Raw genomic sequence first — 72,089 nt, forward strand, 5'->3', positions numbered from 1 at the left:
TAAGTCATGTTGACCTTAAGCCATGCCGACCTAGTGGTGTTGACCTAATGCTTGTCGACCTACTTGCTGTTGACCTAATGATCCGTGCCGTTAACCACTATATGATAATACTTTCATTAATTAGCATTAAGGCTACATTATATCATATAATATTGTTGCCGCTGTAATCAAATGATTTATTTTCTATTTCTATTTTGGCTACTACAGGGACAAAGATTCAAATTTACATTTTAAAGCTGTAATAAACAGATGTGAGTGGTTGAAATTAATTACATTTTCAATTTAGAAGCGTGACTTTTGAATTAATTAACAACACTGTCAAGACAATAGTCTCTTTTGTGTACATGACCCTCTGCATTATTAAATGTATACATGTTCTACTATTCTACTACTATAACAACACATCCCTATGCTGTCATTTGTTATAAGGGTACACTTGGTCATGCTTGAGGTTTTGGAGCTGAACATACTGGATCTGGATATACATATCACTGAACATACACAAGTAAATTAAGCTTTTTTTGTGACAGAATCTTGTATTTACTTTATGAAAATTATTGAGGCCCTAATATTTGGAATGTACAACAATATGTAGCATATTCATTTGGTTAGGTTTATTTACTATTATCCTGGCAATGCTTGATTTTTTTCATTCTCTATCCCTTTTCTCTATCTCTCTTCAATGCCCTCCTACTATCTATTTCTTCCACTTATCTATTTATTTTTCTTTGATACCCTTCCCTCTTTTTCTGTATTACCTTCTTACCTACTGTCTCTTTCACTGTACCCCTCTCTTTCTTACTCTTTTCACCCTCTCTTTTTAGTCTCCTGCCCTTATGTGTCTCTTCTTCCCCTGATTCTTGGTCATCTCTGCCATCTTTCTTGTTTTTTTTTTTTAAACTTCAGTATCTTATATAGTGGGGTTTTTTTAACCATTGGGAGAAAACCAATTATGGTTGAATAATTGATGGCCTTTGATCATGCCTTTGTATAACGTAGCCACCATCTGACAGGGTGTGCAGTTGATGTTCAATGGTAAATGCTTTTTGATAGTAAAATTATTTACCATTGTAGCAAGACCCTCAATGGATACTATTCAGAGCTGGATATTATCCATTGATAGTTGATGACCAAATCTTAAAGGCCCCATACAGAGAGCTCACTAACGATTTGGCACTTGAAGTGCCATTTTTTACATGGGATACATCACCAATCAATGGCCGGCCTGCCCGTGATTCTGCACGGTCACCCACACCCCCCAGGCGCTCAGCGCAGCTCGGACCCTGCCGCTGCCTGCCCCTGCACATAGGTGTGTTCCAGCGGTGCTTTACCGCTGGCACACAACTACGGATCAGACCCAACACATCATGAGTGCTAAAAGACACCTGCGATGTGCCACTTATGGGTCCGATCTAATAGATTGAACCTACAGCAGGATCAATATATAGAGTTTGACCCAATGTGTATGGGACCGTGCATCGGGTCGGAGAGGATGTCAAACACAACTGATTTGGGCCGATTCCTCAGTCCGATTCATCGGGAATGGGTGAAATCTACCCAAATCGGATAAGTGTATGGGCACCTTAAGTCTGTGCAAACTTCTGCTCCTCCCCAGGTACTGGTGGAACTCTATAAGCACAAAATGTAATGGATCACAAACCTCTTCCTTGTGTACATCCAAGCAGCAAAATGTGCAAGGACTAAGATATAAATACTAATAGTTTTGGTGCAAATTGTAATAACAATTGGCACATACTTATATCACCATTGGTCACACAATCAAATCCTGCACCTACCCTATGGTAGCTGCAGTTTCTATGTCTGACCATGGCCTCCTATACTTGTACCCAATATATAAAAATTACAACAATCTTTGTAAAAATATAAAATAATTTACTACAGAATGAAAAATAAATAATATCAGATATTCTCAGGAGTGCATTCCAATTACAATAAAGACACAATAACATGCACAACATATAATAAAAAAATAATAAATTATGAAATAAAATAAATATGCAAACAATACTGATTATGTCTTTATTGTAATTGGAGTGCCCTCCGAGAATATCTGATATTATTTCTATTTCATTCTTTATTAAATTATTTTATATTTTTTACAAATATTGTTGTAATTGTTATATATAGGGTGCAGTTGTGCCTCTTAAAAGGTGATAACCACTCTATGTATTTGTCATTACTGTTACTTACTGATAGATATTGGAAAGGGTTACATTACACACTGCTATGTTGCCATGTATGGTAATAAGCAGTCAAAATTGTTCAGTGCCAGACACACATAGTAATAAAGACCTTCGAGGGATTAACACATAACTCCAACAAAACATGAAGTGTTGGCCCTTGAGGGCCCTTAACATGATAATATTTCTGGAGGGTTGAAAGTGGTGGTGAATAAAAATGCTTTTAGCCATATGTAAAGCAAATTATGTAAATACTGTTGTAGACAACAAAGGCATAAACTACAGGGTTTATGTGAAAGACTTTCTAAAGTATAGACTTATATAAGCACAGTTGAATAGCCAGTATGAAAAACCAGATGTGAGAATTTCCTGTATTTCATTATAATGATTTCCTAATTATGTGCATGCTGTAATAGTGGCCTTTCCGTTGAAGGTTTGCACTGTGAAGTATATATTCTTCCAAAAGTATATTAGTAGGAATTGTGTATCTGTGATGATGCTCATGGGAATACAACTATATGAGGGGTGCACAATACGGATGTACAAAGTATTCACAAGAGCAGTCTAGGCAAAGCTGCATGTACTCAAACCACTTGATGAAGCAGCTGGACCAGGCTGAAGCAGGTATGTCTTCTACAGTACATGCTGGACGAAGGTCTCCATTACAGCTTTCAGTGAATTAGCAATTGATACTTTGTCGCATCACAATGAAGTTGCAGGAGGCATGGTCTAGCCTTTTCAATAGGTGACCAAGATTCTGGATGCATTCATGGGCCAGAGAATCCACCAATTTCCTGGACTTGTGGGCAGGTGAAAGACACCACAAGCTCAAGTTTTTGGATGACACCTGGAAATAGATTCCAAAATAGCAGCAGGCATTGGTTGGCAGCCAGTCCCCAGTAATAGAGGGCTGCTGCACTAGTGGTACTGTAGCTACATGACCTGTCATGGCCACAAAAATAGCCACCATCTGCTTGGACTACTACTACTTCGCCAGAACTACTGCGGTGGTGCACCTCAAGATGGGGGTCAACTAGGTGTGGCCTCAGAGCCAGATCTGGTATTCATCCCCACTGATCTCCCAGACAGAGCCTCCTTCTGCTCTCATATCAGTGTGTTAAAGCCTTGCTCAGGCCATGCTTTTTATGGAGTAAAGTACCAAGTGGATGAATCCCAATGATATGCCTACTGTATATATTTCTATAACTCATCCACGCTCGGAACGGATGCAGCACTTCCAGGGACTATCTGCGGTACCACAATTCTGCAGATCACCTCAAACACAATGGTTCAGGACGGTGTTTACTCCCCAAAACCAGCACGTAGTCAGTCAACACTCTCCTGCTTTCACAGACCACTCTTGTAGTTGTAAAGTGGTGGATTCTCTGGCCCATGAATCCAGAAGATCATATCTCTCCAGTGGCCTCTATTGAGATCGAAGTGAACATGCTGACTTCTTCGGTGCACAGTGCTGCTTACTGTATATACAGCTCTGTGTCATGGCATTTCAGAAGAACTTCACAACCAGACAGTGAAATTGATTCTACTTCACATGAAAACTTGCAGCCCATGAAGCATTTCTGAATCGGGCTCAATGAGTAGTATTGACTTCTATATGTGTACACTAAATATTATCAGTAAAATCTCTGCTTACATGTTATATTTATTTTAAAAAAATCTGTTTTTCAATTGAAATGCAGTAATGTAACAATGCTGCATAATTTTGAATTTTTTTTAAAGGTATTTCACATTTTGGGGGAAATTTACTAAGGTGAATTTGTAGAAAAAAATTGTATTTTCATAGGAATATACCATTTTTGGGGGCGTATTCGTATTTTTGGCATTTACTACGCCAAAAATACGAATTATCGTATTCGTATTGCTGGGACATTTGTATTCGTATTTACAAATACGAATGAATACACCATTCACCATGTATTTTCCTGCCGTATTTGGCCGGCCATTTGTGGCCGTTTTACACCAATTAGCGGTCGAATTTTCAATACGGGTGCTTAGTAAATCACACTGACTGATCCGTGCAGACTGCCTGTACGAATTCATATTAGCGGCCGTATATACAGCCGCTAATACGAATCAATACGACATCGGAGGTTTACAAAGCAGTTGTATTTGCTGCTTTGGGGGTCAGTTACCGAAGTAACTGGAGGGGCGCCTGTATGAGTGGTCTCTACCAGCAGCTGTCAAAAAAGGGATTGTCAGTCCCTATAGAAAATAGAAAAAAGGAAGGTAGACTGCGCTCATTGATGACAGAATGAGGATATTTAAAACAGAGTATATTTTAATACTTAGCTTGAAAAAGCTGCTGTCTGCAGCGAAACGCGTTGGCCCAGGCTGCAATTTGGCCCCTTGAATACGCTGCTCCTCACCACCACAATCCACTATCCACCACCAACTGGAGATCCTAAAGCTGCGAAACATCACCGGCATACCTGACCTGGAGTGAGGCACTCTCCTTCTGAAGGCAAGCCGCCTATCTAATACCCACCCAGTGTCACCCAGCGGACGTCTCGACCTAACTTTCCAATTGGGAGGCTCGCTACCCCCACACTACATCTGGATAAAGTTTTACAGAGCACCGCTGTGGTCAAGCACTACAGGATCGAACCAGCATTTGGTTCCCATCGAACTGTGGACTTACAAAAAGGTGATATCAACCATTCAGTGGATGCAGCTTATTCCTTTTCTTCCGCCCCCCCTTCCCCTCCTCATTTTATTGTGAATTTATATTGTATTTTACACATGCTATCGTAGTATTAAAATATACTCTGTTTTAAATATCCTCATTCTGTCATCAATGAGCGCAGTCTACCTTCCTTTTTTGTATTTGCTGCTTTGTAAACTCCCCTCCAGAACACGAATTTGCATACGGCTGAAACAGCCGTATGCAGTCGTATTCATTTGTATTAAGAATAGGAATACGATATATCGTATTCGTATTCTTAGTAAATTCCCCCCTTTATGTGAGTGGTTGTAGCGAGATCAGGGGTTTCAGCCACTAAGATGGAAGATTTAGGTATTTATCAAAACAAGAAGAGAGAGATAAAGTACCATCCCATTAGCTTCCACCTTACATTTTGCAATCTCTGTTTGAAAAATGATACTTGGGAGCTGATTGATTGGTACTTGATCTCTCACATTTTTATTGCTTTCCAAGCTGTGATAATTACCCCCTTAGCACACTGCAATTGCTGTATTTATATCAAATTTGTATCACTAGACTTATCTTTTTTCTGAGTAAAGAGAAAGTCTCAGCAGGGATGAATGTATATCTAAGAAAGTCCAACAAAGATGTTTGTGAGAGAAAGGAGTGTGCAATTTTCATTATGGTGAACCCCTGTTATTGTTCCATGTACTGTAATGTTATAATTTCATGCTAAAGGTGCATACATACTGGCTCATATATCGGCCATTGAACGGCTGTTATATCGATGCACCATCGGCCAGTGTACAAGCATTATATCTGTGAATGGCGTGGTTCACAGATATATCCGCTGGCTGTACACCACAGCCGTTGACCGATATACAACATTCAGGGCAGCCGAGAGGAATTCCGGGCCCCGGTAAAAATTTTGGGGCGTGGCCTAAGTGTGGGAGGTGTGGGCATCTCCCGCACTTAGGCCACGCCCCCAAAATGTTTTAAGGAGGGTGAAAGAAAACTCTAAAAACTGTAATCTCAGCAGCAGCACACATGCACAGCACATGCTGTAGAAGTGTGTGCTGCTGTTGCTACCCGGGAGGGACGGAGGGGGAAGGAAGGGGTCGGACCAGGGCCCCCGCGGGGCCCCCCCAGCAAGCCTGGGCCCAGGTAATTTGTACCCGCTCCCCCCCTCTCTCGGCTGCCCTGACAACATTTATAGATATATAGGCTCATCGTACTGTGTGTACGGCAATCCGCCAACCACCTGTACAGCTGTGCAAGGAGCAGACGGTGATTGGCTGAGTGCGGGGTGCATGCAAATGTAGCCACACATTTGTGATGTCAGTCAGATTTTATGGGCTGTATGGAGAACATGCTGCCTGATCCGTCTCTAGGTGTATCTGCAGATTGATTGATATTTATCATCATATGGCTTTTGTTTGTTTGTAATTTCAATGAATATGTATTACCTTAACACATTTGAGGTCAATAATGATTTATATTACTTATAAAAAATTCCAGGTATCTGTTGCAGGTTAAGTCTTGAGATGCTTTGTCATATTGCCAAAGGCATAGAATTGTTTGCTTTCATGATTCACCTGTGTTACTCAACAATCGACATAAATCAGTCTAGATAACAAAACTTTCATTCTAAACATTAGAAGAACAGATGTTATATTGACTTGACCAGAAATCATACTATAGTTGCTCTGTCTTTCTTGAACCATTTCCAGGGGCGAATTTAGGGGTCAGGCCACCCATAGGCACAACATTTTTGTGCCCCCCCCCCCTAATTTAATGTAATCTTATATGTATATACATTGTTATTTATATATTTCATTAAAATTTAACTGAGTGTAGCCCACCTCAATAGTTTTCTAAGCACTCTGGACTGCTCACTGTACGGAGGACCCGGAGGGAGGGAGGCACTTATTAGTACAGTGATTAGCACAGTGTCTCCATCAGTCTCTCTCACTTTGGCCCTTATTCTGGTTCGTGCGGTACGGCCCGCGTGCGGCCGTACCGCCGATGTTTTCCGTCTGCACATGCGCAGAGGTCAATCTGCGCATGTGCAGGCGAATTCGCCGCACATAGCGTTAGTACGCCGCAAAGGGGGCGTATAGGGGCGTGAGGGGCTTCATGCCCTCATTTCCCTATGTATACGCCCCGCGTTTCATGGGCGTTCCCATGCAAACGCGGGGCGTACGCATGGTAATGAGGCCATGACGCAACTCATGGGGGCGGAAAGCTGACGTCGCCGGATGTCAGCTTTCAGCCCCCATACAAGCTACCACACGGACGATTGTGTGGTCTCAGCTTGCGGGAGCTGCCGCGGCGTGCGGACCTGCCTTCGATGGTCGACGACCATCGAATGCAGGGGGCAGCTCCCACCATGGTGGAGGCGTACGCCTCCACCATTTTCATGCGGATCGGCAGCCGTCCGTGTACGGACGGCCGTGCCGATCCGTCTTGTAGGCGGGGATTCGTCTGGTGCGGTCGGAGCCGCATATGCGGCTCGACCGCACCAACCAGAATAAGGGCCATTGTGACAAACTGAGCCTCAGCCGCAGGGAGGATCTGCGTGCACGCCGCTCAGCTCAGCTCAGCTGGATACACAGCAGCCAATAGACTGTGTGTGTGTGTAGAGTAGCCAATGGGCGGGAGCCGGCAGCAGTGAGCCTGAGCCATTTCTGGACGCGCAGGGGGACCATCGGACCCAGCCACTAAGCGGTGATGTAATGTGCATGGCAGAGTGGGTGGGCAGTGGCGGGTGAGGAGCGGCGCTGCCGCCGACATGATAATTCATGTCTCGTGGTGGCTCTCGTCACTCGCTGCTGCTCACCCGCTGTGCCATGCTGCTATTTAACAGAATGTTAGCCTGTCTGCCGCCCTTAATTGGTGCCGCCTAGGCACAAATCCGGCCCTGACCATTTCATTACATGAACTTTTATCTGATATAAAATTTCCAAGAAGATGTATATTTTCTCTATGAATATTTTACATGTATACAAATTAAAATATACTTAATTGGTATGAATTATCTTGTGATGTTCTGGAATTTGCAACTTCAGTTTATGGTTATTTGGCATGTACAGTAACATAGGGCCTTATTCTAGTTCACTCTTTCTGACAAAATCCTTCTTAGATGGACAAAACCATGTGCACTGAAGGGGTAGATGTAAAATGTGCAGAGAGAATTAGATTTGGGTGGGGTTTTACTTCAAAGTGAGATCTGTATTCCAGTGTAAAAATAAAGCAGTCAGTATTTACCCTGCACAGAAACAAAATAACTCACCCAAATCTAATTCTCTCTGCAGATTTTACATCTGCCCCCCCCCCCCCCTGCAGTGCACATGGTTTTGTCCATCTAAGAAGGATTTTGTCAGAAAGCGTGAACTAGAATAAGGCACATAATAACATAGTAAATTAGGTAAAAAAAAAAACGTTAGTCCATTGGAAAAAAAAGTAGTTTAGTTTAGAGCAGTTACATTTCTGTGGCTGGGAGGTTTCAAATGAAAAATACATTAAAAACTAGGGATGTGCGGGTTCGGATTAGGGGAATCTGGACACCCCCGGACACCATCCGAACACCACTAATCTGAACCCGCTCTCCGAGCCTGTTCGGGATTTCCCACCCAGTCTCAGAGCTTGGGTCCCGGGAACTTGCGGGATCCGGACACCATTTAGAAGTGCAGGTGGTCAACGCCATCTTCCCTCCAGATATGGAGAGGGGAGAGGAAGGGTCTAGCAGCAGCTTCAGTGATACTGCTGTTGAAGTCCAGTCCAGTGATACAGCCATTAAAGTCCAGCAATACTACTGCAGTTTCAGTCCAGTGATACTGCTGTATAATTACATTCCAGTGATACTGCTGCATAAGTCCATTCCATTGGTACATCCATTAAAGTCCAGTGGTACTGCTGTTAACGTCCATTGGTACTGTCTTTAAAGTCTAGTGATACTCCTGTTAAAGTCCGGTCCAAGGATACTGCTGTATAAGTTCAGTCCAGTGATACTGCTGCATAAGTCCAGTCCAGTGGTACTGCTGTATAAGTCCAGTGGTACTGTAGTTAAAGTCGAATGATACTGCTGTTAAAGTCCAGTGGTACTGCCATTAAAGTCCAGTGATACTGCCGGTAAAGTCTAGCATAGTGATACTGCCGTATGAGGCTTATGAAGCTGAATAAGTTTGTACCCCAGACATAAGCATGAAAAGACCCATTTATGACACATTCATGATACAATGCCTTGCATAGATGGGAGTCCTAACCTATCCATATGCTTACAATAAAGGCCCATACACACTGGGCGATTTTGAGCTGAAAGCCACTCAAAACAGCAAGTTTCAGCGGCTTTCAGCTCAAAGCCGTCCAGTGTGTATGGCCCGGTGATTGGTGATGTGCGCTACCACATTATTGCCAGGAAAGCCGCTCATCTGCTGGTATTACCAGCAGATGAGCGGCTTTGAGGATGGCTTTGCATAGCTTTGCGCTATGCAAAGCCCCCCATTGACGGTGCCAGGCAAAAGGAAAGCTGCTCAGTGTATGCACTGAGCGGTTTTCCCCCCAGCGATGATAACGATCATCGCTTTCCATACACGCTGGGCATAATCGCCCAGTGTGTATGAACCTTAAGTGCATTAATCCTATGTAATAAAAAGTTAATGCTCCTCACCTCTATAGGGAGAATATAAGTTTTGTGTGCATCACTGGCCACTCCATGAAGCTCCACTGAGCAATTCAAGTGTTGCTCTGTTTGGGTACACACAGCCGCTGGCTCTGACAACACTGTTACGTTGTTCTGTTGATTTTATGGGCTGCAAAATAGTAGTGTACTATAATTAGCTAAATCTATAACTCTGCATTCGATGTATTGGAGGCACTTTGTCTAGTGCTCTCCATTGAAACATATAATGGATGAGAATCAGCGATATGTGGCGACAAACATAAAAATGATCTGGACCACTTCCAAAATAATAATTAATGTGCACCATAGACTGCTGTGAATAATAATGTGGTGTGTAACAGCTTTTGTATTATAAAAATGGTGGGTTTTGCCTGTAGTTTATAGTTTGGTACTGTTATGTGTTCCAGTGTATATTTTAAGGCATTTGAAGGCAGGTAACTTTGCATGACCAGATCATTTACATGCTCACTTACATTTTGATTTTGTAGATGAGTGCAGCTGTAATCCTCTAATCCATAATCATTGTTGAACACATGGCATTCAGTGTAATCACTTAAATACTGTAAATAGTCCATGCATCGGTGAATCTAACCTGTATATTATATGAGTATCATAAACACCATAGGCTCATCAGTTCTTTAATTTCCCAAAGCATTTCCCTTTATTTGTGTTGTCCTGAAAAAATGAAGGAAGTTATGCAAACTTCCTTTAAAATGAGTCATGTTGTATTTTGTAGTGATTATCATCAATATTATCAGTACATGTCTACGAATTATACCTCACAGTACAAAGTACATAAATCTACATTATTGCACAAGATCATCTGTTATTAACTTCAAAATGATAGTCACACATTGCAACATTTGTTGCAATGTGTGACTAGGAAGGAAATGACAGTTGCTTAAATTGTGAACTATAGTAACACGTATCTTTTAATAAATGACACTATACTCCTGTTTGTAGATGATTTTGCCTCTTATGTTAAATGGTGACAGTGTTATTTTTTTAGCACAAAACTTTTACCATAACTATTTTTTTAATCCAAACCGCCAAGCCTCATTTTTATTGTGGTTATTGCGCTATTTGTGTTAGTTTTAGATTTTGTTGTGCTTACGCCAGATTCTGAAAACAAAAACGGAAGTTAATTTGTGTTTGAAACACAACATGCGGCAATGCCAGGGAAGAAAATGTATTTATATTGTTTCTGTGCATGGTACATACCGGTGTGTGGCCCAAAGATGTCAGCTTCATTTTTACACAGCAATTTAGATTTCATTTTGAACAAACACCACCAAATATCTATGGGAGACAATTACTAAAGCTTCTAAAAATGAAATAAGGTTATGTTTTCCAGAAGACAATAAAGAAATTATAGACATGATCTGATTAGTTCTACAGTATTTATGGTTTATTTCTCCAACTCTCTAAAAATTAGTTCCATCATCACAATGTTGACATACATTATGATCTTCCTATAAGTATGCCTGCATGTTTAAGCCAGCATTCATTTTTTGCCTTGCAAATGATTGCCGCTTTAAAAATACAGACAGAATACATTTCTGAATGCTGCAGATATACTTACCTTCCAGTGGTGGCTGCAGACTTTGGACTGCAGTGCCGACCATGTATCGCCAGTACCGAGAGCATCGGACGATATATATGCACACTCCCTCCAGCCAAAGACTGCAATGGCATATATATGTATATATACAGGATTTAATGTAAGGGGGAACGGGGTGGAACTGAGTTCCACCACCTCTAATGGTGAGGTGGAATATTTTAACCTCCACATTGGAGGTAATTCTCACAGAATAGCATTCTAGTTTGCAGGAGGATGCCAAAAACCCTACAACTGACCCTGTCTCTGCCAAATTGGGGGAGGGGGGTAATTAGTTGGCATAGAGAAATGAGTTGCCCCACCTCTGCATGACCACTTTGTGCCCTGTATATATATATATATATATATATATATATATATATATATATATATATATATATATATATAGAACAAAAGAGGGGTACCCTTTCAATCCTCTAGACAATTTTTTTTAGGCAGCACTCTGTCAGTCCCCCCTGTTAGTGGGGGAGTGGGAAATAGAAGAAAAGTAGAAGACTATTTAAGAGGTTCCACCACCAGAAGAATCCGAACTGTAGTAATGTACCGACAAATCACTGTACAACAGTTTTAATATAATTTGTTTAAAAATACAATAAAAACATTTTCATTCGTATGCAGTCAGTTAATCGATTCAGTACATCCAGGAAAACACTCAACGTGTTTCGTCAAAAACGACTTCCTCAGGGGTAACTTTCCGTAGTTAAATAAACGGTGAATATAAGTATTCACTCCAGGTAAAGATGTTACTGACAGAATATACGAAGATGTGTAAATGGATCCCTTGGAGATCTTAATGCTGATGCATAACTGAAGGCAGTCCTCTGCCTGGGCAGTTCTTGAACTGAGAAATCTACTAAGTGGGAAATATACAAAGTGGATTTACTTATAAAGAACAGTTATAAAACAGTTATCCTGCATGAATTTCCCTGAATATGGACTGATCTTCTGTTTATTTCTCTTCTCACAGGTATGTGATTTAAACTGGTCCGTTTCACTACAAGTCCCAGCATTCTGCTCTGCATGAATCCCTATGAGCCCATTGCAGCAGTATTACATGTATGTGATTTAAACTGGTCCGTTTCACTACAAGTCCCAGCATTCTGCTCTGCATGAATCCCTATGAGCCCATTGCAGCAGTATTACATGTATGTGATTTAAACTGGTCCGTTTCACTACAAGTCCCAGCATTCTGCTCTGCATGAATCCCTATGAGCCCATTGCAGCAGTATTACATGTATGTGATTTAAACTGGTCCGTTTCACTACAAGTCCCAGCATTCTGCTCTGCATGAATCCCTATGAGCCCATTGCAGCAGTATTACATGTATGTGATTTAAACTGGTCCGTTTCACTACAAGTCCCAGCATTCTGCTCTGCATGAATCCCTATGAGCCCATTGCAGCAGTATTACATGTATGTGATTTAAACTGGTCCGTTTCACTACAAGTCCCAGCATTCTGCTCTGCATGAATCCCTATGAGCCCATTGCAGCAGTATTACATGTATGTGATTTAAACTGGTCCGTTTCACTACAAGTCCCAGCATTCTGCTCTGCATGAATCCCTATGAGCCCATTGCAGCAGTATTACATGTATGTGATTTAAACTGGTCCGTTTCACTACAAGTCCCAGCATTCTGCTCTGCATGAATCCCTATGAGCCCATTGCAGCAGTATTACATGTATGTGATTTAAACTGGTCCGTTTCACTACAAGTCCCAGCATTCTGCTCTGCATGAATCCCTATGAGCCCATTGCAGCAGTATTACATGTATGTGATTTAAACTGGTCCGTTTCACTACAAGTCCCAGCATTCTGCTCTGCATGAATCCCTATGAGCCCATTGCAGCAGTATTACATGTATGTGATTTAAACTGGTCCGTTTCACTACAAGTCCCAGCATTCTGCTCTGCATGAATCCCTATGAGCCCATTGCAGCAGTATTACATGTATGTGATTTAAACTGGTCCGTTTCACTACAAGTCCCAGCATTCTGCTCTGCATGAATCCCTATGAGCCCATTGCAGCAGTATTACATGTATGTGATTTAAACTGGTCCGTTTCACTACAAGTCCCAGCATTCTGCTCTGCATGAATCCCTATGAGCCCATTGCAGCAGTATTACATGTATGTGATTTAAACTGGTCCGTTTCACTACAAGTCCCAGCATTCTGCTCTGCATGAATCCCTATGAGCCCATTGCAGCAGTATTACATGTATGTGATTTAAACTGGTCCGTTTCACTACAAGTCCCAGCATTCTGCTCTGCATGAATCCCTATGAGCCCATTGCAGCAGTATTACATGTATGTGATTTAAACTGGTCCGTTTCACTACAAGTCCCAGCATTCTGCTCTGCATGAATCCCTATGAGCCCATTGCAGCAGTATTACATGTATGTGATTTAAACTGGTCCGTTTCACTACAAGTCCCAGCATTCTGCTCTGCATGAATCCCTATGAGCCCATTGCAGCAGTATTACATGTATGTGATTTAAACTGGTCCGTTTCACTACAAGTCCCAGCATTCTGCTCTGCATGAATCCCTATGAGCCCATTGCAGCAGTATTACATGTATGTGATTTAAACTGGTCCGTTTCACTACAAGTCCCAGCATTCTGCTCTGCATGAATCCCTATGAGCCCATTGCAGCAGTATTACATGTATGTGATTTAAACTGGTCCGTTTCACTACAAGTCCCAGCATTCTGCTCTGCATGAATCCCTATGAGCCCATTGCAGCAGTATTACATGTATGTGATTTAAACTGGTCCGTTTCACTACAAGTCCCAGCATTCTGCTCTGCATGAATCCCTATGAGCCCATTGCAGCAGTATTACATGTATGTGATTTAAACTGGTCCGTTTCACTACAAGTCCCAGCATTCTGCTCTGCATGAATCCCTATGAGCCCATTGCAGCAGTATTACATGTATGTGATTTAAACTGGTCCGTTTCACTACAAGTCCCAGCATTCTGCTCTGCATGAATCCCTATGAGCCCATTGCAGCAGTATTACATGTATGTGATTTAAACTGGTCCGTTTCACTACAAGTCCCAGCATTCTGCTCTGCATGAATCCCTATGAGCCCATTGCAGCAGTATTACATGTATGTGATTTAAACTGGTCCGTTTCACTACAAGTCCCAGCATTCTGCTCTGCATGAATCCCTATGAGCCCATTGCAGCAGTATTACATGTATGTGATTTAAACTGGTCCGTTTCACTACAAGTCCCAGCATTCTGCTCTGCATGAATCCCTATGAGCCCATTGCAGCAGTATTACATGTATGTGATTTAAACTGGTCCGTTTCACTACAAGTCCCAGCATTCTGCTCTGCATGAATCCCTATGAGCCCATTGCAGCAGTATTACATGTATGTGATTTAAACTGGTATATAAAACACTATAACTGATAATCTGTATTGTTGCCCTTTGCATAACAAATTCTGTATTATTAATGTGTTTCTAGTCTTTATTGTACCTGTTTGAAGCTGTGTTCAGTGAGGCATACTTTATTGTAGTATATGTCTTGGCTAGTGTTTATGTTACACAGGCCTTGATTAGCTGGTCATGTGACCTCAGCTGTAGTCTATCTTAATTAGACCTGCTATATCTGGTCATATAGAAGGCAGTCCTCTGCCTGGGCAGTTCTTGAACTGAGAAATCTACTAAGTGGGAAATATACAAAGTGGATTTACTTATAAAGAACAGTTATAAAACAGTTGAAAAACATTGAACAATATCAACCAAGGTCAATACAATACTTAATCCACACTTTCTCAAACAATCTCCCCTTTACCTGGTCACCAACAGACAAACTATCACATCATGCTCACCACAATGCTACTTCTCATTTCATTACATGGCATACTTACCAAACTTCAACCATCCTTTAATCTCCCTGACACTCACCACTCTGTGCACATTGCCTCTTCCATTATTCACTCCCCTCTTCTAAACACTCATGAGCTCTTTAATTACTTCTCTACTTGTACTTTCACATCCACTTCCCATCACCAATACAAAAAACTGCAAACATCCACCTATCTCTATCTCTCCTTTCTAATCTTATTAGCTGGTGACATATCACCAAACCCAGGCCCCAACCACCTGACCCACCCAGATTTAATGGCTTCTAAGCCTAGAAATTCAGCTAACCTCATAAATATCACATGCCTCCCACCACACACCAAACAACTTACATGTGCCCTATTGAATGCACGCTCTGTTTGCAATAAATTAACATCCATCCATGACCTCTTCATCTCCCACAACTTCAATCTGATGGCAATTACAGAAACCTGGCTCACACAATCAGACACGGTCTCGTCTGCAGCACTGTCACATGGTGGTTTCCACTTCACTCACACCTCTAGGCCTGGTAACTGTAAAGGAGGTGGAGTTGGTATATTACTGTCACAAGACTTCACATACTCAGTTCTCCCACCAGTTCCTTCACTCACATTTACATCATTTGAAGTACACTCCATAAGGGTTTTTTCCCCTTTCTCTCTGCGTGTTGCTGCTATCTATCGCCCACCTGGGCTTCCCAAATCTAAATTTCTGGAAGATTTCTCTGCCTGGCTCCCCCATTTCTTATCCTCTGACATCTCCACTATCATCCTGGGTGACTTCAACATTGCTATTGACAGTCCACCATCTCTGCATGCCTCCAAACTCCTCTCTCTAACCTCCTCTCTTGGCCTCTCCCAGTGGTCCGACGCCGCTACTCATGAGGAAGGCCACTGCCTTGACCTCGTTTTCACCAGGCTGTGCTCAGTCTCTGATTTTACTAACACTCCCTTCCCTCTCTCTGATCACAATCTCATTACTCTCTCACTCTCCTCCATTACCTCAAGCTCACTGACACAGAAATCATGCAAGCCTACTCTAACCCGCAGAAATACTAATGCTATTAATTTTCCACAACTTTCCACCTCCCTGCAACAACAGCTCTCACTAATTTCTACATTTACCTCTCCTGACTCTGCTGTTTCCCACCTCTACCAGACTCTTGAAACAGCCCTTGATGGAGTGGCTCCAGCTACCCATTATACCCCACGTAGGCTTAGATGCCAACCGTGGCACTCCAACACAACAAGACAACTACGAAATCAGTCACGTAAAGTTGAACGCCAATGGCGTAAATCTCGTAATATTACTGATTTCCTCACATATAAGACTAGCTACCACTCCTACTGCAATGCTTTGGACACGGCCAAACAAACATACTATCAATCTCTCATCTCTTCTCATGCCACCAACCCTAGGCGACTTTTTAACACATTTAAGTCTCTTCTGTACCCTCCCCCTCCTCCCCCACCGGCTACCATCAGTGCACAAGAACTTGCCTCCTACTTTAAGGACAAGATTGATAACATCCGAGATGAAATGGTATGCTCCACAATCTCTAACCCTCTTTCTGCCACACCTGAACCCTCTGGCACTTTCTCTTCGTTTGAGCCCACAAATGAAAAGGAAGTATCCGCACTCTTCTTATCCTCCTACTCTACTACCTCTCCTCTTGATCCTATACCTGCACAAGTCACTAAAAATCTATCTCCTGTGCTTATTCCAACCTTAACTAAAATCTGCAATCTCTCTCTTGCTACTGGTACTTTTCCGTCTCTGCTCAAACATGCAGCGATTACTCCCATTCTGAAAAAACACAATTCTGACCCTAACTCTCTCTCTAACTATCGTCCTATCTCTCAGCTCCCATGCCTCTCCAAGCTACTTGAGAGACTTGTCTACTCTCGCCTAACAAACTTTCTTAACTCCAACACCCTATTAGACCCGCTTCAGTCAGGCTTTCATTCTCAACACTCCACTGAGACAGCACTGACTAAAGTGGTTAATGATCTGGTAACAGCTAAGTCTAAAGGCCATTACTCACTGCTTATTCTTCTAGATCTTTCTGCTGCGTTTGACACTGTGGATCACACTCTCCTTTTACAAACACTACACTCCCTAGGTCTTAATGATACAGCCCTTTCCTGGTTCACATCTTACCTATCTGATCGCTCTTTCACTGTTCGCTTCTCTGACTCTACTTCCTCTTCACTACCTCTGTCAGTCGGAGTTCCGCAAGGCTCAGTCTTAGGTCCTCTGCTTTTCTCAATCTATACCTCCTCGCTTGGCAAACTAATCAGCTCCTTCGGATTTCAGTATCACTTATATGCGGATGATACTCAAATCTATCTATCAACCCCAGAGTTGTCACCAGTGGTTTTGGGCCGAGTCTCTGAATGTCTCTCTGCCATCTCACTTTGGATGTCTTCTCGCCAACTCAAACTCAATATTTCCAAAACTGAATTACTTATATTCCCGCCAACTAAGAACAGTTACCATCCTGATATCTCCATCACTGTTGACAACTCGACAATCTACCCTACCCAACAAGCTCGTTGCTTAGGGGTCACCCTCGACTCTGACCTGTCCTTTGTTCCCCACATTCAATCTGTCTCCAAATCATGTTACATGCATCTAAAAAACATATCCAAAATACGACCGTATCTCACACAAGACACTACTAAATCTCTTATCCATGCACTCATTATATCCCGCATTGATTATTGCAATAGTCTCCTAACTGGACTTCCCAAGAACAGACTCTCACCACTGCAATCCATTTTAAATGCTGCTGCTAGGCTGATCTTCCTTGCAAGACGCTCATCGTCTGCTGATCCGCTCTGCCAGTCCCTCCATTGGTTGCCTGTATATTACCGTATTCAATATAAAACACTTCTACTTGCATATAAAGCTATTAACCATACTGCACCAGCATATATCTCTGCACTTATCACACAATATCTCCCATCTCGACCACTCCGCTCTGCACAAGATTTGCGTCTCTCATCTGAGCGGATCACTAGCTCCCATTCACTATTACAGGACTTTCATCGGGCTGCTCCCATCCTATGGAATGCCCTTCCATGCACAATTAGACTCTCCGCTAGCCTCCAAACTTTCAAGCGTTCCCTGAAAACTCACCTCTTCAGGCAAGCCTATCATATTTAAGTTCTACATGCATAACCCTCCGAGGCACTTATGTATTATATAGCTTCCCTTCTGGACTTGTAACTTGTTGGGACTGCTATGCTATTACTGGTGCCTGTCCTTGTGTTTCCCTCCTATATCCCTATAGATTGTAAGCTTGCAGCAGGGCCCTCCTACCTCCATGTCTGTCTGTTGTTACCCAGTTTGTTTTATCACTGTTTACTATTGTAAAGCGCAACGGAATCTGTTGCGCTATATAAGAAACTGCAAATAAATAAATAAATAAATAAATAAATAACTGCATCAATTTCCATATGTATCACTTAAAATCAGGTCTTGAGAGGATCTCTTCAAGCCAATTCCTCAATGAGTAGGATATCAGGAGGCAAATGTCAACCAGCTGCAGGTGGTTGACATTTGCCTGCTGATATCCTATGTGATGGCCCATTATAGCACTTCCCCTCTGATAAGGGCAGAAGTGCGTCAGCGCTAACCCCGCAATTGGTGGAAGTCTCTGCTGAGGCTTGGTTAGCGGATGTGTCCTCAGAGCCATGTGGTTGGCAGAAGAGGACCATTAGAGTAGCAGTTGGCAGAAGTGTCTTCCCAAATCCTTCTGGAAAGTAGAAGAGGATTGATAATTAGAAGGGGGCATGTATACCCAGATGCACACTCAAGCACTAAAAATATCTATTAAATATATCATATAAATATTGCAGATAGATACAATATATATTTATATATATATATATATATATATATATATATATAAAAATTATAATATATATTGGATATTAAGATACAGCAAATGGCAATACACATAAAAGATAACATAAAAGATCCATATGGGTACAGGCATATAAAAGATACTTCTCTTATCATGTTTTTCATATCTCTTACACAATACTACAGTGCTGTATCTTAGGCAGGGATAAATATTTGACTTGAATATAAAATATGCAATATGTGATATAAACAATCTGAGGGATGTGACATGGGGGAAGGGGGAGGGAAAGTAATGATTATGGTTTGTTCAGAATAAGGGATACTTGATTTTTATCTGTATTGCAGATTCATTTGTACATTGTAAAACGCTATACATATAAATTGACATCTAGATATTGACATAGGACTATCTACTCAATATAATGACTACATACAACAACAGGATGCTGATCTCCATATGAATATCATCTCCTAGTAATAGGGTAAATTAAGATATATAATTAAAATGAATGGCTTTATTCAGCCCATCATGGGAGAAAGAACCGATCTTGAACATCCAATACACCTCCTGGTGGCACAGTTTTTTAAACCTATTGCCCCCTCTAGTGGTGGGGATTTGTTCTAGGCCCACTAATTGTAAACTTGTTGAATCACTGTAGAGGCACACTGTTCCTATGTACCTCGTTAATTATATTGTATCGATATTGAAACAGGTCTAGATAAATAATATGAGTCTAGTCATAGTTCATAAAACTGGAAATTTCATGTACTCTACATCTCCTTCCTCACAAGAGAACAATATTGATGGTGCGTCTAGAGGTGTGGGAACATGTGGCGCATCATATTTTGCCACACCTACAGAAACCTGAAGCAAAGTGCTATTCTCTTTGTTGTTTGTGTGACTCACTTTGAGTTGGCTGTGGGGCAATATTGATTTTAATGATTTGTTTTTTCTTTTCTTTTTTTTAAAAGTGTTTTTATTGAATTTTCCAGTTTTACAAAAGAAAAAAGGAAGTATAATACCGCTTTCAGACAGCAGCGGCCAAATAACCTCATACTTAGCGGCAATTACCCAGCCTTTGAAATGTTGGGTTATTCGGCTGCCGCTGTCAGACCCCCCTTCACACAGGATAGCAAATCTCTGGGTCTTAATTTTAGACCCGATATTTGCTGTACTACACAGGGTTTTCTCCTGTTTGAAAAGGTCAAACTGGATCTTAAACTCCGAATCTCCGGCCCCGCATTATGGGGGTTATTCTGGTTGATTTGCAAGGCTGCGAATTTGCAGCCTTGTGAGTCCACCAAACCCTGTTCGGCGAACGACTGCCCCCCCACCGCCCCCTCAAAGTGCGGCTTTGCCCGAACAGCTGTGAATGGATGTTTTGCATAAACATCCATTCGCATGGCTTAGATAACCGCCCACATCTTTCAATGGTCACCGACCATCGAATGATGTTTAGCGTGCACGCCTATAAAAGTGACTTTTCAGTTACTTACATTTGCGGGCACGCTGGCATGGATATGGGCGGGCAGCTGACATCCGGTGATGTCAACTACCCGCCCCCCACACCCGCGTCACTGCCTCATTACCATAAGAACGCCCAGCGTTCTCATGGAAACGCCCATGGAACTCTGGGCGTTCCCATATGGTAATGGGGCAGCCCGGCGCCCCCGCCCATCTCCGCCCCACGCCGCCATGGGTGCGTGCACCCAGCGAACCGAAAGGTTGCCGTGTGTGCACGCACCATACGCCTTCACATGCGCAGACGCGCAACATCGGTCCTGCGTGCAAATGCACGCAGGACCGATGTGATCTGAATGAGGCCCTACATATCAACAGGGTTCACAAGAAGATAACATTGCGGGTACATGACATATACAGTTTACGTGTTGAGCATAATATAACAAGGCTAACATTATAGCTTGGAAACATATAAGAACGTTAGTTTGTTGCAACATTTCACATAATAAATGTATGTCCTAAAAGATAAAGAGGTATCACAGGCGTTACGGGTGAGTCAATAGGATCCTGGAACTTAATATGTAAACCTGAGTATACTGTACATCAAACTATATGTTTGCGTGTGCAGTGACACATTCATAAATATTATTACATGAACATGAAACAAACGTGGAAAATACATGATTGAATAAGGGGAAGGCAGAGTGGGGAAAAAAAGGTGGGGATGGTGGGGCGGGGAGGTCAGGATGTGAGAAGCGTAGATGAGGTCATTGCATCTGTCTTGCGTATGGACCTGTTCTCAAGATCCTGTAATTTATCATGAAGCCAAGGCCGGCGCTACCTGCTCAGCAGAGGATGCAGTGCAGGGAGGTGCCGGGCAGAGTAGGTGCTCTCCCTCCTCTGAATACCTGCTGCTCTCCTCTATGGTTGCCGCCGCCTGTCACACTGTATAACAGGTGGCGGCACCAGCCTCATGAAACTCCCTCTTGACTCCCAAAACCCTTGACAGCATCAGTGGCTGCAGGGAATTAAAAGGGGGAGTGGCTGCAGGGGACAGGGTGGAGCAACACAGAATGAAGGGGTGGAGCTACACAGGAACAGAGCTGATAAAAGGAAGTAGAGAGGATGAGCTGCCAGAGACAGATTTTAAAGTAAATAAAGTGTTACAGAGTAAAAATGTAGAGAAATAAGATATATGCGATAACTCGCGTATATCTAGAGAGCGCCACACAATTGGATGTAATCAATATAAATTTATTCTTAAAATATATATATCACACAATAAAATTGTACAATTAGTATAGACTCATAAAAGTGTAAAAAAACAATGCAAAAAACAATATAATCGCACACACTCCTATTAAAGATTTTTAGAAGCTGTATTGGACAGCTAATTGTCCTTTAATCATTAAGTTCATATAGTTTCTCCTCATATGGACTCAGGAAATAATATATGTTATTTAGTTCACAGTGATCAAACAGACCTCAATTTCTTTGAACTTTTAGCAGCCGATGGGAAAGTTGCTGACAGTATGCTGTGCTCTGTATGATTACCAGACAGCTCCAGCTCCCCCGTCAGCGGTCGCGGCCTGTTGACGACCCGCTGGTGTGATGTTACACAGGGGGGCTAGCCGTCCGTCTCCGGCAAACAGCGCAGATGGAAGTTGCTGTATGCCGGGAATCACGGATGTTTGTACACAGTGCAAGACTCACCCAGGTTTGTGGTGTCTTGAATTACCAGTCGGATGCCGGCTGTTTGTAGATGGTAGAAACACTGGGGAGGTCACTGTGGAGCAGCAAAGGGAGGAACGGCTTGGAGGTTTTAAAGGCAGATTGTTTTAGCGGTCACTCTGGGTCAGCTGTAAGGAGTGCAAGCTGGTCTCATTCCTTGACGCATTTCTCCGCTCTGTCAATAAGCAGCGGTTTCTTCAGAAGGTTATAGAGTAATACTGTCGGCAACTGGTGTGTGCTTTAGTTATAAGCAGCACTACTACTGTTGGCAACTGGTGTGGGCGATACATATAGGCAGCGCTACTACTGTATTCAACTGGTGTGGTTGTTAGTTATAAGCAGCGCTACTACTGTCAGTATCTCGTGTGGGCTTTATGCAGCGCAACTACTGTCGGCAACTGGGGTGGGCATTACACAGTGCTACTGCTGTCAGCATCTTGTGTGGGCATTACTTAGCACTACAACTGTGGGCATCTGGTATGGGCATTACATAGCACTACTACTGTCAGTATCTATTGTGGGCATTATGCAGCACTACTACTTTCGGCAACTGTGCTACTACTACTACTATACTACGCATAGCATAATGTGTGGCATAATGTCATATGGGAATTAAAGTGTGCAGCATATTGTGTAAGGGGAAATATGGTGGGTGGCGTAATGAGCATTACAGTGTGCTGGATATTGTGTACGGAAAATAACGATGTGTGGCATAATGTGTAATAGGCATTACTGTGAGGCATAATGTGTAATGGGCATTATGGCGTGTGGCATAATGTGTAATTGGCATTACAGTGATATATATTCTGTTATGTGGCCATACCCCTTATCCATGTAAGGGGCATGGGTAATATTGTATTCAGGCAGGAGGTGAGACTGCAGTAATCTAGCTACTCCTAGTGAAGCGCAAAATCTTCCAATTATTTTGTTCCGATTCATGATCTTATTAAAGGTCTCAATGAGGTTACTCTTGGCTGTTATAGGGTAAAATTCAGATTTAAATCTAAATCTTTTGAAAGATTCCTTTGTACAGTTGAAGACTGGAGGTCCTATATTGGTCTTTCCTATCTCTGTCATATACATTTCTATTCTACCAGGTATGATAAGGTTGTGGCGGGACTGTCTGCTTCTCTCATAGTCACCTCTATCTCTCCCTTTCTCATATCTATTTGTATCAGTATCTTGGTATTGTGATTGGTGGGTTCTATTAGTCAATTGTTTATAGTTAAGGATAGGGTACGAGAATGGTCTTTCTTTCTATATGATCTCACATTTAGACTTTGGTAATCTTCCAAGTCCCTTCTGAACTTTTTGTTTTGTATCTAATAAGTTCCTCTGAAACATCTCTATTCTTCTCGTTATAATCCTTTCTAGAACAAAAGGGTTTTCATAGTCCTATATTTGATCACCAATTTTAGTAATCCAATAAAACTTTTATGTAATAGATTGTCCCAATCTTTTTTGAATACTGTATTATCCCCCAAAAGGAGGGTTTTAAGAGTTTTAAGCCCCTATGTATCCTGTGCTTATCAACATAGCACTGCAGATTCACACTGTGATGCCAATTCCTGGACTCTTTCCTTAAAGCAGGCATGTCCAAACTATGGCCCTCCAGCTGTTGTGAAACTACATGTCCCATCATGCCTTGCCACAGTTTTGCTATTAGGGAAGGCTAAAACTATGGCAAGGCATGCTGGGGTGTGTAGTTTCCCAACAGCTGAAGGGCCACAGTTTGGACATGCCTGCCTTAAAAGATCCACTAATGTATATAGATATTTAAACATGGCTGAATTAGAATAAACTGATTCTGATGGGGGTTTAGATCCCCATCAAGAAAAATAAGACTGTCTCCTATGTGCATGGTCAGTAAAGCTAATCACGATTGCTCCCCTGGATCTGGTAAAACAAAGAGAAACAATTGCCAAAAAGTGTGGCTCTCCGAGAGCATGCAATCACAGCTGCTGTTCAGGAAAGATATGTCGTTAAATCTGTCAAAAAATATACAAAGATTGGTAAATGTCTGAACAGCACTGATACTTACTTAGTCAGCTCAAAAGCAAATCATATTTCATAATGACATTTTTTTTATAAAAATAAACAGGAAGTCATATTCCTAAAAAGGTACAGTCAAACGGGGGTGACCTATAAAAAACAGATTATAATAAACACAAGCTTAGTACATGCAGCAATGCGGTCCCTTATATTGACGGGTAGAGTAAATATGCCGATGCGTAATGTTATCCAATTTCATCAATCATATATTAAACGGTATGAGTTAATATTTAAAAGAGAAGAATAAAGTTTGGGTTAATTTCCCAGCAATATGGGATTTACCCAATGGTGGTCTAGGTCCATATATTTTTGAATTAACAAGTTGTCCTCACAATAGGATGCTGTCAAGATACACGATTATGGGTAAAGTCGCTGGTCTGGAACAAGGTGGTAGGTGTGTCTTTGGTGTAAGGGCATTTTGGTGTGGCACACACCTTCCTCAGGAGCAGAATGATGTTTGAGTCCAGAGGATATGTGTTTATACCCCTCCAGATGACATGATTGGATCCAGGGGAGTTTTAATTAATCATCATCATGAATATTTACAGTAACAGCATAAAAACAATATATGCACATATGAGACAGTATTCATATGAAAATTATCACTATAACTATACAAAACAGCCATTAATTCATCCAGTAGAGTTGGTCATGTGACCGTTTGATTACATGATCACTACCAGTCATGTGACCCGGATGTTTCGTAATTATTAACTGATGCAGAGTTCGTATTTTATGTACACACATATGTGTCTGACTATCCTACACCACACTGTTTGAGGGTTAAAGTCCTGCTGTTGGCTTATAACACAATGTGGAAAAATTACTGGGATGCCGGGAATGTGATGCCGCAATATAGCATTCCCCCTCTGATAGGAGGGAAGTGTGTCAGCGCTAACACCGCAATTGGTGTCTCTGACAAAACGTGACATGTGGAAAAGGGGAGGGAAAGTGAAGATTATGGTTAGTTGTTCAGAATATGGGTTTCTATCTGTATTCCACGCAATCAGACACCCCCACCCACCCCTCCCGGGTTTACCTATGGTCCCTTTCTCAATGGTTCAAGAGAGATACCTCCCCAAAGCAGTTCATTTTATGCCCCATAATAGCGCCCTAGATAATTTTCTATACCATAATAGTGCCTTAATTAATGCTACACCTCATAGTAGTGCCCTATTTTATTTTATGAACCACAGTAGTATCCTAGTAATATTGTAGATAAATTATACAACACAGGATGACATACAGTGTTCAGGCACTATAGTGCCTGCAATTTATATTGTGCCTCTTTGCAGTGCCCCAATTAATATTATGTAACATTGTAATTTCCTCCAGTTCATTTTATACCACATTACAATGAGCAGGTCCAGGGGCACAATTAGAATTATTGTAGGCCCCAATTTAGAAGTTTGTAAGGACTCTTATATAGCTTCAAATTGTGAAAAATGTATATAGCACATGTAACTTTGACAGAGTTGGTGGGCCCCTCTTAGCTCTGGGCCCCATAGCAGCTTTCTCCCCCCACCTATGGTAGCTATTCCTTGGGTGGAAGAGTGAGACTTTCCTCTAAATAATAGAACTGTCATACCCAAAACAGGACATTATGAAGGTATGATAAAGTGTGAGGCTTATGGATTTCACTTAAGAAGACAGTGGATCAATACTTATCAGGGTTTGTTGTGTTCTATATAGGTTTCTTCCCAAGGAAAATACAGTGGGGCAGATGTATTAAGCCTTAACAAGAGATAAATGCAAGAGTGATAAAGAGAGATAAACGTCCAGCCAATCACATCCCAAATGCCATGTTACAGGCTGTGTTTGAAAAAAGTCAGTAAGGAGCTGATTGGCTGGATGTTTATCTCTCTTTATCAACCTTGCATTTATCTTTTGTTAAGGCTTAATACATCTGCCCCAGTATTCCATATAGATTGTTTTTAAATTAAATCTCTAATAATCATGTAAGTAGTAAATGATTTACTTGCTATGTACTAGTAATGTGATTTTATAAGATTTTGTTGCTACATAGTCACATGGTATAAAACATGGATCAAATCAGAATTGTGTAATGGAAGGGTGCAATTTTGTTATAAATTAAAGGATTTTTACAGACATTTTGGTAACAGTTGATTTGCACATTTTGACACTGCATATATTGTTTACTAGTACATTTATACAAATATTGCATTTTTATGTATTCATTTTGATTCTACAAAGTAAGTATCATTTAAACTTGAATCGTCATTATTAATATGTATAATATGTAGATGTATATATTTAGAGAGGAATTTGTAATCTGACTACACATGAAGCAACATGTATAGCAAAACACCGGGACATTTGCATAATTGTTTTTAGAATTCTTGGCAGTTGGCATCAACCATGACATTTCTCTATGCCAGCACCACTGAAAGCCTGTACATATGCCATTTGAAGTGCCATATGCCATAGAAAATGATAGTTTTCCCTTCACTTGCATGCTGCTTTCTGTTATCACAAAATCAGATTAGGATCAGAATAATTAATCTTGCAAGTGGATATAAAATACAAAGGCAAAATAGAAATGCTATTTACAACATATTTGTATACACTTTTATATATCAGATAATGGAACAGTGCTGTCACAAATAATACTGAACAACTTTAACACAGTATAGGCAAATCATACAGTATGCAAGATGTATAGTATAAGTGACTAGGGGGTAAATGGACTAATGGAGCCCACACACGCACCGATCCCGGCTTGCGTTGGGGGCTTAACTAGCACACATAGCATCGCATCGTATGCCTTGTGCATACGATGTGCATGCGATACGATGCTATGCTAGAAAAAGCTAGTACAAAAAGTATGTGCAGCACATACTTTTTGTACTGTACGATGAGGTGCTGCGGGAGCGCGCACCCCATCGTACAGCATCGCACCGCCGGCAACGGTGCGTGTGTGGGCACCTTAAGAATCAAGTTTCACTTCTAAATAAAATGGATATTGCTGGAACATTTTAGACTCAGAGTCACAAGTCAAAGCATTATTTGGTGTCTATATTGAACTGATGGTGTTCGAATTGAATGTTTCTTTATTGTCATCATCAGCCATATCATTGTAATTTACAGGATCATTTTCCAATCAATTGTAATCACTTTTGAAGCTGGCTGTTACATAAACAACTATCTTTATACATAGTGTCAGAGTATACATATACAATATATTGTGACATGGAAGCACATACACTGGATCAGATAAAGTGTTAGGGGGTTAATCAATCCCCGCCGCTACTTATGATGGGGAAATAGTGGCAGGTACCTATTAAATGCGGTCTTGCCTGACTGCTTTGAAGAGGCAGAGCTACAGAACGGGCCTGATTTTAAAAGCCGTCGGGCCCGTTTTGTCCGGAAACGGCTGTGAATTGTTGCTATTATGGCTGGATCTCGACAATCCACGGCCATTTACGCAGACACGATCGGCAGGCGGGACATTGAATATGGCCTGGCGCTTTGCGGTCAAGCAAAATTAAAACGGGCCAGGGTCACGGCTGTCAGGATGGACCGACAGTCGTGACCCGGGATTGAATACCACCTCTGTGTTTATTTTTGTAGCAGGTGAACAACATTAAGCATTCAACATCGAAACAACAAGAAAGGTTACAGCAGTGCAGCATACAGGTCTCACAGCATAGTACAAATACTTCAGAAAGATCCAGTATATATATATATATATATATATATATATTCTGTATATACACGTATAGTTCCGCACTATCACTAACATGTACTGTGCCAAATATATCATTTCATAGGGTCACATGGGTCCATTAAGGGCACTCACTATTGAAGAAATGTAAAAAAGAGTTTTTATTAGTAGGTAAAATTAGTAGGTCGATGTTTTGGCCTTTGTCAAGACAGCACAGCTTCCACAACCAAGCAGCTCCAGAGGCCAAGGTGTATATATATGAAATGTACATTGAGATATGCATATTAATGCACTCTGTGGTTATCTGGGTGTTTGACATGTTATATTAAAACATAATGATTAAAAAGTAAATTTGAATAAGACTGCCTGAAAAAAAAAAGAATCTTCCTCCTTTTTATTCTTTTATGTAAACAGATATTTTCAGTGCATAATAGAAATATATACTACTGTACATTCATTTATAGTATCAGTGACATAATAAAATACAACCCTCTCAAATGCAACATTTAGAAATAGATACATCTTCAATCGTATATGCACTCCTGATGAATTGGACAGCCAAAATGATAGATATATATTTATGAGTTGCAGGCAAGAATAAAACATTTCTAGTGATGTGTTTCTCAGTATTCCCATAACAAACATTTGTGTTCCTTCAAATACATGTTGCAATTGGCTGTATCTCATGCAGGGGAGGTTTCCTGTCTGCTCCCTCTTTTTCCTCCACACCATCCCTTTACCTCTCTTTGTACTAGAGATGTACTAAGCCTTGAAAAGTGATAAAATGGAGAGTGATAAGCCACCAGCCAATCAGCTCCTGCCTGCCATATTTCAAACACAGCCTGTGGTATGGCAGGCAGGAGCTGAGCCTGTGGTATGGCAGGCAGGAGCTGATTGGCTGGTTGCTTTTCACTCTCCATTTTACCACTTTTCAAGCTTAGTACATCTGGCCCTTAAACTCGCCATCAGTGTCGTTTTTACCTATGGGCTGCAGGGCTGCAGCCCCCCCCCCCCCCCCCCCGGGTAAAATCCGCCACTGTTCTCTGCCTATGAAACCATCTGGCCGGACTGGGACCATTAATCGGCCCTGGCATTTTGAGTACACAGGCCCACCTGCAGTAGGCAGGACCCTTGCGCGTCAAAAAGGGGTGTGGTCTCATGGAAAGGAACACACCGTAATGCCCATTACACAAAATGCTGCACACCATAATGCCCATTACACAAAAGGCTACACACCACAATGCCCATTACACAAAATGCTGCACACCATAATGCCCATTACACAAAATGCTGCATTCCTCTCTAACTTAAGCCCCGTACACACGGGGGAGATATATTGCTCAGCCATATATTGCTGAGCAATATATAGCTAAGCAATATATTGCTCAGTTTCTCCTCTTCATCAGCAACCAGAGATGGTCGCTGATGAAAAAGAAACTGCCGGGGGAGCCCGGCAGTGGTAATCAGCTGGTCGCAGGAGCATGTTCCTGCGACCAGCGATCACAACAGGGGTAAAAACAGGAGAGCACACCCGGCGATATATCGCCGGTGCACAATCCCATCGTGGGCAATATGGTCGCTTAGCGACCATATTTCCTGCGATATTATCCAAAATCGCCCCCGTGTGTACGCACCTTAAGAGATTTAGCTCTCCGCTGTTAATAGTAGATGCCGACGTCCCTGCTAAGCAGGGAGACAGGAGCCCACATGTGGGATAACTTTTTCTTTAGGAGAGTGGGAACAAGTGGGTCTGGAAATGGTAGGAAAGTACTCACAATAACCTTAATGTTCCGGAGCCCCTTGACAGAGGGAGACCCAGAGTTCAACGCACCCCGCCACCGTGGCGCCCTGCTGCAGATTCTCCTGCCCACGGGAAATGATCATGCATGTGACGAGTGATTGATGTGAGTGACCGTGTCTGAGTGACTCACGTGGTTGGCCCTCCTCTCAGCTCCCCCCTCCTCCGCACTCCACTGTGTGTCACTGTGGATGTGGTGGTTCCGGCGGGTCAGTAGCGGCGGTGTCATGATGTGAAAATGCTAATGACGGGCGGAGAGGCACAGAATGATGGGTGGCCAGGACTGGGGGTAGAGGGGTGGGCTCCGAAAAGGTCACCGCGTCATGGCGCTATGGCGTCATGGTGTCAATATGCAAATGACGCGGCACCCATAGTGACGGTAAGGGAGGCAGCGGGGCGGGCTCAGGTGCCGTATGACTGCGGCTAAAGTTCTGCACCAAATTGTCCCACCAGCCCTTCTGGCATTTGCCAGAACTGCCAGATGGCCAGTCCGGCCCTGCTTCAATGTGACTGGCAGTGACTTCCTATTGGAAGTCCGACCTCCCAATCACTCAAAGCAGTCCCATTGGGAGGTGTTCCCTCCCCTCCGGAATGCCTCTCTGTGCGCAAATGCGGGGCAGCCCCCAAAATGGATTCTGCGCATGCGCAGTATCGCGGACAACACTGCGCATACGCCAGACTCTGGAACCTGCCCATGGAGGCTTGGACCAGCACATGCGCAGTATGTATAAAGTTACTGTGCGTGCACTGGCACCGTGCAGTGGACCAGCAGCGGGGAGCACGGAAGCAGCAGTGGAGGGGGGGTGCATTGCGGCAGCCCTCCTCCTCTGCATGGGTAAGTGCCGCCACTGCTGGCCATACACCTATAGATTTATTGTCAGATCTGACTGGTTGGAAAAAAATCTGGTAATATTTGAATGACAGTTGGTCAGTTTTCCAGCAATTACATGCAAATAGTCAACTGTCATTTACGCTCATCTATTACCAGGTTTTTGTTTCAACCAGCCAGATCAGACAATTTAATGCAAAATATGTTTATTGAATTTAAAGGGGGGGGGGGGGGGGTACAATAAACGGGAATACAGAGTGCAAGATAGTCTTAACAATAATCCAACAGTATACAAAATTGCGTGGATGTATGAGCGTAGGAAAGCTTAAGAAGGTACAAATCAGACAATATAATATATGTCCAGCTTAACTCTCTTTCTCTCTTTCTTTCATGCACTTTGTCTCCCTTCCCTCTCTATATCTTCTCCTTCTTTCTCCTCCAACTTTTTTTTATCCCTCTCCCACCTCTCTATCTGCTCAATTATTCTTTTTCTCTTCCTCCCTATCTTCCTATCTCTCTCTCACCCTCTTTCTCTCTCTCCCTCTCTTTCTCTCGACCACCCTCTTTATCTCTCTCATCACTTTCTACATCTTTCCATTACTCTCTCTCTCCTAATGCTCCACTCTACCTTGTTTCCAGATGGCAAACTTTCTCTTATCCCACTGGGTCTAACTGTTAATATTTCACATTAAGCAGATCTCACTGTTAATATTCCTACGCATAATATTCAACGCGTTTCGTCTTGCCAGGACTTCGTGACGTGACAAAATGCGTTGACAGCATGTTAGCAGTGACGCTGGAAACCTAGCCGTTCTGGTCTGTGAAGCCATGGCGACATCGTGCTGCTGCCCTGCTGTGGAAGCCACAGAACAGTGGATCGAGATTCGCCCTGTCCGGATGCCGGTTACCGCTGTATTCACACTGGTGAAATGATGATGTTCATCTTCTAAAACTTTCATGTATGTGAGCTTTTAAGTTTTAGTAAAGTGTTGAAATACATTTGCTCATTGTGTGTGCCGCCTCCATTCTTTATATTGAGATTTACAGCCGTAATTGACCCACAACAGATGAGTTTCTTGGACGTGCTTGTTTTCAAGAAGGACAAGAGGCTTGCCCATACACTGTTCCGTAAGACAACAGACAGGAACACCCTCTTGTCGGCGATGAGTCACCACCCTGAGCCGCTTAAGAATAGTCTGCCAGTGTCGCAGTTTATGCGAGTCCTAAGAAATAACTCGGAAGGGGACCTGGCGGCTATACAGATTGAGGAGGTAAAACAGAGATTCAGTGAACGTGGCTATAAAATGGGTGCAATTAACAAATGCCTCACCAGGGCACAGTCTCTATTCACTAAGGAGACTGCAAAAGTGAAACAGCAGGAGACCAATAGACTTTTGTTTAGTGTCAAGTGTGACACAAGATTGCGTACGGCACAGCGCTCCATCAGAAAGAAATGGGAGATATTAAAGACCGACCCGGATCTCAGCAAGGCCAGAAATGGACCGCCTTTGTTAGGCATAAGGAGAGGGTCTAATCTTAAAGATCTGCTGTACCGCACTAATGCCAGTATGGATGATGTCAAGGCTGGTGGAGATAAAAATTGGCTTGCACGTAAGAACGGGTGCTACCGATGTCTCGGGTGCACCACGTGCAGGTCTTTGATGGTTGGTGGATCATTTCCACACCCGCAGACAGGAAGGAGGATCCAGTTGCGGTATAGACTTCACTGCCAGCTAGATTTTGTGGTGTATATCCTTCTATGCCCCTGCAGCCTGATGTATGTCGGGAAGACGAGGAGAACCTTTAGAGAAAGGATGACACAGCACCGCTCCGACATACGTCTAGCCTATGAGAAAGGGAAAACCGATAAGCCGGTTGCTGCACATTTTGTCTCGAAGGGACACCAATTGTCGATGTTAAAGTATATGATGATCGACTGGGTACCCCCACTGCGCCGGGGTGGTGACAGGGACCTACTTTTACTGAAGAGGGAATCTCGCTGGATTCATGAACTGGACACTGTTGCCCCTAAAGGGCTTAATGAGTATAACCATTTGGGCATCTTCCTCTAAAATGAGCCATCATGAAGCCTCTTAAAGAAACCTATTTTTGAGATGAGATGTCTGCCTGAATCATCGTTATAACTGTGGCTACAAAGTTATAAGAGACTTTTTTGGAAAAAATTCAAGAAATTTTTTTCATATTTTTTTTCACATTTTTTTCAACTTTTTTGGTAGTTTAATGTTGGAGGCCTGCTATAGATATATGTCACCTTTGGTTTGACTCGGTGGCGCTGGTTCTCAATAATCACTTATAGTGTTTTTGGGGGGGCGGTGCCATCGATGAGGGACTGAGGGTGTATGTATATTGATATGTTTTTTCTATGTTTTTAATGTAACAACAGGTACCAGTGTTGAGGCTTCTTTAGTACTGCTAAACTAAGGTTAAACTGTATAGAATATAATACCATATGTATAATAGCCAGTGAGGTGATATGTCGCCGGGTTTAATGCGCTGTTGTAATGGCCGTGCGTTCCACAGTGAGAGTGTGGAACGCTTGGTGACGATGTGAAGGCTGCTGTATTGTATTGAGCGCTGTTAAGTATGGCCGTGCGCTCCACAGTTGTGTTGTGTGGAGCGCAAGCTGACGTGTGAACCAATGCGGAAGTTCCGTAGCGGTGACACGCATGGAAGCGCTACTTCCGGCCAGCTGGAACGCACGCCGAATGAGGTGTGCTGATAACCGGAGTAACGGAGCAGCGTGCTGCCTATATTTAAGTGTAAGTACTTTTCTGACTAGCGCGATGTGTTTGTTTACATGTCACTCATTTCTGGCGTTATACATGTGATGTTTAAAGGTTTTATTAGGGGTTGTACAATAGTAAGTAGTTAATTAGTGGGTGGGACTATTTGGTCCTTAAATACTGGTGCCTGTTGATAGGGATTTATCTGTCTTGTCCTACACAAGGAGGTCATGAGTAAGGCCACGTTCCGTGGTCGAAACGTCGACCTGACCCTTGCTTGAAGATGCTGTCTCCTTTTATGGAATAAAATCCAGCTATTTGCCTTTGAAAATCTAAAAGCCCTGGTGAGTGCCGTTTTTTCAATTGAAGATATATATATATATATATATATATATATATATATATATATATATATACAGGGCTATTTTTGCAGGAACTGAGGCCCTATTCTAGTTCACTCTTTCAGACAAAACATTTCTTAGATGGACAAAACCATGTGCACTGCAGGTGAGGCAGGTGTAAAACCCCATCCAAATCTAATTATTTTTGCACAAGTAACACCTGCCTCACCTGCAGTGCACCTGCAGTGCACATGGTTTTGTCCATATATATATATGTATATATGTATATATATATATATATACAGTTGTGATCATATGTTTATATTCCCTAGCAGAATTTGTGATTTTTTGGCCATTTGTCAGAGAATATGAATGATAACTCACAAACTTTTCTTTCACTCATGGTTAGTGGTAGGGTGAAACCATCTATTGTCAAATGACAGTGTTTACTCTTTTTAAATCATAATGACAACAGAAACTACCCAAATGACCCTGATCAAAAGTTTACATACCCCACTTAATATCGTTTATTGCCCACTTTAACATCAATGACAGCTTGAAGTCTTTTGTGGTAATTGTGGACGAGGCTCTTTATTTTCTCAGATGGTAAAGCTGCCCATTCTTCCTGTAATTATTGGGCTGTCTTGCATGAACTGCACATTTATTTATTTATTATTATTTCTTTATTTACAGTTTCTTATATAGCGCAGCAGATTCCGTTCCGCTTTACAATAGTAGACAGTGATAAAACAAACTGGGTAACAACAGACAGACTTGGAGGTAGGAGAGCCCTGCTGCAAGCTTAGATCTCCCCAGACTTGCTCAATGATATTGAGGTCAGGAGACTGAGATGACCACTCCAGAACCTTCAATTTATTCTGCTGTAGCCAATGACAGGTCAACTTGGCCTTGTGTTTTGGATTATTGTCATGTTGAATCATCCAAGTATGTCCCATGCACAGCTTCCGGGCTGATAAGTGCAAATTTTCTGGTATTTTCTGATAACACGCTGCATTCATCTTGCCCTCAATTTTGACCAAGTTTCCAGTGCCTTTGTAGCCCACACATCCCCAAAACGTGATCCACCTCTGTGTTTCAAAGTAGGAATGGTGTACCTTTCATCATAGGCCTTGTTGACTCCTCTCCAAATATAACATTAATGGTTGTGGCCAAAAAGTTAAATTTTAGTCTCATCACTCCAAATGACTTTGTTCCAGAAGTTTTTAGGCTTGTCTCTGTGCTGTTTGGAGTATTGTAAGTGGGATGCTTTGTGCCATTTGCGTAGTAATGGCTTTCTTCTGGCGACTTGACAAATGCATCCCATTTTTCTTCAAATGCCTCCTTATTGTGCATCTTGAAGCAACCACACCACTTTTTTTCAGAGAGTCCCAAATTTCAGCTAAAGTTATTTGGGGATTTTTCTTTTCATCCCGAACAATTTTCCTGGCAGTTGTTGCTGAAATTTTTGTTGGTCTATCTGACTGTGATTTGGTTTCCACAGAATCCCTCATATACCACTTCTTAATTAGAGTTTGAACACTGCTGATTGACATTCTCAATTGCTTGGATATCTTTTTATATCCCTTTCCTACTTTATACAGTTCAATTACCTTTTACTGCAGATCCTTTGACAATTATTTTGCTTTCCCCATGACTCGGAATCCAAACATGTCAGTGCAGCACTGGATGAAAGATGCAAGGGTCTTTCAGGACATCAGAAACTCACTGACCTTTTATACACACATATATAAGAATCCAGCTTTACTGCACGGTCAACAATATTGTAGAAGATATACATCCAAAGGGTGGGGAAAACTCCTCCTCCTTATAGATAAAACCAGCACAGAAAGCAATTGTAGCTTGCAAAAATCCATGTATTAAAAATAGCAACATCCAAACCTATTGAGGCATGGAATAGAATAGAGAATGGCATGATAAAATAGAGCATCCTTTAGGCAATAAACAGTATACTGTACTGTACAGGCTTCCTAGCCAGTCGTCCCCTGATGGCTGCCGTTTCGGTGCGCTCCCGCACCTTTCTCAAAAGGGAATAGGCATGACCAGAGTGCACATCCTCAGATGTTTAAATAAGGTAGTCACTGCCATACATACCTGTATGGTCCTTCCCCCGGTCAGAGTGGTGCCGCATCCCGTCTGTGTCCGTGTGGATGTGTTCCGGCAGCTAAGTGTGATGTCAGATGCTGCTTCACACTATGCATCAAGCCAGCTGGAGGGATGGGCAGTCACGCTCAGGCCGGAATGAGCAATGTACTTAAAAGTGTATCCAATGCGCTAGTAGTCTACAACACAATATAATGATGACACTGGATATAAAGCCCATACATCACAATGTGTATAGTAGAAAATGAATTAGTCCACTGTATACATACAATAATATAAATTACACCATTCCAAAAAACGGACATACATACATAAAGAGCACACACTATATACAAAGCGGAAGGCAAGGCATGTATTTGAATTCATAAATCAGACAATCTCTCTCAGTACATAACATTGTCACGAAATGGGTGTGTGGAATCAGTCATGACTGGAGTGGTCCGATGGTGGATTGATGGAGTGGTGCGGATCTCAGGAAGAGAGGCGTGACCAGCCGGAGATGGGTTAACACAAACAGGTTTATTGAAGGAACTCATATAACAGATAATGTAACCAGGATCAATACTTCTTGTGGACAAATAATAACTAGATGCAAGTCTCTGATAAATAACAAGTAACAAAAGATAGCAGTCCTTTGCAAAAATAAACAAGATGGCAGTCCGTTCAAAATAAACAAGATATGTGCCGGTAGTTCTGGGAGGATAAGGCAATGTTCAGGATTTGAGTTTAGAGAAAAGGATACCTGAAGATTGGACAATTGGCTGAATGAAGATTGGACGATTGGCTGACTGAAGATTGGACGATTGGATGACTGAAGATTGGATGACTGAAGATTGGACGATTGGATGACTGAAGATTGGACGATTGGATGGCTGGATGACTGAAAATTGGATGGCTGGATGACTGAAGATTGGATGGTTGAATGATTGAAGATTGGATGGCTGGGATCAGGATACAGCTGAATGACAGGATTACTGGAAGCTTACAGCAGAGACGTAGCACACAATAGCTGGATGCAGCTTGTAGCAGGCAGGTCAGGAAACTGGTATCAGGACAAGGTAGCGACTTGGCGTTGACACAGGAACAGGTGACGGAGATAACAGAACTGAAATGGCTGACTTGGCATATAACAAATAACTGAAGAAAACCGAGTATAAACACAGGAACTAGATGAGCAGGAATTGGACCATTTGTGGACCAGACCGTGAGCGCTGGACCAGCCGGACAAGCAGAGCCTCTGGGAGCTGAACACTGAAGACTCACGCAGGGATTCCAGGAAGCAGGCTTGAACTGCACAGAACATCCAGCACATGCAGCAGGAAGACAAGTTGCTGAAGTCAGTTCTGCCTCTGTGAGCAAGATATTTATCCCCCCTGCCTTGTATTGATTGGAGGAAATGACAGAGGGCAATCTGCAATCTGAGGCAGGAATCCAGAATACTTCAGTCTGAACTAAACAGGTGAGCCACATGGAACAGGAGAGCAAGGGGTTACAGGTGATTCCAGCTTCTGCCTGGATTTCAATCAGGCGCAATCAATCAATGAACCAGCAATGCACAGACTGTCTGGCAGCATGAATGGAGACAGGACTGAGTCAGACTGAGACACAGAGCAGAATCACCAAACAGGTAAGCTTGACTAAGCAGATCTGTGACATTACCCCCTCCTTCAGGGTGGACTCCGGACACCTTTGCCAGAACCTTCTTTGGAAGGGAGCTCAAGGTTAACGACGATGCTTCTTCTTTTTCTTAGATGAATGCTTTGATTTTTTTGAGGAAGGTGAAGCTTTAGGTTCTGCAAAACAGGCACCAGAGAGCACAGGACCTCCCAGGAAGGGAGTGGCATCATAATCAGAATCATACTCTGAATTTGAGTCTTGGTCTAAGGTCAGGATTGAAGACCTCTCAGTTGAATTGAAACTCCCTGAAGGACCACTGAGGTAGCATGAAGCGGAAGATCCAATACATATGGTGGGTATTGACGGGGCAGATTGCTTTTCAGAAGATGATCCGGGAGAATTGGACAGTCCAGAGGAACCAACACAATGGGTGGACATGGATGTGTACCCAATTCTAACGTCCATAGATTTGGGCATCAATAGACAATTTTTTGAAACCTTGGAGGTTCTAAGGCATTGTTGAGATGGCGCACAATCTTGGATGGATGGCAAAGAATGGTTGGTTTTGGCCACCGGATGACTTTTAACTGTAGTGGTGGAGGAATTCTTACAGGGAGTCTTTGAACCGAACCTTTCCACTACGGCCTTGGAGAAGGATGTCAGATCTCGAAGTCTGGAGTCGTTAGATTCATAAAGCGGACAAGCCCACTCCAAAGCTTCTCCTTTAAATGACAAAAACAGGTAACTGACGATGTTGGCTAGCGTGAGACCAGATGAAGGTTCGGTTTCCAATATAGACAAATATTGGTTCACCAGGGCTTCATAATGGACAAGATCCCCATCAAAATAGATGGGCGAATATTCTCTGCTTGAATCTTGAAATGGTTTTGATGGAATTGGGGCTTTGGAAGGCTTCAGCTGATCAAGAATCTTGGACTTTTTAGGAAAAACTGGAACCACGGAAGCCTCAGACACGGCGGGCACATTGAGTGTTTTGTGCATGGCAGACCCCTCGGATGCCTTGGGCAAGGCAGTCTGCACTGGAATAACTGGAACAACCTCAGGCCCGGAGGCCAGGGCAGGTGTGTCCTCAGGCCCGGAGGCCAGGGCAGGTGTGTCCTCAGGCCCGGAGGCCAGGGCAGGTGTGTCCTCAGGCCCAGAGGCCAGGGCAGAAGTGTCCTCAGGCCCAGAGGCCAGGGCAGAAGTGTCCTCAGGCCCAGAGGCCAGGGCAGAAGAGTCCTCAGGCCCAGAGGCCAGGGCAGAAGTGTCCTCAGGCCCAGAGGCCAGGGCAGAAGTGTCCGACTCTCCTCCAGAGTCTCTGGTATACAGGACCCCCTCCTGGGACTGGACACTTGGAATTTTCCCCTCTTGGAGCTCGACACCTGGAATATCCCCCTTCTGGGACTGGACACCTGGATTCACCCCTACTTGGGACTGGACACTTGAAATCCCATTTTGGGGCAGGACACAGAAAGCCCTCTTCTGGGACTGGAGACAGTGAACCCCCTCTTGGGGCAGGAGACTTTGAACCCCCTCTTGGGGCAGGAGACTTTGAACCCCCTCTTGGGGCAGGAGACTTTGAACCCCCTCTTGGGGCAGGAGACTTTGAACCCCCTCTTGGGGCAGGAGACTTTGAACCCCCTCTTGGGGCAGGAGACTTTGAACCCCCTCTTGGGGCAGGAGACTTTGAACCCCCTCTTGGGGCTGGAGACTTTGAACCCCCTCTTGGGGCTGGAGACTTTGAGCCCCCTCCTGGGGCTGGAGACTGAGAGCCCCCTCCTGGGGCTGGAGACTGAGAGCCCCCTCCTGGGGCTGGAGACTGAGAGCCCCCTCCTGGGGCTGGAGACTGAGAGCCCCCTCCTGGGGCTGGGGCTGGAGACTGAGAGCCCCCTCCAGGGGCTGGAGACTGAGAGCCCCCTCCTGGGGCTGGAGACTGAGAGCCCCCTCCTGGGGCTGGAGAATGAGAGCCCCCTCCTGGGGCTGGAGACTGAGAGCCCCCTCCTGGGGCTGAAGATTCTGGACCCCCTTCTGGGGCTGGATACAGCAGACCCCTTCTTGAGACTGGAGAGGCTGAACTCCCCTCTGGGGCTGAAAAGGCTGAACCCCCTCTTGGGGCTGGAGACGGGATACTCGTTCTGAATCTTTAGCACAAGATACCTCTGCTGGGGCTGCGGTATTGGACAACCCTCCTGAGGTTGATGAGACGGACACATGCTTTTGGGCAGAAAATCCTGAGACTCCACCTCCAGTAATGGATACAGGAACCTTCCCAGGAGCTCTGTGGACAGCAGTAAAACCGTGTTTGGCCAAGATGATCTTTGTTCTAGGGCCCCAAGTATTAACTCGGGTTTCTTTCTGAGCTGTAACGGGAGGAATCTCCCCATTTCTGGGCAGACGGAGAGAACAATCTTCTATGAAATGGTCTGAACCACCACAATAGAAGCACAGGTCTAGCTGCCTGCGCCACTGACGTTCCTCCTCAGACAACTGGGCTCGTGGTCTGCTTTGTGGTATGTCCTTACAAGGCTTATGAGAGGACTTCTCAGGAGTACTTGGAAGTGTAGTGGAAGTTCCTTTGCGCACAGTTCCACTGGAAAGGGGTACCAAAGAACTGTCCAATATGGCGGAGACTACAGAAAAAATTTTAGATGGTAATTCCTGTAGTTGATTCAGTAACTGGTGTAAAACCTTTAATGTCTCTGATTCTGGCTCTTTAAAGGTCCAAGCAGAACCAGATTGCAGATGGCAAAGTAACGGACTTATGACAGACCCACTGTCCGCAGAAGGCTCATCGTCCTCCTTTGGAGTAGCCAGGTAGTCAGGGGGTAGAGGTGAAGAGGCCAAATGACATGCGGCTGCAGATGTGACACGTGAGGATTCATTAGCCGGCAAGGATTGCTGCAGCTTGCAAGAACAACCAGATAAGTCTTGCCAGAACTTTGTGAGTAAGAACTGAAGATCAATCTGTCTCTCCATGCTGGTACTGTGATCTAGACAACCCACAATTCTCACACTCTGATCACTGACCAAGTCCATGGGACTTCAGCAAACTGTCACGAAATGGGTGTGTGGAATCAGTCGTGACTGGAGTGGTCCGATGGTGGATTGATGGAGTGGTGCGGATCTCAGGAAGAGAGGCGTGACCAGCCGGAGATGGGTTAACACAAACAGGTTTATTGAAGGAACTCATATAACAGATAATGTAACCAGGATCAATACTTCTTGTGGACAAATAATAACTAGATGCAAGTCTCTGATAAATAACAAGTAACAAAAGATAGCAGTCCTTTGCAAAAATAAACAAGATGGCAGTCCGTTCAAAATAAACAAGATATGTGCCGGTAGTTCTGGGAGGATAAGGCAATGTTCAGGATTTGAGTTTAGAGAAAAGGATACCTGAAGATTGGACAATTGGCTGAATGAAGATTGGACGATTGGCTGACTGAAGATTGGACGATTGGATGACTGAAGATTGGATGACTGAAGATTGGACGATTGGATGACTGAAGATTGGACGATTGGATGGCTGGATGACTGAAAATTGGATGGCTGGATGACTGAAGATTGGATGGTTGAATGATTGAAGATTGGATGGCTGGGATCAGGATACAGCTGAATGACAGGATTACTGGAAGCTTACAGCAGAGACGTAGCACACAATAGCTGGATGCAGCTTGTAGCAGGCAGGTCAGGAAACTGGTATCAGGACAAGGTAGCGACTTGGCGTTGACACAGGAACAGGTGACGGAGATAACAGAACTGAAATGGCTGACTTGGCATATAACAAATAACTGAAGAAAACCGAGTATAAACACAGGAACTAGATGAGCAGGAATTGGACCATTTGTGGACCAGACCGTGAGCGCTGGACCAGCCGGACAAGCAGAGCCTCTGGGAGCTGAACACTGAAGACTCACGCAGGGATTCCAGGAAGCAGGCTTGAACTGCACAGAACATCCAGCACATGCAGCAGGAAGACAAGTTGCTGAAGTCAGTTCTGCCTCTGTGAGCAAGATATTTATCCCCCCTGCCTTGTATTGATTGGAGGAAATGACAGAGGGCAATCTGCAATCTGAGGCAGGAATCCAGAATACTTCAGTCTGAACTAAACAGGTGAGCCACATGGAACAGGAGAGCAAGGGGTTACAGGTGATTCCAGCTTCTGCCTGGATTTCAATCAGGTGCAATCAATCAATGAACCAGCAATGCACAGACTGTCTGGCAGCATGAATGGAGACAGGACTGAGTCAGACTGAGACACAGAGCAGAATCACCAAACAGGTAAGCTTGACTAAGCAGATCTGTGACAAACATATATAGGGATCGATCAGGTATCACTTAGTGCACCAGGATAATAGTGTTCTATCTACTATCTACTATCCAGCATCTTATGTTGGATGGAGTGATATTATAAATTATTCACAGGAATGGCACAAAAGTAAACTCCTCATTCAGGCCAGCTGGATTCATAGTCTGCAGTTCATAAATCCAAAAACATTTTTGCTGTAACAGCCTAGTATGGTGATCTCCACCTCGTCTTATTGGTGGCACAAAGTCAATTGGAATAAATGTAAAATCCCTGACAGTGTGACCATATTGAGCATAGTGCTTGGCCACAGGCGGTATACCAGGTTCAATTTTAATCAAGGCTTTTTTAATCAAGCTTCTATGCATGGAGATATGCTCTTTGAGCATGCGGATGGTCTTTCCAATATACCATTTCTTGCATGAGCAAGATATCAAATATACAGTGTAACGTGTCTCACAGTTCATTCTGTATTTCAAAAGGTATTTTTTGCCTGTAATAGGATGTCTAAAATTGTCAGCCACAGTAATGAACTTGAAGTTAGTGCAGCCTGTGCAGCGAAAAGATCCCACTGACCTTTGTAGCCAGGTATCAGTCCGGCCGACCCATGGACTCACATCCATATACTGTAGGTGACCCTTTGCTTAAGGTTTTGACTGCGTTTATAACAAAAAAATGGTTTAGCACTGCATACCCTGCCCAGGATAGGATCCGACTGGATGATATGCCAGTGTTTCAAAATCACACTGCATATTTATATCAATGTAATCGAGAAAGTACTGGAAAACACCATCCTTTCATCCTGTGTCTCACTCTCTTTCGGTTTAAGGAGATCTGCTCTAGACAGCCCCTTGGCCTTAGCTCTGGCCTTCTCTATTTCCTTGGAATGATATCCGTGGTTCCTAAAATCAAGACACATAGTATCTAATGAAACCTTGAGTTTAGTCAAGTCCGATGTTTTTATGAACAACCCTTGCCAACTGAGAAAAAGGCAGTCCTTGCTTTAGCAGCTGAGGATGAAAACTATCTGCGGACAACATCATATTTTTGTCCGTTAGTTTCTAAAAAAGTGTTGTAGCAAAACTGCCATCCCTGCATAACACTGTAACATCCAGATAATCAATGCTGGAAAAGCTATAAGTACAAGTGAACCTGATCGATCCTGGTAACGCATTAAGAAACTCAACAAATGCCACTAGAGATTCCTTAGTCCCAGTCCTCACCATTAACACATCGTCGATGTAACGAATGTATAGAGCTATGAATTTTGAATACTGGAAATTAGAAATAATATTTTAACTCATATTGATACATAACAATATTTGTGTAAGATGAGGCCATGATAGACCCCATCGCTGTACCCTTTCGCTGTAAAAAAATGAATTACCAAACAAACGAAAAAAAATTTTGTCAAGATAATTTCCACTAAAAGTAAAAAAGTTCCATTGGCGGACCCTCATAGTGTGGACTGGGACCTACGACCTCACGAATGGCCTGTAATCCTTCTGTATGAGTGATATTGGTATACAGGCTGGTGACATCTAATGTCACCAGCAGGCAATTAACAGGTGGAGAGCCAAGGTTACCTATTTTATTCAAGAAATCTGTGGTGTCCTTCAAGAAGAAAGGACTACTTTTTACCACAGGTTGAAGAAGGTAATCCACGTACTGAGATATGGGTTGTCCCAGGGACCCAATAGACTAAATTATGGAAAAGAAAAAGGGTAGTGCTGGCGCTCAGGGGTTGGGTTAGTCAATAAGTGAATGTCTGTCGGGTTAAATGGAATCTGGATCTGTGGTCTCTGGTATCAGTAACAATAACTGTGGGCTGGGCGTTGTGGTTGGTGTCCAGAATCGGATGAACAGTTTGTGGGATGGTATAAAGAGTGAAACTGTCCCACGCTGGGTGGGTACTCACTGCTGGCAAACTTGAGGCTGAGGGTTCACCAGTGTTGGCCCTTGCATCAAAGTTGTGCTGGATGTTGGTACCTCCGGTTCAACAAGTATGTAGATCAGTACAGTATATGTGTGCAGAAACAAGAAATAGTAGAAACTTTCCCGAAGGTTTAGGTCGATCAGCATGCTCTCTGGGTTGCAGCGTACTCCATGCAGTGCGGGTGAGGGGTAAGAGGGATGAGGTGTGCTGAATAAACACTGGAAGACTGGTGCTTTAGGTGAGAGCACAGTTTATTTATTCAACAATTATAGAAAACACTGTACAGAGTGCATAAGTCTTAAGGTGTACCAAACGTGTTTCATACTGTGCAGGACTTTTTCAATGGTGGGGGTGTGCAGAGGAGTGGTACCTGTATTTATTGGCAGTGTGCAGAGTGAATGGTATCCGGGTCTACTGCGCATGCGCAGGGTTCCGGCGCTAGAGAGCGAACTGTGCCCCTAGCATCTGGAGAATGGCGGGGGTGAGTGTGGGAAAATTATGGGCCTACCTGGGGGGGGGGGGGGCGGTCAAGGGTCCTAGGGAATTCCTGAGTCAAAAAACTGTGGACTTGTTCATCCAACCAGCCCTGTTCATGGTCAAATTGGAGTAAACTGTCAATCTCCAGTTTAAATTTTTCTGTGGGGTCAGTGCTGTCTTTCATAACAGTCAGCATCTGATAACTGCCGCATGACTTCACAAATGTAGTCCTCTCTATACAGTATAACTTTACCCCCCCCCCCCTTATCGGCGGGGTGTATAATGATATCTGGATTATCCCTCAGAGATTTAATGGCTCAGCACTCTTCCAAAGTGAGATTGGAAAATCTATTTTTCTTTGAATTAAGAATGGGTACAATGTCACGTCTAGTGAGCCTCATAAAGGCATCAATAGACGCACTAGTGGAGATGGGTCTAATAAGCTTTTAGACTTAAAGGGGGCTTGGCCTGTGATTTATTGGTAGGGTGTCTAAGAAAAAAATCTTTTAGGCGGAGTTACCGGTGGAATTTATATAATTCTACCTCACAGTCAAAATTCCTTTGTTTGTATGTTTCCACAAAGGATAGACCGTTGCTTAACACTTGTAGTTCTTTTTCTGTAGGTACATATGACAAAAGATTAAACACTACTAAAACCTGCCACCCCGCCCCCTTATGCTTAATCCCCCTCTCCTACACATTTTTTTTTACTTCTCTTGCTATATATATTTATTTATTTATTTATTTGCAGTTTCTTATATAGCGCAGCAGATTCCGTTGCGCTTTATATATATAAGCAAGGGTTGGAGTCCGGCACTCCCAAATCCAGAAACAACAGCCATGGTGCCTTCCAATGTAACATGCACAGGGTAGATACATAGGGTATCCTTAGGTGGCACTCTTTGGATTGACAATGTATTGAAATAATGCAGGCCAATACCCGCAAGTTCAAGATCTGACATTTTGGTAATTTTATATAAATATATATAAATATATATATTTACACCAATGTTCCAGCGCTTCAGACTCTCTCCAAGGAGTCACTGGCTCTGGTGCCCTCCAGATTGCTCACCAAGGAGCGTGGTATAGACCAGGGGTACAACAGTTGGTACTCAGAGACTAGTAGTAAACATGAACAATGTGCTTTTAATATCAACTTTTCGGGGCAGTCCTCTTCGTCAGGAAAAAAAAGAAAGTGCAAATACAGTTTAAATAAGGTGCCAACAACTTACCACCTCCCGCGGATTCCTCCTCCTCCCATCTGGGTGCCAGTCCCCGCACCATGCGACTTCCGGTATCGGAGCTCTCCTTACGACGGATCTGACACAATGAGCCTGACTCGGCGTCCAAGCAACAGGGGGGGGGGGGGACAACCTGCGGGGAGTAAACATTGTTGTTACAAAAATGTGCAATACAACAATAAAGTCTCAGTGATCAATTTTTATATGACATCACAAGGTGCAATATGAAACATAAGAGGATGAACCTTGTGGTGCATCCATGTAAAGCGTGGTCGTCAATCAAAAGAAGGTCTATGGGACCAACTGTGCCATTATCAGTGCAATGAAATATTTCAGTGATGCATAAAACAAGGATCCCTCAATAGCCGGTCCCAGGTTTCCACTTAACCCTATTGTCCTAACTGAGTTATATATAGGACCATAACTCACTAAGCCCCTATTCATAAGAAATTAATCAACTCCAAAGACTCGTTCAGTCCCTTAGGTTTAAGGGTGTTCAGCCTAAAGATCCATTTTATACTTCAAGGTGGCCATCCCATGTTTTAAACTGGCAAAATGCCAGGCCACCAGTTGTTCGCTAGTGCCGCAGTTTAACGCCGTGCGGATGGCAAGTTGGTTTTAAACTGACATTTGGTTTTCCCGATGTAGTATAACCCACATGATCACATGCGTTGTAGAGCACGTCAGTGGCCAGTTGATTTTAATTTTTTGTCCTGACTGTGGATGTAAAATGTCACCTGTCGCCAGGTAGTTACAAGTGACACAGCCCAGGCACCTATAGCATCCATTACCCCTAGATAGAAAATGTGGGGGAGATGTATTTTTAAAACTGGATAGATCGGTTTTGACCACTATGTCTCTGATGTTCTGGCAGATCTGATGCGTTGAGCATATATATATATGTGTGTGTATTTTCCATTTGTTTGTGTCTGAAACACTGCCATCTGTTGGCAGCAGGTGAAACGACATCTCTTTCTCTCTAACACATGCACAAACACAGAGGCAATCACAAGGTAGCAGACTAGTATTTGCTTAGCAGACTAGTATTTGCTTTGAACGGGCTTACTAGTGTATGTTGTCACAACGGCAGTGAAAATGTTAAAGAAATTATATCTTTTTCTAGGACAAAGCTGTCAAAGAAAAGCATGACTGATAAGAAGACACAGGTGCTAATGTGATGTATTGTAGAGGACATAAAATATCATTATTCAAACTGTGTTTTAGTGTTTGAATAATACATAAACCTTTTTTCTCAGAAACAAAGCATCTTTATGGCTTCAAAAGTGACCATTTATCAGTGAAATAACATCTGTCAACCAACATCTCGAAATTGCAGTTTCTTAACTGCTTCTTTGGGGAATACCCTTCATGTCATTTCTTTTTTAGAGGCATACACGAGAAGAATTTGTGAATGAAAAAGAGTTTAATTAAGTTTCTTTTAAACATGGGTTTTGTATGTTTTCTAATATCATTATTATCTTTGACTGTTAAGATATATTTTGGGCCTTACCCAGTCAATAATTCATGGCATGTGAACCATGGATGAAACAATTACTCAGAATAATTGAACTGGGAGGACTACTGTATACTGTATTACAACACAGTCATTTTGAATTAACTGAAAGCATTAAACATTTACTTTCTAACGTATTTTGTGGATTAACTTACTATTTTCAGAATCACTAGATGAGAAACAACTTACATGATGCTGCTTGATTGGAAGCTTTTGTTTCCTTTTATCATGTGAGTTTGTAAAATAAATTTTGTGCTTTTAAATATCCAAAACGGTGCTCAAACTTTATCAACACCACAGCTTTTAGGCAAGGAAATACACATACTTCTTACTCTGTTAAAACTTAGACAACTCAAGAACTTATTTGCTCCCTTGCAAAGTCTTTGCAGTCTGCTTACCGCCAGGAAACTCACATAAAATTTCTACACAGGTCTTTTTTTTCACCAGCCCAACGTAAACATATGGTCCCAGATGAACCTGGACATTGCTACAAATGCTCCATGACAGATGCAAAATTTCTACACTGTTTTTGGGGGTGGTACAAAATCCAAAGGTTTTGGAACAAAATTGTTTGTTTTATGAATACTACTTTGAATATTTCTGTAATTCCTTCACCAGAGGCATGCCTACTGTTTTCTTTTGACAAATGGAACCTAGACCCTCAGACTCTCAAGCACATTCCCTTTATAGTTGTAACATTTACTCTGGCTAAGAAACTTATTTTGCGTCATTGGATTAAGATGGCTCCCTCTCTACAAGAGCTGAAAACTAGGCTGCTTCAACTTTTATACTTTGATATACAGACCCTTTTCATGAACACCTCCCCAAGTCCTATATCTTTCCATCACAAATGGGACTTCTTCATTTGCTCTCTGGATGAAACCTCAAGACAGACCTTATTAATTGTCTTCGAGAACCGGTATTCGGCTAAAGTCAACCCACTTATAGCAACATCATGTTAAATGTTTTGACCACTGTATTGTTTGTAACCTATTTAACATCTGAGGTGTTTCACTCTTGCAACCCTACGAAGATTATTATGACATCATTTATTATGCCTCACTCATGCCCTATCAATAATTAGGCTCTCACCCCCCACTTTGAGTATCAAGCAATGATATGTCAATGCACTTGCATACTTCATTTATTCATGCTATATAGGCCCACACCCCTATGTATCTGTCCTTTTGTCTCTCTCTTTCTTCATCATTCCCTCTTTCCCTTTCTTATCAGCGTCTACCCCTTTATCTAATGAGCATGTTACAGGTTAATTGACTCTGTCGATAGAATGGTCGAGTATACTTAGGGGGTTATTCTAGTTCATTCTTTCTGGCAAATTTATTCTTAGATGGGCAAAACCATGTGCACTGCAGGTGGGGCAGATATAACATGTGCAGAGAGAAAATCGCGGTCATCGCGGGCATTGAATGCACTAAAAAATCGGGTGCGACGCGATGCCCGCGATGCCCGCGATTTCCCATAGGGACCAATGTTAAATTTCTCAATGGACACGATTTTCTGTTCAATGCCTCAATTGACACGATTTTTCCATAGGAAACAATGTTAAATGGCCCACAGAGGCCAAATAGGCACCCTCAAGTTGTTAACGCCACCCCACGATCAACGTCAACCCGAAGCGTGGCGAGCGCAGCGAGCCCGCGAGGGGCGGCGGTACGCGTCCTCCGACCTTTTCATGCCCTACTATCCACTAGGGCGTGGAGTGAGAATAGAATAGTGTGGCGAGCGCAGCGAGCCACCGAGCCCGAAGCGTGGCGAGCGCAGCGAGCCCCGCGAGGGGACGCGGATACCTGTGAAGCCCGCGAAGGGACGCGTTTACCTGTGAAGGTATCCGCGTCCGCTCGCCACGCTTCGGGCTCGGTGGCTCGCTGCGCTCGCCACACTATTCTATTCTCACTCCACGCCCTAGTGGATAGTAGGGCATGAAAAGGTCGGAGGACGCGTACCGCCGCCCCTCGCGGGCTCGCTGCGCTCGCCACGCTTCGGGTTGACGTTGATCGTGGGGTGGCGTTAACAATTGTGGGGGCCATTTCACACTTGAGGGTGCCTATTTGGCCTCTGTGGGCCATTTAACATTGTTTCCTATGGAAAAATCGTGTCAATTGAGGCATTGAACAGAAAATCGTGTCCATTGAGAAATTTAACATTGGTCCCTATGGGAAATCGCGGGCATCGCGGGCATCGCGTCGCACCCGATTTTTTAGTGCATTCTATGCCCGCGATGACCGCGATTTCTAGTGGCGCCGTGAAAGTAAAGAAGTACCGAAAAAACAAGTCTTTTTGATAAGCGCATTAAACATGCCATATGTGAGTGCAATATATGAAAATAAAATCATGTCATTTATTCAAGGCAATATTGTCCTTGGATCATATTATAATATATATTGTGTGAGTTGTTCTTATAGATTTCGCCAGTGGGATGCAGTGGGATGCAGTACTATTTTGTTTGATGGCTAAGGTTGACAGGGTCGGAAGGTCGGTACAAGCATTAGGTCAACTATGGGAAGGTCAAATGCCAAAAGGTCGACATGAGTTTTATCACTTTTTTTTTGAGCCAACATGTGCCAACAGGGGGTGTTTCATGCCCTACCATCCACTACAATGTGGTGGGGGATTAATAGGTGCTCGGCATCAGCCCGAAGCATGGCGAGTGCAGCGAGCCATGAGAGGGGATACGGTAGACTTTGACTGTGTCCATGTCGACTAAGTTGACATTCAGGACAAAAGAGGTGAAAACGCATGGTGACCTTTTGCCTATTAACCTTCCCACTGTCGACCTAGTGCTTGTGTCAACCTTCTGACCCTGTCGACCTTAGCCATGTCAACCTATTCAGGTGTTGACTTAAACCCTGTAGACCTGCAGGGGTCGACCTAATGCATGTTGACTTTAATGCAGTCAACCCTATGACCCATACCACAATTTTGATACAACCACCTTGAGTATGTATAGTCATACTTTGACTAGCGCTGAGTCTTTCCTCATCTCAAGGGGCCTCAGCTTTGTGCCACCTGTGGATTCAATAGCTTTGAATGGGCAGTCGATTTCTAAAGGATGGGTAGAAAGCTGAGACTATCTGAGTTTTTTTCAAATAAAAATGGAGGGGTTTCTGCTGAAGTTACCAATAAGGTGTTTAAAAAGTCTAGCAGATTTGACCCATCTTCTAATTATCCCAGTATAAAAACATTTTTGAGGATTAATAAAGAGGTTAAAAAGGTGGAACAGACAAAGGTGGGGCTGTAGTGCTACAAGATGCTGACAAAGCTGAAATATTTTTAGGCGCCGGACTGCGCACCTCCGGGTTTCCGGCTTCTCCCCGAGTCGTGGCGCTGGTGGACACGCCGGGGACTCATGTGTGGCGCGCTGTCATGCGTCCTCAGCTCTCCCAGACTCCGGTGGTGACACTTGTGCCGGAGGCAGTCGACGGCCATCTTCTTCCGGCTACAGGTACACGGAGGCGTCGGGGACGTTGCTAGGCAATGCTCCGAGCCTTGCTTCTGGTTCCCCGATGGCAGCTGACATCACACGCCGCAGGGCGGCATGTTCGAATATAAGGCCAGCGTCTGCTTAGCACAGACGCCGGTTATAGTTCTGTTGGAGGTTTTTACTGCTGTAGAGTGTTCCCGGTTCCTGGACCCTGTGTCAGCCAGCGTCTCAGTCGTCCCTGGTTTCCTATGCCTGTCAGCTGTGTCCCTGCACTTCTTCTGCGATTCTGTCATCCATCCAGATAAGTCAGGGATCTCCCTGCAGTGCTCATATTTCTTTAAATGTATATTGGAGTCACCCTTTAGCATTGTTGCTAGTCCATTTTATTATATTCGACCGCTGTGCATTGTTGCGCTTATATTGGTTCATACGGACTTGTCCCCTTTATACCTGTTTTACACCTGGGTAACCCCTTCCACCTGAGTCTCCTCAGTTGGATCCCGGCCTGCCCTTCGGGGTTAGGTAGCTTATCCTTTTGTACCTGGTCCGTCTCTGTGAACCCGTTGTCTCACCATAAGACCTGACTGCAATGGAGTCTGGGCAGACCTAATTCGCCCTTACACCCGGGGCGGTTAAAGGTGAAGCCTAGCACCGCATGGGTTCACCGACGCTAGGCCGGGGCAACTGAGCTAGAGGGCAGGTTCGGGTCAACACCTCAGGCCCAGACGTCAGGTACAGGCTCCATACCTACTAGCCCTTACAAATATGACTTGAGATACAGAGACAACTGAATGATAAGTCAACTTATGAGAAAAAAAACATCCAACCCAGTACCAAGAGTGAAAAGTGAGGTTTATCAATTAATTAGGAGGGCAGCAAATATATATAGGATGCAGTTAAATCCAGTTGGGCTGGAATCCTGATTGCTGATAGAATAAAGGCAGTGGAACTGCGATATGGCACTAGGGGGCTTTATGTGTATAGGCGGCAGCACTACTGGGGCATTATGTGTATAAGTGGAACCGTTACTGGGTGCATTATGTGTATAAGCAGCACCACTACTGGGGGCATTATGTGTATAAGCAGCGCCGTTACTCGGCGCAATATGTGTGTATGCAGCGCTGCTTCTGGGGGTATTGTGTCTACAGGCAGCGTTGTTACTAGGTCATTATGTGTATAGGCAGTGCTGCTACTGGGGGGCATTATGTGTGTAAGCAGCACTACTACTATTGGCATTATGTATGTAAGCAGCACAATTACTGGGGCATTTTGTGTATAGGAGGTACTACTACCCCATGCATTATTATGTGTACAATGGGTGCTAGTACTAGGGTCTTAGCTCTAAAAAGGATGCTACTGCTGTGGGTATTATTATGTATGTATATCTGAGAGCATTATTATGTGTATAAGGGGTGCTACTACTGTGGGCATTATGTGTGTAAGCAACACTACTACTGTGTGCATTCTTTTGTGTATAAGGGGCACGACTGCTATAGGCATTATGTGTAAAGGGCACTATTGTGTAATTTTGTAATTTAAATAAGGGGCCCTGTGGTGCAGTAGGGGCACTACATGTGATGTAATATGAATAAGATTATGTTACTGTGTGGTATAATTTGAAATGGGGATATTAGTGTGTAGTCATGCCCATTTCTTGTGAGACCACACCCTTTTTTTAAGTGCACGACTCTGGCATGCACTGACCCTTTGTAAAATATAGGAGGGTGCAAATTTATAGTTCGCAAGGGGTCAATGAATACCCTTGTCCCAGCGCTGCCAAGGTTATGCATAAAAAAATTATATTTAATTGTAAAATGTTTTGCAAAATGTGTTACAGTTCTAAGTATTAATGTTTGATTAATGCACCTGCATTCTTTTTCTTTGTGAAATGAAGATCACACATTTAAGTTGCATACCCCTCCTTATAGTTATGAGGATAAAGGTTTTATATGATAATAGTGATTGATGATTTTATATATATATATATATATATATATATATATATATATATATATATATACAGTATATATATATATATATATATATATATATATATATATATATATATATATTACAAGCTCCTAAAGCTGGACATATCTCCAGCCACATACTGTAGATGGTAGACATTCTGACATGTATCATTGCTGTGGTGACATAATACCATATGTCCACATTCCCTGTATTTGTATCTGCCAGCAACAATTGTGCATATTATTATTTGGCAAGACAAATTCCGCCTTTTGGCACCATGACTTATAAATCTAGATATTCATACATTAAGCAGTAATTTGGTTGGTATACAATAATAATTATGTGTGTCTTGATGGCTGCATGAAGTGCAATTATCATTATCAGATATAATTTGTCATAGTTGTAATTCATGATCACGTTGCATTCAGATTCCTGTCAGGATAAAACCTGGGTTTAGATACTATGTCAAGCTAGTGTCTCACGTATTATATCATTAGTATTTACATTTTTCTCAATAAAATATAGATGTGTTTGCCATTCTCAGTTTTTTGTGCCAGGCACTGTGCTGCTTTTACTACATTGGAGGGGATACATACATCTTTCCGACAATCACATTGTCGACATGTAGTATAGTAAAAAACAAGTCTAGTGAATCCTGCCAGCGCAATTGATGAAGTGGGTGCAGCTAACTCAAGCAAAAATAGAAGGTACACCACCTTCAAAAATGGCAAATATTGGAATACAGAAATATTGCTTGAGTTCAGCGTAACCCCTTTCAATATATGTTCAAACAAATGTTTAGACAATCCTGAATTTACACAAAAGAAGATTTATTAAAACATACATAAATGAAAAAGGAATATAAAGATTACTTCCAAATGGACTTTACAAGTGGCACCATATATTTCACAGTAAACATGGAGGTCTTGATCTCACCAAAAAGTGGGGTTGCGGTGGGCTATGCTTCTAGATGAAGGTCTGCTACACCACCTGTGCCGCAGACCTTCATCTAGAAGCATAGCCCATTGTTGACAAAATTACTAATTTACCATTGGAAAATTTTTAGTTTTTGCAAAATAAAAGTGAGAATCAAGTATTATTCAATGAATTTCTTGATATGGAGTCATATCAGATTTTTATTTAGTTATAGGGTTTCAGATTGTACACTGCCTAGGTTTTCCAGGCCAGAGTTGAGGTGCTTTGTTTAAAGCACTTTCTACAATAGTAAAAACTGCTCAATTACAAAACTCTATGGTGTGGATTTATATACAAATATGGAACTCCACTTAGCATATACTATAATTGCATATTTAACTATTTGATTTTATAGCATTGCTGCAATTAATAAAATTAAAGATTTTTAAATAAATTATTTAAATTATATTTACAGTATATAACATTTACTGTAGGTTAACATAAGATCATCTGAGCCTACAATTTGTCATATTAGCAGACAGAATAACAGTAAAAGATAAAATGCATTTATATATGTGTGTAAACCATACATTTTACGCTTAATGCTCTAAGCCAAGCAGTGGAATTTATACCAAAGTTCACATACATTACATGGGCTGTCCATGCATGTGAGTCACATGATCAGACTATCCAGCTGTTACATGTCAACCTGCCCTTGTTGTGTTTGTGTCTAAGTCAGGTATTTGTGGACTTTTTTGTCACACTTTGAGAAACTAACTCTTCAGTTTGGAAATAAGTGTATTTAATAAAGTATTGGTACTTATGTATTAGCAGGACGCCCATTTAGCATACGTACGGCACCGGAGGGAAATCGCATGCGATGCGATTTTTGCATGCGATGCAATCGCATGAGATGCGATTTTCCTATGTAATTTATTCACTGCTCTCTGTCCTTGTGCGGTGCGATGAGATGAGATCACATTGCATCGGATCACACCACACTTAAAATCGCATGCGAGCGCATGCTATTTATAGGGTGTGATGCCATTTAATGTACTATACACTTGTATGATCTACAATGTGATTTAGCCACCCCCCCCCCCACTATCCACGCCACCCCGAAGTGTGTCAAGTGCAGCGAACCCCGCGAGGGGTGGTGAAATGCGTCCTCCTGACCTTTTTATACCCTCACTATCCACGTAGGCGTGGAGTTGACTTTATATAGTGTGGCGAGCGCAGCGAGCCACCGAGCCCAAAGCGCGGCGAGCGCAGAGAGTAATGTAATGTAATGTAATCCGCGTCCCCTCACGGAGCTCCCTGCGCTCGCCATGCTTCGGGCTCAGTGGATAGTGGGGGGGTGCCTAAATCCCATTGTATGTCATACAAGTGTATACTAAATAAGATGGCATCGTACCCTATAAAATCGCATGCAATCACATGTGATTTTATATGCGGTGCGATCGCATGCGATGCGATGCAATTTTCTTACGCAGAATAGCCCACTAAGCTATTTGCTTAGTGGGCGCCCGGAAAATACATAAGTACCAAAGTTTATTTGCATGAATGAAGCAGCCAGGAAAAGAAAAAAGTTATATTATTCAGAAGTACAAAGTCCTAAACAGATCTGGTGGATTGGACTTGGAGCTGAAGATCCAAAATGGATGGATCAAAGTGCAAGATAACTGTCCTTTAGCTTCAAGCCCAATCCTGATCGGGAGGATTGGCTTCGGAGCTGAAGTTCTGAAAATTAAGATGGATCAAAGGAAAAGAGCAAGGTAACTGTCTGTAATGGGTAATGGAGTAATAGACTGGGCTCCCTCAGTACTGGTTATAAGCATGATCAACAGCGAGCTTAAGTGGAGAATGTGCTGATCAGTTGGATCAGTTAGAGTAAGGTTGAACCAGTCACTAAGGACATACCGCACTCACCTATGGAGCAGTTTGAACAATACAAAAAATTGATTTTTATCAATTATAGATTTTTTTTAATCAATTTTAACCCAAACTCCACACCAAAACACCTCAGGGTGGCTTTGCAAAACCAAAACATGAGGAGGAAACTAGAACCAAAGCCAAAACACGGTACTCTGCAAACATCTCTTCTGTAACACTATAAACAAATGACTGTACATGTATCTATTGTTGACATCACTTGGATTATCAAAAGTGTCAAGGCCCATACACACTGGACGATTTTGAACCAAAGCCGCTCAGTTTTTTCATTTGAGCTGCTTTCAGCTCAAAAGCCACCCAGTGTGTATGGGCCAAGGATGAGCAGTGAGCACTAATGCGTGCTCCCGCATCATCGCCGGCGGCCACTGCTCATCTGCCTGGTAATACCGTCCACTCCTGGGAAAATCACTTGTATGCACTGAGCGATTTTCAACCCAGCTATTTTCCCCATCATTGCTGTCCATACACGCTGGGTAAAATCGTTCAGTGTGTGTGGACATGTAGCAGTCACTGGTCTATTTCCAGAGGTCTGTATAAGTGCCTTCATAGCTAATTACTGTAAATGTAATGCTATGTAATAGAAAAGGGAAGGTACTCTTTTAATTCCTAAATATATATTTTAAATATACTGTATATACTCAAATATATCATTTAAATATCCATTAAAATAAAACATTATGTATTTTGGTGTGAAATGCCCCACATGCATGCTGCACACCTTTAACCCTTGTTAGAGCAACAGTTTAGGTTGGCTTAACACAATCTAGAAATGATGGGTTTTTCTAGTGGCTTAACTGTACTCCTTGTCTGTGCTTGAATGTTTGTTTAGCTTTACAATATTACTAAAAATTCCAATAGGGGATTAAGGGAATTAAATGTAAGATGCATATAAGTAGAGCTCCTGCTCTGTCACTCAATTATCTACTGCTACCCAAATACGTAATTCATGAAATGATCAAAAACCAGCCAATAGAGTACAGATGTCAACACCACACAGAGGGCCTAATTCTTGTTGGCTCGGTAAAAGGCACATAATGTAACAGTACGCGGCTCCCATCAGTGAGCAGGAACCAGAACTTTGGTGTCACCACTCGGCAGGTGACACTTGGGTGCAGCCTGCACCTCCTACTCACCCCTTGTGATGCCACTGCAAATGTGTCCTGCTACTGCCTTGCAGCATTTGCTTATGTAATACACACACACATCGTGGGGGTTGTCAGAGGTACAGTATATTGCTCAATGTCAGGGGATACATGCTCATTGCCAGGAGTTACACATTTCTTGCAAGGAGTTTCATTCTCATTACCACAGGGGATTAAATGCTCATTGCTAGGGTAAATTACATGCTCTTTGCTATGGGATGTTACAAGCTGATTGCTGGGGGGGGAGGTGGGTGTTACATGCTTGTCCCCAGGGGGAGGTATACAGTATGTTCTTTGCGAGAGGGGAGTTATATGCTTGTTGTCAGGGTGAAGGTTTTTTTTTGCATGCTTGTTGCCTAGAGGCTTAGGCTTACATTCTTGTTGCAAAGGGTTCTTACATGCTCATTGCCAGGGTGGGGAGGGGGTACATGCTCATTGCCCAGGGGGTTATTTTCAAACAGCGCACCAGAGCTACTGGAAACCAAACTTCAGGGTAGTGCTGGGAGTGCTGCCCTCCTCTGCCAGACACTAGAAGTATGGCATTAACTCTAGTGCCAGTCTCTTTCAAGGCAGCGGCCATTTTTGGAGGGGCCATCATCTTACAGACACTGCGGATGGCCAGGAGGCCTGTGGATTGCATGCTGGAGGAGGCGACAGGGACTGTGCTGGTCATCAGATGGTGCCTGGGCACACCCAGCATGCAGCCTACGTGTGCATGCCTATGATGGTCGCCAACCATTAAATGATTTCCCCCTGCAGCCATTGGCCCACCTACGATCCCATGGGAACACCCAGCGTTTTCATGGGGATGCCCATAAAAGGCTGGGTGTTCCCATGGTTCAGGGACATTTCCTCCCCTGGCCCTCCCTCCCTGCAATGAATGGCCCGGCTAGTGTGTAACTTGCCAAAGCTGTTCGGTGTCAGGATGTACACATGTGCAAATACTCACATGCACAGACCCCCTACCATCAAAACGGGACCGAATTCGGCCCCATTCGATCATTAAAGAATCACCCCCAGAGTGAGGGCCTAAATTGAGTAGGACTCAAACCACAGGTCATTGAATGGGTAAACCAAAACCAGCTACTACCAGCAGTGAAATCCACAGTGACATTAGGATTTCCTAAAATAAGCACTGCTTAGCCCCTTTATAAAGGCATTATAATCCATCCCATTGCCAGCTGGTATTCCGCAAGGTATTCCACAAGATCTTTCCCATGCCCAGACTTTCCTGTCCCACATGATCCCATGGGAACATCGTCCTGCAAACTCTGTTGATTCACTCTCAAATTGATCACGTAAAGAACACTAAAAGTATATTTGTCATTATCAAAGATACAATAATTGTATTCATTTTTAGAAGCTGAAATTGTTTGCTCTAATATGGGTTACAGGTATGCAGTATGCGGGTGGATGCACATAAGCACATCATTGCTGACGCATTTCAGAATGTCTAGAAATGTAATACCGAGGATTTGTATTTTGCTGTTGGCAAAAATAGTCACATGCCAATAAGGTACAAGTTAGTGGAGTAGATGAAGGAGGAGATGAGGGAACTACTTGGTGGAATTATTCCTAACAAAATACTGTGTATATACAGGTTATTTCTCACCTAGATCAATAATTTAATTTCTGATTAGATTTAGATCCCATCCCCAAAATATCACATTATGGTAAACAATATTCCAAAATCCAAACTAAAAAAAAAAAAAAACACTTTTGGTCCCAAGCATTTTAGATATGATATGCTGTCCACCAGCGTGCATAGTTTCTCATCCTGCTTTGAAACACAGAATGCGTTGCAGTATGTCTGCTGGGTGGACCACCGAAATGCTCCGCTTTCATGTAAAGATTATGGGGGAGATGTTCTAAGCCTTCAAGAGTGAAAAAGTGGAAGGAGATAAAGTACCAGCCAATCAGTTCCTAACTGCCATGTTCTACAAAGACATGCGGTGCCTGATACACACTCTATAATATCAAGCTCTGCTATCTCATATAGAGTTTTAAATGGAGGTTCTTGGAATATTTATTGGCCAAGAAATACTAGCCCACCAACCGTGGCAAGGTAACCTCAAATTTTCAGGTTGGTCCCTAATACAAAGTTTGAACCTGGGGCGCAGCACCCCAAAAAAGCCAGCAAAAGCCAGTCACCTCAGGGCAGCACACAAGTGAATTAATAAGGTATTAGTGAGTTAATAAGAAAGAAGCAATAGCTATGGGTTAAAATTTTTTACAAAAGTGAAAATATTATGAAAGTATAATACAGTAAGTAGAAAAAGAAAAAGTGCTAAATAAGTGTTATGGTGTGCCACCCCAAAGCAATGCTTGGGGAATTTCCCCCAGGCGTTTTTTGGGTGAATTCTACTCACCCTATTCAATCCCAATGCTGAATTTTCAACTGTGTGAACCATCGAGATTGAAGAAAATTCCTTTATTTTGGTAAATTAGTGGCTGTTTTCACCAGTTTCTGTGGCCATCCATCCAAGTTATCCACCCACCCCAAAGTGAAACAGCATCGGCAAAAATGGACTAAAAACTGGGCGAAAACGCCCATGATTGATTACTAATCAGCAAATTATTGCTATTTTTTTGCCTGGCCAGGGAATTTGGGCGGGATCAAATACCCCCCTAAGTACATATGTCACTAAAGTATGTGTTATACTCTGAAGCCACCAATCAAAATGTCTGGTGTTGACATTTTAATTGTTGAGATGTTAATGGGAACCCACCAAAATCATGGTCCTATGTTTTCAACAAAACCTTTGAAATAGCAAAGGTCTCTTAAATTGTTTTTTCTTTTCTTTTTTTTTTAAGTAACTTGGCTGATGATGAACCCCACTTTTGCTATAGAGAGTGGATAAATGTATAATTATGGAGATCCTGATATCCCATATTATTTGTTTTGTCAGGCAAATACTGGAACCATGATACAAACATTCAAAAATGTTTAATCTTCCAAAATTCAGACACTAATTAGCAATTTAACAATATCTCAGGAATAATCCTCTTATTCATCTTCCAAGAAACAGCCTTGGTGCTGAAACTGCTGTCAACACTAAAATACACTTTATGGACAATTCAGATTCATTCATAATCTGTAACAGAGCCAGATTAAGGGGGAGGGGCGTATGTTACCATAAGCCCCCTGTCTGTAAGGGGCCCTCCCATAGAGATGGAGAAATTCTTGCCTCCATCGTGCACTGGATGGGGCACGATAGTGGAACAGCTGCTGTTCCTCAGTGAGAGCTGCAGAGCCCACAGAGTTCATTCCAAGGGCACCAGCAGAGGGAGCTCGTGAGCATGTCCAGTTCCAGTAGCAGCAGCTCTGCTCACATGGGAGGTTATTCTAATCTGATCGCTCCCCCGCGTGTTCGCATGGGGGAGCGATGTTTTGCATCTGCGCATGTGCAGATGCTGGGTGTGAATGGACAAGGTGAACTTCAAGTTCACTGTTCCATTTTCAACCAATAGTGCAGGCAGGGGCTGCCGGGCGGCGGCCGATAGACACGCCCATGGGAACGCCCAGCATTTCATGGGTGTTCCCATGAAAACACTGGGCGTTCCCAGGGAAATGAGACAGTGACGCGGCTGCCAGTGGTGGGCAGCTGACATCACTGCCCTCCCTGTCCTTGCACAGGGTGCACGCAAAGGTAGGGCTCCTGAGTTTTGCATGCATGTTCCACATAATTTGATGGTCGTCAACCATCAAATGATTTGGTCCTCGCCCCCTAGGCTGTGGATGGCTGTTTATGCAAAACATCCATTCGCAGCCGGGAAGGCGAATTCGCATTGCGAAGGGGAGTGGGCGGCAATGCAAATGGAGGGCAGGCTTAAAATCACATGCAGCGTTGAGTGTGAACCAGAATAAGGACCAAGGACTCAAGTAGTCTCTGATTTCCTCCTGTCCACCTCTCTTGGTTAGTGCTTTGTGGTGTGTGTGTGTGTGCGTGTGTGTGTTTGTTGTGTATGTATACATGTATGTATGTATTGACCTTTTGGCCATGTCGACCTAATTCATGTTGACCTTTTTCATGTGTCGACCTTCAGCCTGTTGACCATTAGTGGTCGCCTTATTGGCTGTCAGCCTAGGCACTGTCAATCTAATGACCACATACCGTAAGCGCCCTAACTCCCAAATTCCCCTTCCCGCAAATATAAAACAAATTGAGATTTGTGAAGTTAGTCATGAATTACAAACTCAATGACATAATTGGTAATAAGATCTATTAAATACCGTTTAAATGTATCAACTATCATCTCTGGCAAGCGTCATTGCTATTTCTCTGATCTTATTTCAGTTATGTCTATTGTGTCCTTGGTGACAACTGCTGATGCCAAACATAGGGACCAAGAGTCCTGGCTCTATTTCCAAAGAGAATGATGCTAAAGAAAAAACACTGGGATGCAAACTGCTGCACCGAGCTGGATACATACTGTAGGGCCCAAACAGCATGCATGTGACAGCCTTCTCTAGAATGGGTGCAGCTGTTGGTTTTAAGAATTCTTCAATGACTAATTCTTGTTTCAAGCCTTTCCGCATTCTAGCTGTGCTCTCCCACCAATAGCTTCACAGAAATGCCAGTTGTTAAAGGATGCATCATACACTGTTCCTCCAGCAGCTGCAACTGTTATTCTGCTACTTTGGGGGAAATTTACTAAAGGAAATTTGTAAAAAATAGGTGTAAAAATAGGTGTATTTGTATCCAGAAATACACTTATTTTTGACATTTACTATGCCGAAAATACTGCAATTCGTATTCGTATTGATGTGCTATCAATCCGAATACGAATTGCCTTATTTTCGGGATAGTAAATGTCAAAAATGAGTGTATTTCTGGATACAAATACACCTATTTTTTACAAATTTCCTTTAGTAAATGTCCCCCTTTATGTCTATGTTCCCTATAACTCTTAGATTATATTTACATTTGAGGTTGAATATCTCTACTTTAATTTGCTCTCATTCTATGTAATTTGTATCACTATAACTTACTATGCATGTATATAGGGGGAAATTTACCAATATGAAAAACCTAGTTTTTCGTATTGGTATTTTCCCTACGACTGCATACGACTGTTTAAGTCGTATGCAAAGTCGTATTCCGGAGGGGGATTTACAAAGCAGTCATATAACCCACCGATGTCGTAGGAATTCGTATTAGCGGCCGTATATACGGCCGCTAATACGAATTATTTCTAGCAGTCTGCACGGATCAGTCAGATCCGTGCAGGCTGCAATGTGTAAAAAAAAATAGAAAAATAAATAAATAAAAAAAAAAACCGGCGTGGGGTCCCCCCCACAGCCGAAACCAGCACCAGGCTGACAGAGCCTGGAGCCGGTAATTAAAAATCAGGGAACCCGACAAATAGGGGTTCCCCGATTTTTAACAACCAGCCCCAGGCTCCTGCTCTGGGGCTGGTTCCCAAAATACGGGGGACAAAATGACTAGGGGTCCCCCGTATTTTAAGAACCAGCCCCAGGCAAAACCAGCCAGCAGGCTAATGCCACAGCCGGGGGGAGACTTTTTATGCAAGTCCCCCCGGCCAAAGCATTAACACTACCGACCAGTCAGCCTGGCCAGGGGCCCTGGGGGAGTGGGGACCCCCCCAATAAAGGGGTCCCCCCCCTCCAGGACTTACCTGACCAGGCTGAAGCCTGGTGCTGTCCTCGATGCCCCTGGGCGGTGGGCATCGAGCTGATAGTTGTGTAAAAAATAGAAGAAACCATTGTTTTTTACTGTGGCACTACAAGTGCCAGCAAGCCTCCCCAGCAAGCTGGGACTTGGAGAACCACAAGTCCCAGCCTGCTGGGCATTAAAGGGCCCGCTGGGTCTTGTAGTGCCACAGTAAAAAAAATAGTTAAATAAAACACACTGACACACATTTTAAATAAAAGTTTAATACATACAAAACACACATACTGATACTTACCTAGCTTGATCCCGTTGGTAGGTCGCTGGCTCCGGTGTCGGCGGCTCCGTGTCGGCGGCTCCGTTGTCGGCGGCTCCGTGTCGGCGGCTCCGGGGTCGTCGGCGTCCTGTCCGAAGATAATCCATGTTGGACCTGTGGAAGGAAATCCTACTCACCCAGGTCCTGCATGGATGGTCTTCGTTCTTCATCCGTCGACATCCCGGTCTTCTGACAGCTGCTGGCGACTTCCAGCAGCTGTCGGCATCTTCCGCGACGCTCCCCGGCTTTCAGAGCCGGAGAGAGAACCTTCCTGGTCGGCGTCTGGGCTCAGAATGAATTCTGGCCAATCAGGAGCCGCCTAGCCGCCTAACGGCCAATCAGGAAAGACCTTTCCTGATTGGCCGCTAGGCGGCTAGGCGGCTCCTGATTGGCCAGAATTCATTCTGAGCCCAGACGCCGACCAGGAAGGTTCTCTCTCCGGCTCTGAAAGCCGGGGAGCGTCGCGGAAGATGCCGACAGCTGCTGGAAGTCGCCAGCAGCTGTCAGAAGACCGGGATGTCGACGGATGAAGAACGAAGACCATCCATGCAGGACCTGGGTGAGTAGGATTTCCTTCCACAGGTCCAACATGGATTATCTTCGGACAGGACGCCGACGACCCCGGAGCCGCCGACACGGAGCCGCCGACAACGGAGCCGCCGACACGGAGCCGCCGACACCGGAGCCAGCGACCTACCAACGGGATCAAGCTAGGTAAGTATCAGTATGTGTGTTTTGTATGTATTAAACTTTTATTTAAAATGTGTGTCAGTGTGTTTTATTTAACTATTTTTTTTACTGTGGCACTACAAGACCCAGCGGGCCCTTTAATGCCCAGCAGGCTGGGACTTGTGGTTCTCCAAGTCCCAGCTTGCTGGGGAGGCTTGCTGGCACTTGTAGTGCCACAGTAAAAAACAATGGTTTCTTCTATTTTTTACACAACTATCAGCTCGATGCCCACCGCCCAGGGGCATCGAGGACAGCACCAGGCTTCAGCCTGGTCAGGTAAGTCCTGGAGGGGGGGGACCCCTTTATTGGGGGGGTCCCCACTCCCCCAGGGCCCCTGGCCAGGCTGACTGGTCGGTAGTGTTAATGCTTTGGCCGGGGGGACTTGCATAAAAAGTCTCCCCCCGGCTGTGGCATTAGCCTGCTGGCTGGTTTTGCCTGGGGCTGGTTCTTAAAATACGGGGGACCCCTAGTCATTTTGTCCCCCGTATTTTGGGAACCAGCCCCAGAGCAGGAGCCTGGGGCTGGTTGTTAAAAATCGGGGAACCCCTATTTGTCGGGTTCCCTGATTTTTAATTACCGGCTCCAGGCTCTGTCAGCCTGGTGCTGGTTTCGGCTGTGGGGGGGACCCCACGCCGTTTTTTTTTTTTTTTATTTATTTTTTCTATTTTTTTACACTGAAGCCTGCACGGATCTGACTGATCCGTGCAGGCTAAAACGCAAATACGACATGAAAATGGTGTTCTATTTTCCTGTCGTATTTGCGTGGGTGTTTTACACCACTAAGCAGCCGTATTATCAGTACGGCTGCTTAGTAAATCAGAAACCACCATTCTTTTGAATGGTGATTTCTGTCGTATTCTATCGATGGTGTAGACATTCGTATTTGTAAATACAAATACGAATGTTCCATCTTTAGGACTACGAATTTTTGTATTTTTGGGATTGTAAATCCCGAAAATACAAATTCGTAAAAAAAAGGTGTATTTCTCCCTACGAATACACCTTTTTTCTACGAATCCATTTTGGTAAATGTCCCCCAAAATATCATATTGTAAAGAAAGTGTCAGAGTAGATGCTTTTACACACCTTACACTCTATAACACCCTATAGTCTGTAACACTTCAGTGATATACAGTATTTCATTTAAATTATGCCGTGGGTTTTTTGATTGGCTGGGCTGATTTGGAGATGCCCTGCACTCCAGACGTAAACAACAAAATGTTAAGAACCTGCTTGAAAGATGTGACCTCAACATTGGTGATCAGGTGTAGATCTTTGGCCACATATATGCTAACAACCTCTTATATGAGAATTAAATATATAAAACTAATATATATTATGTAAATAGTAATGATTGCATAGTGCACCTGCATCTCATTTGAGCGGATTGCAGTAATATACTATGTATGTGATTTAACTGATCAAGCTCCACTACAAGTCCCAGCTGACTGCTCTGCATTAACCCCATTTGAGCGGATTGCAGTAATATACTATGTATGTGCAGAGGCGTAACTAGAATGTTGTGGGCCCCATAGCAAAATTTTGAATGGGGCCACTCCGCCTATTGTCACTATATTGCCCCTTGGGTGGGCAGAAAAAAGACTGAGACACAAATGGGTGAGAGAGAGAGAAGGAATTAGAGTGAGAGAAGGAAGAGGGGGGACCAAGAGAGAGAAAGGGAGGAGTGGGAGCAGGAGCGGGAGAAAAAGGAGAGCAAGAGTGAGTCAGAACAGAGGTTGTCAGTGAGAGGGTTTCAGGGAGAAAAATGGGGGAGAGCGTATAAGGGAGAGAAAGAGGAAGTGATAAAGAGAGAGAGAGAAATGCCAGGTAAGAAGAGAGGAGGGGGGGGGGGGGTGAAAGATAAGGAGGAGAGAATAGAGTCAGCAAGAGATCAAGAGACAGACTAGGGACAGAGTGAGAGAGATATGGTGGTCGATTCAATATGGTGAATAGCACCAGGAGGGAGCTCCTGCAGCTATTCTTATCGACATGCTGCTAGCTCCAACTAGTGGTTTTCTGCTGGCACCCCTCCTGATCCTGGGGTGTGAGCAAAAATCTGACAAAACTAGGGTGGCACAAACAGCACCTTAAGTCAGTAAAAAATGCTGCAGTAAAAACACCCGTGAGTACTGGTATTCTTCAACCTAACAGTACACTGATTAGAAAACCTATTCACTGTATACCACACCCTAAAGAGAGACATGGGGCAGAGAGATGAAGGCAGAGTGAGAGAGAGGGTTGAAGGGGCAGGGGGAAAGAGAGAAGTGGGACAGGAGGTGAGAAGAGACATGGGGGAGGGAAAGTGAGAGAGTGACTGAAGAGAGAAAATGAGTGGACACAGAAAGAGAGGGGAGGGGGTGATGTCTGTTTGAACGTCTAATACCATTCCCCCTCCAGGCACACTATGCAGCTTGCACTGTCCCCGTCCCCCTCCCCCTTCAGTGCAAGCACAGCAATTTGTGTACCTGCAGCAATGGCGTTGGGTGTCCTGCACATCGGTACGCGATTTCCGGGTCTTTGGTACATTGGAGTTGCACTTCGGCTGTGGGTCTCCTGAGTCCTGCATCTGGAAGCCAGGTCTCCTGCACGGAGGCGCCGGCCGGCCGGGTGTCTGGGTGTCTCGCACACCGTGGCGGCAACCGCAAAGTTTTTACGCTGGGGCCAGATCATCATGCTGCCGAGCTCAGCAGCGCCAGAAAAGGGTAGGAAGGAAAGGCTGGATCAGCTGATCCACCTCCTCATCTTCATTGGACCACCGCTGCTGTGCTGACGGGATGAGAGGGAGAGTGGGTGCACAGGACAGCCACCTCGCTGCTGCTTCCACAGTGTCCGCCCGTGCGGCACTACTTTTACATTTAAAAACAAATTCTAAAGGGTGCAGGGGATGGCCTGCTGGGCCTCGGCTCGGGCCCCCCAAGCGGCCGGGCCCCATAGCAGCTGCATCCCCTGCACCCACTATAGTTACGCCACTGTGTATGTGATTTAACTGATCAAGCTCCACTACAAGTCCCAGCTGACTGCTCTGCATTAACCCCATTTGAGCGGATTGCAGTAATATACTATGTATGTGATTTAACTGATCAAGCTCCACTACAAGTCCCAGCTGACTGCTCTGCACTAACCCCATTTGAGCGGATTGCAGTAATATACTATGTATGTGATTTAATTGGTATCTTAAACACTAACTGATAATCTGTATTTTGCCCATTGCATGACAAATGTAGTATTGCTAATGTTTTTCTAGTCTTGTAGTACCTGTTTGAAGCTGTGTTAAGTGAGGCATAGTTTATTGGGGTATATGGTCTGTCTAGTGTTCATATTACACAGGCTTTGATTAGCTGGTCATGTGACCTCAGCTGTAGGCTCTCCAAATTAGACCTGGTATATCTGTTCACATAGAAGGCAGTTCTTTAATTGAGAAATATCCGAAGTGAGAAATTTCAAAGTGGGAATTACTTATAAGGAACAGTTATAAAACAGTTGAAAAACATTGAACAACTTCAAACAAGGTAAATACAATACTTATTACACACTATTAATACACATTATCCACTCTTCTTAACCTGATCACAAACATATTCAGATCATGCTCACTACATTGCTACTTCTCATTTCATTACACGGCATAATCACCAAACTTCAACCATCCTATAATCTCCCTGATACTCACAATTCTGTGCACATTGCCTCTTCCATTATGCACTCCCCTCTTCTAAGCACTCATGAGCTCTTTACTTACTTCTCTACTTGTACTTTCACATCCACATCCCACCAACAATACAAAAAACCACAATCATCCACCTATATCTATCTCTCCTTTTTAATCTTATTAGCTGGTGACATATCACCAAACCCAGGCCCCAATAACCTTTCCCATTCAGATTTAATTGCTTCTAAGACTAGAAATTCATCAAACCTCATAAATATCACATGCCTCCCACCACACCCCAAACAACTTAAATGTGCCCTATTGAATGCACGCTCTGTTTGCAATAAATTAACATCCATCCATGACCTCTTCATCTCTCACAATTTCAACCTGCTGGCTATTACAGAAACCTGGCTCACACATTTAGACACGGCATCACCTGCAGCACTGTCACATGGAGGTTTCCATTTCACTCACACCTCCAGGCCTGGTAACTGCAAAGGAGGTGGAGTTGGTATATTACTGTCACAAGCCTTCACATACTCCGTTCTACCACCAGTTCCTTCACTCACATTTACATCATTTGAAGTTCACTCTATTAGGGTTTTTTCCCCTTTCTCTCTGCGTGTGGCTGCTATCTATCGCCCACCTGGGCTTCCCAAATCTCAATTTCTGGAAAATTTCTCTGCCTGGCTTCCCCATTTCTTATCCTCTGACATCTCCACTATCATCCTGGGTGACTTCAATATTGCTATTGACAGTCCACAATCTGTGAATGCTTCCAAACTCCTCTCTCTAACCTCCTCTCTCGGCCTCTCCCAGTGGTCAGATGCCGCTACTCATGAGGAAGGTCACTGCCTGGACCTTGTTTTTACCAGGCTATGCTCAGTCTCTGATTTTACTAACACTCCCTTCCCTCTCGCTGATCACAATCTCATAACCCTCTCGCTATCCTCCATTACCCCAAGCTCACTGACAAAGAAATCATGCATGCCTACTCTAACCCGCAGAAATACTAAAGCTATACATTTTCCACAACTTACCACCTCCCTGCAACAACAGCTCTCACTAATTTCTACACTTACCTCTCCTGACTCTGCTGTTTCCCACCTCTACCAGACTCTTGAAACAGCCCTTGATGAAGTGGCTCCAGCTACCCACTATACCCCACGTAGGCTTAGATGCCAACCATGGCACTCCAAAGCAACAAGACAACTACGAAATCAGTCACGTAAATTAGAACGCCAATGGCGTAAATCTCGTAATATGACTGATTTCCTCACATATAAGACTAGCTACTACTCCTACTGCAATGCTTTGGACACTGCCAAACAAACATACTACCAATCTCTCATCTCTTCTCATGCCACCAACCCTAAGCGACTTTTTAACACCTTCAAGTCTCTTCTGTACCCTCCCCCTCCTCCCCCACCGGCTACCATCAGTGCACAAGAACTTGCCTCCTACTTTAAGGACAAGATTGATAACATCCGAGATGAAATGGTATGCTCTTCTACTACCTCTAACCCGCTCTCTTCCCTACCTGAACCCTCTGGCACTTTCTCTTCATTTGAGCCCACAAATGAAAAGGAAGTATCTGCACTCTTCTTATCCTCCTACTCTACTACCTCTCCTCTTGATCCTATACCTGCACAAGTTATAAAAAATCTATCTCCTGTGCTTATTCCAACCTTAACTAACATCTGCAATCTCTCTCTTGCTACTGGTACTTTTCCATCTCTGCTCAAACATGCAGTGATTACTCAACCCTAACTCTCTCTCTAACTATCTCTCAGCTCCCATGCCTCTCTAAGCTACTGGAGAGACTTGTCTACTCTCGCATCACAAACTTTCTTAACTCTCACACCCTATTAGACCCGCTTCAGTCAGGCTTCCGCTCTCAACACTCCACTGAGACAGCACTGACTAAAGTGGTGAATGATCTGGTAACTGCTAAGGCTAAAGGCCATTACTCACTACTTATTCTTCTAGATCTATCTGCTGCATTTGACACTGTGGATCACACTCTTCTTGTAGAAACACTACACTCCCTAGGTCTTAATGATACAGCCCTTTCCTGGTTCACATCTTACCTATCTGATCGCTCTTTCAGCGTTCGCTTCTCTGACTCTACTTCCTCTTCACTACCTCTGTCAGTCGGAGTTCCGCAAGGCTCAGTCTTAGGTCCTCTGCTGTTCTCCATCTATACTTCCTCTCTTGGCAAACTAATAAGCTCTTTCGGATTTCAGTATCACTTATATGCGGATGATACTCAAATCTATCTATCAACCCCAGACTTGTCACCAGTGGTTTTGGGCAGAGTTTCAGAATGTCTCTCTGCCATCTCATCTTGGATGTCTTCCCGCCAACTCAAACTCAATATTTCAAAAACAGAATTACTTATATTCTCGCCAACTAAGAACAGTTATCATCCTGATATCTCCATCACTGTTGACAACTCGACCATTTACCCTACCCCACAAGCTCGTTGCTTAGGGGTCATCCTCGACTCTGACCTGTCCTTTCTTCCCCACATTCAGTCTGTCTCCAAATCATGTTACATGCATCTAAAGAATATATCCAAAATACGACCGTATCTCACACAAGAAACTACTAAATCTCTTATACATGCACTCATTATATCCCGCATTGATTATTGCAATAGTCTCCTGACTGGTCTTCCCAAGAACAGACTCTCACCACTACAATCCATTTTAAATGCTGCTGCTAGGCTGATCTTCCTTGCAAGACGCTCATCATCTGCTGATCCGCTCTGCCAGTCCCTCCATTGGTTACCTGTATCTTACCGTATTCAATACAAAACACTTCTACTAACTTATAAAGCTATTAACCATACTGCACCAGCATATATCTCTCTACTTATCACAAAATATCTCCCATCTCGACCACTCCGCTCTGCACAAGATCTGCGTCTCTCTTCTGCACGGATCACCAGCTCCCATTCACTATTACAGGACTTTCATCGGGCTGCTCCCATCCTATGGAATGCCCTTCCACGCACAATAAGACTCTCCAATGGCCTCCAAACATTCAAGCGTTCCCTGAAAACTCACCTCTTCAGGCAAGCCTATAATGTTTAAGTTCTACATGCATAACCCTCTGAGGCACTTATGTATTATATAGCTACCCTTCTGGACTTGTAACTTGGTGGGACTGCTATGGTATTACTGGTGCCTGTCCTTGTGTTTCCCCCTATATCCCTATAGATTGTAAGCTTGCAGCAGGGCCCTCCTACCTCCAAGTCTGTATGTTGTTACCCAGTTTGTTTTATCACTGTCTACTATTGTAAAGCGCAACGGAATCTGCTGCGCTATATAAGAACCTGTAAATAAATAAATAAATAAATAAATCTCCATTGTAAATAAACTATAAATCCCAGCAATGTAGCACCTCTTATTGCAAGCAGCTACGATATGCAGTTTAGAGCCCTTTTTCCTATATAGGCTTCTCTATCAGCAATGTCAGATTCACACAGATTCTGAATACACTGTCTGTTCGTTCTTAAGTCCTTAGTAGGGGTTATTGGACACTGATTTGCCAGTTTTTAATTGACACCTCTATCCATTTTTAACAGTTTTAATTTCAGGTTACCTTTCCTAAATATTCTGACCCCTGGACCACCTTTACTAGATGCTTTAATACTGTTATGACTGGCAGCAGGCACAGTGCTAGTAATTGATTGCTGCTTTTGCTCTTCTATTGACTGATTGTGATCCATCAACTCAATGCTTATATTTATGCAAATATAGAGGGGTACAGCACACACAAGTTATACCCAAAAAAGCAAGTATAGTATAACAGTATTAATTTTTTTTTACTTTTTTCAAAAATTACCATTCACTGCAGACTCACAGTGCCAATATTTATGTGAATGCAGTGGGGGTATGGCCTGCCAAGTCACAGTGCTTATATATAATGTAATAAATGGGTGCGATACCTATATCACACATCAGTTGTACAGAAAATGTTTTAGCTTAAAGAAAATGTTTTAGCTTAGCTTTTAATTGCACCGCAGATGGTTAGAAAATGCCAAAAAAGTTTAAAACAAGTGTGCTGTGCACCAAGGGTAATTGCTGCCCTATATGGAGCTCTGGCCTATAGCTGCAGTGTGCAGTTGAAACAAGGGTTCATTCTCAGAAATAGTGTGTTACTTAGGGTTATACAGTCTCATTAGTGTGAGACACTTTGACAATAGATGTAACTTCCAAGTTCCTGCACTACAAGAAAAATAAAATAAACAATAACTTGCTACTTGTTGTACTGTATACCTATTTTGGACAATATTACACTAAGGGGACTGAAATGAACGTTCAGGGCCAGATGTATTAAGCTTGAAAACTGATCAAATGGAGAGTGATAAACCAGCAGCCAATCAGCTCCTAACTGCCATGTCACAGGCTGTGTTTAAAAAATGAAGACTACAATTATGAGCACAGGTAGAACAGGCTGTCAAGAAATAATATTCCACATCTTCACATACAGTGGCCACCAGAAACTTGTGACCACTGTAGTAACTTCAGAATATTTTTGTTGAGACAAATACTTTTCCGGGAGGGGGGGGGGGGGGGAGGCTGACTTCAGCAGCATATCTTCTTTTGGAAACAGTACATTTACAAGCCAAGCATCCACAGGAGTAGCATTTCCCAGCTGAATCCTTCTTTAAAAGGACAGCCCCAAATCCAATGATAGAAGATAAGACAAAGGGGGGATTTTTCTAGGATGAGAGTTCTACATCACATGGGATGTTGCTATGGGCAATCAATCAGATTCTATCTTTCATCTTCTAGAAGGTGCTAAATAAATAGGAAGTGAATACTGATTGGTTGCCCATAGCAACATCCCATTTGAAATAGAACTCCCATCTTAGTAATTTTCTCCCAAAATGTACTTCATCTTATTTAGTTTTCTGAGACTCTCTGTAATGGCTGTGATAAGAGCTACCATGGAGTAGTTCATCGTGTTATATTAACATATCATGAGGCTAACTGACGATGGCTAAAAGCTTCTCTGGAATTCTCGGAAAAGGGCTGATAGATGATACAACATGAGTGGCATGACCAGATATTCCTGGTGTTCAACACTGTTTTCCATTCATCTACAAAACTATTCATTATTAAATGTTATGTCACTCGCAAGGCTAATTTACCAAAGGCTTTAGCGCCTTTTATTAAGTCAAAGAGTTTGAATATTAAAATAAACAGCTAATGGTCCTTCATCGTAACGGCATTCAACCCTTGGTAGTCATTGCAGATTCTAAGACTGCCATCTTTCTTTTTGACATAGAAAAGATTGGCACCTGCAGGAGACTTGGAATCCCAGATGAAATTCCTTTTAATGTTTTCTTTAATGTATTTCAAAATGGCTTGAGCCTCTGCAAGTGACAAATGGAATTCTCTGTTGGAAATGATATATGTGCAGATGTTAATATTGCAGAGTTATATACAGTAGGTACATAGCAGTTGATGCCGCAAACTATGAACAGCTCAGGTAAGGCCCCCATATACTCTAGGGTGGCAGAATCGCATACAATACACTGTATGCACTCATTTTACATACAATGTATCATATGCAATGTCATTGACTGC

Source organism: Crinia signifera, chromosome 1 (assembly GCF_055691185.1).
Source record: "Crinia signifera chromosome 1, ASM5569118v1, whole genome shotgun sequence".
Taxonomy (NCBI): Eukaryota; Metazoa; Chordata; class Amphibia; order Anura; family Myobatrachidae; genus Crinia; species Crinia signifera.